Genomic DNA, 72,089 nt, shown 5'->3' on the forward strand with positions numbered 1-72,089 from the left:
CTTATGTCCACCTAAAATTCATTTCTAACATTTTCCCATTTGCATTAAAAAAGATTTGCATAAACACTATTATACTCTACAGGATAGATTTCTGTGTTGTTTATATTTTTTTTTTCACTTTAGTATAAATCTCTGAACTACAACGATCTTACAGTTGGATGTGTACTGTCATATGTCCTTATTATCTTACTGCCATTTGATCTTTCTTTTTTTTTTTTAGAAGATAGGTAAGTAAGCTGATAGACAATGAGACTTTTAATTTTTTTTTTTTTTATTTGACAGAGAGAGAGAGATCACAAGTAGGCAGAGAGGCAGGCAGAGAGAGAGAGAGGAGGAAACAGGCTCCCTGCTCAGCAGAGAGCCCGATGTGGGGCTCGATCCCACGACCCTGGGATCATGACCCGAGCCGAAGGCAGATGCTTAACCCACTGAGCCACCCAGGTGCCCCTGATCTTTCTTTTTTAATTCTCACATTTATCAGGCTGTTCTCTGGTTCAACTCATTAAAAAGAAAATTTTTACTGTGGTTTCAGCCAGACAGCCCAGTCGCATACTTCCCTACTGAGGGACCCCCCCGCCCCCCCGCGCCTCGAATGTGTGCAGGAATCTAGTGGTCTTACACCTGTTCATAAATAGAAGCCATTCATTAACAAATGTAAGATTTCAACAACGACAAAAACAAAAATCACGTCTCACTCCACGATGCCTTCACGACAGTACAGCGCGACACTCTGAATGATTTCTCGTTCATGTTTTGAGCCTGTTACTCTGAAGAAGGAGAAAAATCAAGCAAGTTATTTCCGGAGCCATCACTGAGAATAACCACGAAAGTAACAAGCCATCTTCTCTTCCTTGATGCGGCTATTAAGCAGCTGAACTCTACTCCAGGAACAGATTATCCTGAGTATTTCCCCGAAATTCCATATGACGGTAGTGCCTTCGTTACGGAGAAAGAGAATCTTCGAGGATCCTGAATATCAGGGAGGACTTGAGACCCTAAGACGGAGGTCAGAACGCTATAGCCATTGGTCAAAGCGCCTACCACCTGTGTCTGTACAGCCTGTGAAGAATGGGGATCTTTAAAAATATTTTGTTCACTTTTTAAAGTTTTTATTTAAATTCCAGTTAGTTAACGTGCAGTGTAATATCAGTTACAAGTGTATGATCTAGTGATTCAACAGTTTCACACAACACCCGGTGCTCATCACCGCAAGTGTTCTCCTTAATCCCCATCACCTTTTTTTTTTAACTTTAAATGGTAAAAAAAGAAAGATATCAAAAGGAAGTAGTAACTTTTGAATCAAGAAGATGAGATGAAATTTATTTAAATTTCAGTGTCCGTAAATAAAATTATATTGGAACACGGCCATTCTCGTTATTTACTTTCCGTCTCTGGCTGTGTTCCTGTGACAACAGCAGAGCGGGCTAGCTGCGACAGAGACTAGGTGACAGAAAAAACTGAAAATATTGACTAAACCAGCCTCTACGGAAAAAGTTTGCTAACTACTGCCCTAAAGTCACTTTGGTGAGAGGGTGGGGTGCTATGACACCTTTGGTGGTTTCTATAGCCTGAGAAACCCAGGAACCAGTTTCCAGAAGAAAAAAAAAAAAAAAATGAGAACCAATGCAGCCAGCCCCTCAAGTCTCAAAATTCATTGTTCTTTCATCTTCATACATTTAATCCTTTCTTCATCAGATGCTGGTCTCAAGATTCTTAGGTTTCTTTTATTGTTGTTTCCATGGTGGGTTAATTCATCTGAACTACACACACACAAAAGGGAAGGACTTGTACTGGAAATTTCCCCCTGTGGTGGTCTCTGGAGGCGAATTCTGAACAAAGAGTTGGGAAGCTCCAGGTATTTCCACAGAAAACAAGCTGAGGTTCTTCAGAGTAGGATCCTTACTCATTTTATAACATAAAAGGGCAAAAGCCAACTGGGAAGGTGGCCTCACTTCTCCATGGTTCCCTTTTCTTCAGAACCTTGCCAGCGAAGTCAGGAGTCCCTGGGTATCTGTAAACTCCTATTTCACATCATTAGCTTGGTGAGATTACAACAAGCTTTAAGTCTCTTGTATTTAGATTTTGACCTTCAAACTGTTCATCAGCAAGTGCCTCAAGGGGCAAAAGTTGCAGAGAAAGACAAGCTTACCTCAGTGTTCTTTTTCTTTTTTTTATTTCTGGTTGCCTTGGTTCCCTTCCAGTGCTTTTATTTTTTTTTTCCAGTGCTTTTAAATAGCCATTTTAATTTATTGACTTATTATTGTATCCAATGTTTATTGTTTGTTTCAAGACAGGAAGTATGCTCTGATGCAAGCTACTCCCTTAAAACCAGAAGAGGCACTTTTTTTTTTTTTTAAGTAAATAATAGTCTCAAGACTTCTGCTACTAGGATTACCAAATGATAAAGCTGTTTCTTTCCAAGAAAAAAAAATGACCTTAGGCTGGAAATCCTGAGAGATATCTTTACAATATAAAGTATATTATATTTTCACTTAGTGGCAAAGGGATTCACTTTGTGATAGTAGAGATAATACAATTATGTGACACAGAAGACTCCAAACTATGACCTACATGAGAATGGAATTTGGTCCCAAGGAGATCTTCAGCAGGTGAAATGCCACTGAGAGAGGATGAAGCTGTGATGACTACTCTTGTCTGAAATGCCATTGGATACCCTTTTTTGTCCCTTTTATTGTATTTCCATGCAGATACTGAGCTCTATGACAAAGTACTCAGAACCCAATTCTATCTCTCTTCACTATTGCTTGCTGCTTCTCAGTAACCATAGAATCTTTATTTTCCCAAATTATGGAAGTAGAAGTCTTCAGTGTAATGTTAATTTCTTAAAAGCAGGCCTTGCTGTATAAGTCACAGGCAATGCAGTGTTTTCTATTGCATTTCCCTGATGACTGCCGGTGTTGTTCATCCTTTGTGATGTCATTGGCCACTTTCGTGAAGTATCTCTTCAAATCCTTTGCCCATTTAAAATTCTTTTATGTTTGTGTAGAGTTCTTTATATGATCTGGATGAGGTCTTAGCTTACTTTTTGGCTCTCAGCTCCTTGAGGACATAAATATTTCAAACAGAAAATGTTTTTAATTTTTCTAGTCCACTTTTCTTTTAATTTTTTTAAAGCTTTTATTTATTAGAGAAAGCACAAGCAGGGGAGCTGCAGCAGAAGAGGGAGAAGCAGGCTCCCCTCTAAGCAGGGAACCCAAAGTGGGACTCAATCCCAGGACCCTGGGATCATGACCTGAACCAAAGACAGAGGCTTAACCCGCTTGTAAAGTTTTGCAGGCGAGGTAAACACAACACCAGGTGGGTAGGCGCAAGGCAAGATTTATTAAAGGCACTCTCCAGCGAAGTTTCAGGGCTCAGGAGAAGGGGAGCCGGGAAAGTCGCAACCCGTGGAGGTGGGCACCCTCGGGCGAGGTTCTGTGACTCTGGAAAGCGGAGCCAGGGAAGTCGCACTGGGAGGGAGTTGGCGGGGGTCTTTTATCGGGCCAAGGTAAGGCATGGGATCACATCCATATTGGTAGGGTATTTGGTGATCGGAGGGTATGGGGTGGGGGGTCCTGATACTTCTGTTTCCTGCATAGGTATTGGGTTACCTATGGAGACCTGACCTGGGCATACATCCTCTTGGCGGGAGAGTCAAGGGTTAAGGAAAGGGGGGTGGGGAGGAGGCTGGAAGACTGCGGCCTGGGCAGTCATTTCTACTGTTCCTCCTGCACTCGGGAGCCACGGACCCAACACCGCTGAGCCACCCAGGCCCCCTGATCTAGTCCAATTTTTCCATTTTTCTTTTAGAAATGCGGTTTCTGTGCCCTGTTTAGAAAATTTTTGTCTAATCCAGTATCATAAAGATTTTCGTTTAAGCTTTCATAAATATTTTTAGCTCTTAAATTTAACCTTATGGCCCATTTGGGGTTAACCTTCGTACTTGGGGTGGGATAAGGGTTGGAGTTCCTTTCTCCCCCCTGCATTTATTTATCTATTTGTTCCAGCACTATTTTTGAAAAGGTGATCTTTTCCTGTTGAATGACCTTGGAACTTGGACTGAAAATCCACTGAACAATAAGCGTGAGTGCGTTTTCTGATGCGGTTCTCCAGCTCCAGCCAGGAAGCACCACATTAGAACAGCAGGTCGCCCATTTGAGCCAAGCTGGAGCCCTTCCTCATGGGTCAGTTTCAGGAAGAACTCTCAGAAATGTCACGGCAGGTGTCACGGGAGACTCATAGAGCCAAGAAGCTACCTGATTCTCCACCTGTTTGCATATCCAGACACTTTGGGGAAGGCACCTGGGAAGAAGAAAGTAAACAACTTATTTCTTCAGATATTTTAAGCGTAGTCTGGCTGTCCTTAATCTTTTATTTCGGTGAGGGGATTTGATCACTCTGGAGCATCCTATAAATTAACAAATGATGACTGAAAAGAGTGCACAGGTTACAATCAGCCCTTGTGAGTCTTTGTTTTATAATCCTGCATATTATTCTAAATTTTTGCAATGTATTTATAATAACTGGCATTAAGGGAAAACAACAATAATAAATGTCGTGCAGGGAAAATAACAGTTAATGAGTTGTCATTTTATGACTGATACTGGCTCTGAATGCAACTGATTCATTCTGTGACTAATGGTAAAAAAGAGAAAGCATGAAATCAGCCACTGAGCAGAACCCCCAGCCATCATCCTGATCAGCAACCACTGTTGAAGCTCCCAGGGCCTGCATTCCTGTGATTCTTTCCCGGTGCTGATATGTTCCCAGCCTCTCTGGTCCTTGCTCCCCTGATCTGCCTGTTCCTTCCTATCTGCTATGTCTGTCCCTCTCCTGCCTTCCCCACTGCCCAGGCCTCACTGTGGATTATGAGCTTGTCTCTTCCTGTCTGTGCAGACTTCACCTGCCTGGAGTCATGAAATGATACTCTCGCTTCTCTAGGCAGTCTCGTCATCTGAGCCCACAAATGACACACCGGGACCAATTACTGATCCTTGCCACATCATTTGGTAATTTTAAATGATCTATGAAAACAGAATAAACATGAATTGATTTTTATGTCCTACTTTGATTCTACTCAGCTGCAAATTGTGATAAAACTGGTTTTGAATAGAAAACTAGGAAAGGAGGAGATAAAAGTCACAGAAAGATGGTCTGTAACCTACAGTTGCCAATGTCTTCCTGTATTTCTCCCACCAGTCACTCACCAAAGATACTTGCAAAATCGGGTTGTATCTCTTAGGACCTCATGTGTCAGAGGTGTGTACTTCATAGAGTTTTAGCTGCCTGCCCCATATATGCAAATATTTAAATCATAATATCATAGTATTTCAGAGCTGGAAAAGAGCTTGGAATAAATCTTGTGAAGTCCAAGCTCTTAATTCTACAAATAAACTAAATCTTCTAGAAGTTAAGAAATTAACCTCAAATCACAGAACTACTTAATGATAGAGCCAAATGTTGACTCCCTACTTCCAAAGTCCCATTTTAACGTTACCTCCTCAGAATCTAGAATCTGGCACAGTACTCTGCACTATAGAGAATCTCATGAATAATAATCTTGAAGGATGGAAGGAATCAATTTACTTGGATACAAATAAGAGTCCATTCTTGTAACTTACGGTTTACATGATTTTCAGGATAAGCATATTTTCCATGCATAAAAATATGGAATGCATAGAAAATGTAGCCCAGATGAGTGCTCAATGTTTTAAAAACGAAATATGCCTGGAAAAGAAGCAAAATTAGAACAGTACAGGAGGGAGTCTCAAAGATCCGTAGTCCGAGACTTTGAAGAATATCTCAAGTCTGTGGAGATCACAAAATAGTTGCAAGGCTCTAGAAACTGAGATCTTGGAACAACTAACTAAGCCTTATCTGTTGAAATGCATGCCCTTGGCATTGCTATGATTCAGGTAGATGGTATCATTTTAATCCAGACTGGGCCCTGGATAGCCTCAATCCACACCCTGAAAGGAACCACCTCACCATTCCAGGGATTGCCATAACATTGGAAAATACATAGTTTGAAGTACGTCTGCAGATAGTGACAGACTCTAATACTGGTGTTAATAAATCAGCCCCCATGTCACTTGTGAAGGAAAAACACATGGACCACAACTTTCTTACCCTCTGGGACCTTGTCTTGAAAAAAGATTGAAATTTTCTCTGTCTTTGGAGAAAAAAGACAGTTAACAAAAAATTCAATGTACTAGGGTGCCTCAGTGGTTCAGATGGTTGAGCATCTGCCTTCTCCTCAGGTCATGAACTCTGGTTTCTGGGATTGAGCCCCACATTGGGGCTCAGTGGGGAGTCTGCTTCTCCTCCCTCTCCCCCTGCTTGTGTGCTGTCTTTCTCTCAGATGAATAAATACAACCTTTTTTTTTAAAAGATTTTATTTATTTATTTGACAGAGAAAGAGATCACAAGTAGGCAGAGAGTCAGGCAGAGAGAGAGGGGGAAGCAGGCTCTCCATTCAGCAGAGATGCTGAGGCAGATGCGGGGCTCGATCCCAGGACCCGGAGATCATGACCCGAGCCGAAAGCAGCAGCTTAATCCACTGAGCCACCCAGGCGCCCCTAAATAAAATCTTTTGTAAAAGTTCAATGGACTTATTTTTCTAACTACATTATGTTCATGCCAGCAATGGATTCTCTGAAAAAGAGAGCAAAATCTTGACATCCGTTGCAGCTTCAACCTCCCCACACCTCAGGAAGAAAGTTCTTTTCCTGTTGTCTTGAACTAATACTTATAGAAGTTCACCTTGGGGCTGTAGTCCCTGGACAGTGGATGGAGGCAAACCACCTCAGGTAATGCCCTATGGACGCAATTCGCAGTCCACACACTTTGGCATCAAAGAGAGTATTGAATCAGGGGGGCTTTTTGGTCAAGCATTAGCCAAAAATATTTTTAATATTAGGAGAGGAGGATACATATACAGGTCATCATACTGTAAAGCAAAAATTTTTGTTACAGAAGAAATATAACTGAAGTACTATAAAGTACCAGTGGGATATTCTATATACCTGATAACATGAGAAAGGTTATAAAATGTGGTCCAGTTGGGCTTTGAACAATTTGTTAAATTCCAACAGGAAGAAACAGAGAGATGGCACGCCATGCTTCAGTGAAGGCATGAACATTCATCCTGTGTTTAGGAATGGAGAGAAGACCAGAGGCCACAATGTAAATTGTAGGGATAAAAAGAGGTTATGGGATGGCCCGCTGCACATTTGCCTCCAGGTCTGTTCCTCAGACAGGCACCTGATTCCACCCAGTGTCACAGAAAAGCCCACTTCTGGGCATCTGGGTGTAGTCGGTGAAGTGTCTCCCTTCGGCTCAGGTCGTGGTCTCAGGGTCCTCGGATCAATTCCCCCAGCAGGGTCTCTGCTCAGTGGGGGTCTGCTTTTCCCTCTCACTCTCCCTTTGTGCTCTCTCATTCAAATAAATAAATAAATACTCTTGAAAGGAAGGAAGAAAAAAGAAAGAAAGAAAGAAAGAAAGAAAGAAAGAAAGAAAGAAGAAAGGAAGGAAGGAAGGAAGGAAGGAAGGAAGGAAGGAAGGAAGGAAGGAAGGAAGGAAGAAAGAAAAGCAAAGCCTACTTCCGGGGCGCCTGGGTGGCTCAGTGGGTTAAAGCCTCTGCCTTAGGCTCAGGTCGTGATCCCAGGGTCCTGGAATTGAGCCCCACATCTGGCTCTCTGCTCAACAGGGAGCCTTCCTCCTCCTCCTCTCTCTCTCTCTGCCTGCCTCTCTGCCTACTTGTGATCTCTGTCAAATAAATAAATAAAAATCTTTAAAAAAATAAATTTTAAAAAGTGCCTACTTCTGCAGGCTGCTTTCTTTAGGCTCCCACCTGAGCAGGTTTATGTCTGGGTCTGGCCAGTGGGAGGTACCTGCTAGAGATGGGAGGGCAGACCTGCGAGATGTTGGGCTCCTCTCTCACTCTTGGGCATGACGTCTGGCAGCAGAAGCGTCCTCTTCTGGCTCTAGCTTCCATAGCATAGCTCTACCCAGAGCAGTGTCACTTGTCACAAGGAAGCTTCCACTTCAGTAACCTTCCTCTAAAGAGCTTTGGCCTTTTGGTCCTGGGAACTCTATCTTGTCACATTGTGCTTTCCGCCCTGAGGGTGATAGCGGCTTCCTGCTTCAGCAGAAGGAAATTAGAATACCTCTTGGACATAAAAATTATTTTGAGCTAAAAGCAATTAAGAAGCAGGAAACGTGAGAAAAGCTTCCCTTATCCTCCCCCTTTCTGCCTGAAGGTAAGCTATAAATTCTCCCTTTACTGGAGACAGACTCCTATTATCCCTGAGATGGCACCAGAGCAATGCGCAGAGGAACCTTACTCAGTGAGTGCCCTCCCATGTATTTACCATCCCACAGCCTGCCATCCTTGGAAGCCTGAAACTGCTCTCCTTGTCCTGTCATTTCCCTACAAATTTATTGTTCTTCATTGAAGATGTTACATAAGCTGGAGCTGTTAAGCTACAACTTTGGGTGTTGTTTTTGTTTTTTGGGATTTTTTTGTTTAGTTGCTTTTGGGGGGTGTTTTGCAGTTAACATACAATGTTATATACATTTCAGGTGTACAACATAGCAATTCAGTATTTCTGTACATTACACAATACTCACCTCAAGTGTAGTCAGCATGTATCACCATGCAATGTGACTACAGTGTTACTCACTACATTCCCTCTGCCCTATTTTTCTTTCTTTCTTTCTTTCTTTCTTTCTTTCTTTCTTTCTTTCTTTCTTCTTTCTTCTTTTTAATGTTTTATTTATTTATTTGACAGAGAAACACAGCAAGAGAGGAAACACAAGCAGGGGGAGTGGGAGAGGGAGAAGCAGGTTTCCCGCTGAGCAGAGCCCGATGCAGGGTTTGATTCCAGGACCCTGAGACCATGACCTGAGCCAAAGACAGATGCTTCACCCACTGAGCCTCCCAGGTGCTCCCTAGGCTGTGATTTTCATCTCCACAATCTATCTTTTAACTGGAAGTTCGTACCATTTAATCCCCTTTACATATTTGCCCACCCCTTACCCCCAACCCTTCTGACCACCAGTTTGTTCTCTATGTGTGAGTCTGATTCTGATTGTTTGGTCATTTGTTTTGTTTATATTTTTTAATTAAAGATTTTTATTTATTTACTTGTCAGAGAGAGAGAGCATGCACAATGAGGGGGAAAGGCAGACAGAGGGAGAAGGAGGCTCCTCGCCAAGCAAGGGGACCCACATGGTACTCCATCCCAAGACCCTGGGATCGTGACCTGAGCCGAAGGCAGCTGCTTGACCAATTGAGCCACTCAGGCATCCTTTGTTTATATTTTTTTAAAGATTTATTTATTTATTCCAGAGGTGGAGCAGAGGGAGAGAGAGAATCCTGGAGCAGACTCCATGCTGAGCGCAGAGTTTGAAGACATGGAGCTCAATCCCAGGACCCTAAGAGCATGACTTGAGCCAAAATCAACAGTTGGATGCTTAATCAATTGAGCTACCCAGGCACCCTTTGTTTTGTTTTTAGATTCCACGTATAAGTAAAATCATAGGGCATTTGTCTTTCTCTGTATGACTTATTTCAGTTAGCAATATCCTCTAGGTCTAACCACATTGTTGTAAATAGCAAAATTTCATTCTTTTTGTGGCTAAGTAATATTATGTTGTATCTATTTTTTTTCCTCCATTTATCCACTGATGGATACTTAGGTTGCTGCCATATCTTGACTATTGTAAATAATGCTGCAATGAATATAGGGGTGTGTATATCTTTTTCTAAGCCACAACTCTAAGTTACTCACTGAGGTTTCTCCCTCACGATGTACACAGTGCATGTGCTAATAAACAGTTTTTCTCTTGCCAAGCTGACTTCTGTTAAAGAGCCCCAGCTAAAACCACTTCAGATGGGAAGAGGTAAAGTTTCGTCTCCCATACTTGGCTGACCTATTTTGCTTCTCAGTCCTTCATTTGACCTCTCACCTTTCCATCACTTGCATAGCCAAATTTCTACATTAAATTACATTGCTTAAATGACCTGGAGTTCTTTCTATTTTCTGCTGGAGTCTCATGAATGCAGATAGCCATTAAGACTGACTATTAAAAGGAGTAATGGCTTCAGCTCCGCCCTTCTTTGCCTTTTCCTACTTTAGTTTCCTATACTTCAAAATAGTTTTCTGTTATTGTTCTCAATTGGTATTAAATGAATTGGGTTCACAACCCATCTACCTTCATGTTTTCTGATCACTTCATTTAGTCTCCCAAAATTTTCTTGGGCATTTATTATGCTCAGAAACTACACTATTTGGACTCCTGCCCACAAGAAGCTCTGTGCCTAGTAGGCAGTCATGCAGGGAGATAATTCACATAGAGTGTCATGATGCTTGAGTGGTATCAACAAAGAGTCAGCGGAATGCCAATGGCAGAGAAAATTCTTTATTGGTAGGTGGTAGATGGGATTGGAGGAGGAATATTGGAGAAGGTCAGGGGAAAATGGATAATGGTTAATGGTAGTTATTTAGTGCCTACTGTGTTTTAGATGCTTTTCAAAAAAAGCATTTACCTATGCTTTCTCATTTAATCTTCAAAATAATCAGGGTAAGTAAAGTATCCCCATTTACCAGATGAGAAGACAAAGCAAACAGAAATTAAGTAACTTCCCCAAAGTATGAACAAAGCCATGGAGACAAAAAGATGCACAAAACAGTGAAGAAGAGGAAGTCACTCAATTGAGTGCTTGTTTTAGGGCTTGAGATCAAATATGTCCAGATTAGGAAAACCATCCTAAAAAAGGGTTGGACTCAATACTATGTAGCTGAAAGGAATCCACTGTAAATCTCTCTGAAGGCACCATTGGCACAGAAATGGAACATATTTTCATGCTTTTGTAGCAATTTGCTATAGTAACTAATTTGCAAACTCTCGGTTCATATGCAATAATCCTAAATCAAATAGAAATTAAAATTGAGAGAACATGGCACTTGAGGTATAATGTTTCTCCTGGTCCCCACATCTGTGATTTATCTATACAAATTAATTCCTGTATAAGTGGGTTCAAGACTTCATTATCCTAAAGTAATGTAATTGGGGATCCCGTTTATGAAAAGCAAAAGGCAAAAGTACCCATTTTGTGTGTTCATTGATCACCATAAGCCTTAAGTATTATATATTCAAATTTCTGTCCTGCAGGTTAGCAAAAATGCTAAAATACAACACATTAATGTTAGCTTAAAATGTAAATATGTTGTGAAGTGTGTAAACCTGGCGATTCGCAGACCTGTACCCCTGGGGATAAAAATATATGTTTATAAAGCTGTAAAAAAAAAAAGAAAGAAAGAAAGGATGAATACCCAAGTTTTGTAGCAACATGGACGGGACTGGAAGAGATTATGCTGAGTGAAATAAGTCAAGCAGAGAGAGTCAATTATCATATGGTTTCACTTATTTGTGGAGCATAACAAATAGCATGGAGGACAAGGGGAGATGGAGAGGAGAAGGGAGTTGAGGGAAATTGGAAGGGGAGGTGAACCATGAGAGACTATGGACTCTGAAAAACGATCTGAGAATTTTGAAGGGGTGGGGGGTGGGAGGTTGGGGGCACCAGGTGGTGGGTATTGTAGAGGGCACAGATTGCATGGAGCACTGGGTGTGGTGCAAAAATAATGAATACTGTTATGCTGAAAAAATAAAAAAATTTAAAAAAAATGTAAATATGTATAAATAATAAGTCTAATATAATGCCAAAAACATTAGAGAATGCAGACCACAGCATTTCCAAAGTACTACCACATCTTCAACACCAGGAGAAAATTATCTTCTATTTAAATGTTGTATACCTTTAAAAAATCACACACTTGAAAATTTGTTGTGTCAGCTTTTTTAAGAATTAGAAACCTTAGCAGTTTTAATTCAAGCTTCCAAATTCAACCTTCAGCCTCCTTTCCACTTTGTAAATTGGCCAGTAGGGGGCAGAGGTGACCAAGCCATTTAATATGTTTCTATTTGCTTTTATAAATTTTGAATTTGAGTTACAGTACACTCTTTGAAGGCAAAGGTATATTAAAAACAAAAACAAACAAACAAACACCACCACATACCAAACGACCAAAAGCAAAAACTCTGATAATTTGGCTTTTGGTATTTTTCATTTTTGTTAGGAGCTTTCAAAGTCCAAGTCTTAAATTTGTTTTCAACAATAATAAAGTTAAATTTACAATAGGGAAACATAGTTACTTATCAGTTTGTTGTTATACAAGATTGGCAGTGTCCATCAGCACCTGAGTTTCTGTTTCTAAGTGCCTGCACTGATAATCAAGCTGTATATATTATCTAATTTAGCTCTTACAAAATATCTATGATAAACTGTTATCATCATCTGTAAGATAGGGAAATGAGAGACTTCTTAAAGATCACATAATATGCAGCAAGACCCAGTTTTGTCTAATTCTAATGTTGTATATGATATCACTTCTCATTTTTCCTGCTTTAATTATGAAATATATAATACATGCAGAAAAGTACATAAAATACAAATGTACAACTTAAAAATAACTATAAAGCAAATATCCATTTCACAACCACCCTGTTCAATACAAAGGAAACTTTTAATTTCTGCAGAATCCCTAGGTGACCCCTGACTCTTCACAACCCTAAACCTTTGAAAGGTAATTATCATCTTCACTTTTACGATCATCATTTCCTCTCTTCTATTTAGAACTTTTGTGAGATTTATATACAACTATACATAATGCATAGATTCATTCATGTCTTTATGCTTTTGGCCAATATTATATTTACAATATTTACACTGATATATGTAGTTATAGTTCTTTAATTTTGTTATATGAAATGAAGTACTCTATATAATATACCACAATTTATTATCTTTTCTACTATTGATGGGCATGTGGGTTGCTTCCAACTGGGCCTATTATGAACAAGGCTACTACAAAAATTCTTATACGTGTATTCTGATGCACCCAAAAATTATCTTTAAGATACGTAACAGAGTCAAAATGCTAGCTCATGGGGTCTCTCTGCATATCGTGAACTTTACTGGAAACAATCCAAAAGTCTGTTTACAGGTAAATGGATAAAGAAATGTAGTATATTCACACAATGAAATACTACTCAGCAATAAAAAGAAGAACTATTGTTACATACAACCACATGGTTGAATCTCAAAACACTGAATAAAAGAAGCCAGACATGGAAGAGTATATTCTGCACAATTTCGTGTATACAAATTCTTAAAAAGTGAAAAGTAACTTAGAGTGTCAGAGTACAGACTAGTGGTTATCTGAGGACCAGAACAAGAGATGGAATAAAGAGAATGGATTACAATTTTGGGGGGGGGGATAGAAATATTTGTTATCTTGACTGTCAAGACTATTTTAAGGTGCATTCATATGTCAAAACTTAATGTTACACTTTAAAAATATGTACTTTATATGTCAATTAAATCTCAATAAATGTAAAAAAGAACCAAATTATTTTAGTTTGGATCTTTTTCTATTACAAATTATTTTGAACATGTTTCTTATGTACTGAATATTTGAATTTCCTTTTTCTTTAGAGCTTCCAAGTCTTTGGTTCATTTTCTATTTTAGTTTTCTTCTAGACCTGTAGGATTTCTCTATATGTCCTTTTATTAGTTCTTTGCTAGTTATATGTTCTCCCACATATTGCTGTATCTTTTTACTATCTTAATGGAATTTGTTGAATATAAAAATTACTGATTTAAAAAAATAAAAATAAAAAAAGTTACTGATTTCAATATAGTTAATTTTCAATCTCTTTTGGTATTAAGCTTTTTGTATCTTGTTTAAGAACTATGACTTAAGGGGAGCCTGTGTGGCTCAGTGGGTTAAGCTGCTGCCTTTGGCTCAGGTCATGATCTCAGGGTCCTGGGATCGAGTCCCTCATCGGGCTCTCTGCTCAGCAGGGAGCCTGCTTCCCTTCCTTGCTCTCTGCCTGCCTCTCTGCCTACTTGTGATCTCTGTCTGTCAAATAAATAAATAAAATCTTAAAAAAAAAAAAGAACTATGACTTAAGAAATATTTCCTTACCCCCAAGTTATAGAAATACCCTTCTATTTTATCTTCCAAAATCCTTTTAGCATTTAGGTGCCTAGTCCACCTAAAGTAGACTTCTGCATACGATGTGAGGGATTCACTTTTATTTTTCCCCATATGGATGGCCAATTCACTAGACCATTTATGAATTGTCTGTTGTTTCTCCATTCATCTACCCCTATCATAGAACAAATGTCCAGACATGCTCAAGTCTGTTTCTGGACTCTCCATTCTGTTCCATTAATTTATTAATCCACCACAGTTAATTTACATTTCTTAATATGTCTCTTTATACCTGCTTTCCCCCTTCGTTTATCAAGAACATCTTGACTGTGTTTGAAACGTTACACTGCTCTGTAAATTTTAGGATCATGTCAACTCCTTCATGATGCTACTTCTCATTTTCAAGCTACATTTACAAATTGAAATACAGTATGTTCCCACTATGGAATCTTTATTATTATACAAAATTGGAAAGACCCCAAATCAAATGGTTTATTTTTATGTAGCTTTAATTAGAAAAATTTTTAATGCAACAGATATGGAATGTATTCTTGACCTACAAGGAAAGTATTAGAACTTCCCATTAACATGACAATAATAGGATATATGAGAACAAATTATCTTTACCTATGTACAATAATACAAATCAAACAAATAAACCATCTCAGGAAAGAAGTTAGACCCAAAAGAATAAATAGTGCATAATGTTATGTTAGGGATAAAAAAGAAAAAGACTAATCTATGCAATTAGAAGTCAGAATAGTGGATATCCTATGTAACTAGACTGGGGCTTAAAGGGAACTTCTAGAATGTTCTGTTTCTTACCTGAGTTCTAGTTTCATGGCTTGAGTCTATCAAAATGTATTGAGCCATACAATTATGAACTATAAACTTTTTATGTGTATATACTACTTTAATAAAAAGCTTTTTTAAATTGTTAATGATTTTTAGACTTATTAATAAGACTTTATGTTCTTATAAAGAATATACTTATTCTTATATTCTAAGTGAGAAACTAGATAGAAAACTTCCTGAATTCACAAGATACATATTAAGGTGCCTCTCCAGCTCAGTTAATCCACAGTGGTCATGTCCATGATTAAACCCCTCCTTCTAATAACAAATCACTCTTCTTGGGCAAGTATTATTTAAGATGGGATAATCATATTTCTCTCTCTTCTGCAGAGAAAGTGATTGCTCTTGGGGAGTAGGCATATGATTTGAACTAAATCAACAGTCCTTTTTTGGATTATTTCACAATGAAACTGGAAAAGAAAAGCCCTCTTCCTTTTTGGGTCACAAGACTGAATGAATGTCAGCTTGGATTCAGATTGTTTAAGATTTATCAAGAATGCTAGCCTGAGAGAATGACAGCAAGAGACACAAAGAAGGAACCAGAGAGTGTGTGCGTGTGTGTGTGTACGCGCGTGCACACACATGTGCACCTGTGTGAGAGAGAAAGAGAATAGCTTTTGAATCTCTAGATTCAATCATTTCTGAGGCAGTTCAGTTCAACCCCAGCCTTTTATATGGTTTGATTATTTTTTTAATCATGTAATTCAGGTTGAGTTTTATCACTTGTAACTAAAATAGTCATAATTGACAGAAAAATCAAACTATAGTTCTTGTCAGCTTTAATCCCCTCAAACTCTTACCAATATTGTCACATCTTAAAAGAGGGTTTCAGATATTAAGCAAACCAAAAAATGGCCTTAGTGTAAAGAGTACACCATTAACTGGAGACCCAAAGAGAAGATCAAATAATTTGGAAATAAAATAAGAAGGCAAAATTAAGATGATGTGGGTGAAGACCAAATGATGCTGACAAAATAAACTTTTCCAAAATCACACACCCACACTTAAGTTAAATTCAGACTTTGTAAGAAGAAACTTTGATTTTTCACAGATACAGAACATAAATCCAAAAGAAATTATGTTCATTTTTTCCACCATTAATGGCTTTAAAGCCCACTGTCTCTAGTTATTTGCAGGCATTATGATTTTCCATATGTATCTTCAACACAGACATAAACAAAACATGCCCCTTCTGTTTCAGCTACTTCTCTTTTTCCTGTGTTTTCTTATTTTTCAATTTGCCCCTTCTGTTTCAGCTACTTCTCTTTTTCCTGTGTTTTCTTATTTTTCAATTTTCAATCTTCTATGATGAGATAAAAATTATTAGTATGTGAAGGGTTCACATATTTTTTTCCTTCTTTTACACAGTCGGTGGTTCCTCTTCTTTGATCTCTGAGAAAAGAGAAACAAAATATTCTTACTGGATTATTTAGGGAAAAGCAAGCAGGAGGAGGAAGAACATTGGGCTACTGGGGGTCTAAGCCAACCAGGCCTGACTTTGGGAGTGCATGCTCCATGAAGAAGAGAAGACATGAAGAAATCAAGATGGTAGAGTCAGTAGTAGCCTGAGAGTTTCTTAGCAGTTTGCAAGTGAGAGAGAATAAAGAAGATTTGATATTCTAATTTTATTTCTCACAAACTAAAATAAAATTTGAGTATAAATTGAAACTTCTGTCTGATTTTTTTTAAAGATTTTATTTATTTATTTGACAGACAGAGATCACAAGTAGGCAGAGAGGCAGGCAGAGAGAGAGGAGGAAGCAGGCTCCCCGCCGAGCAGAGAGCCCAACGTGGGGCTCGATCCCAGGACCCTGGGATCATGACCATAGCCAAAGGCAGAGGCTTTAACCCACTGAGCCACTGAGGCACCCCTCTCTCTGATCTTTGACTGAAACCGTGCAGCATGTATTTTTGAGAGAATCTGAGAGAGAATACATGTAATGCTAAAATCTGAGGCCATAAATATGAAAGGCACATATGTCTACCTAGCACTGACTACCTGGCATTGAGAAACTCTGAGGTGGAAGACACATCAAAAAAGTCAAATCATAAAAGGCAAAAACATAAGTCCCAAGAAAGGGGCAAGTAAGCAAAGATCATATCTGATCAGGAACAACGCTGATCCAATCCATTTCTGGGTCCCAAGCAAAGAAGCACATTTTGAGAGAAGAGGGCAAGGATACAACTTGGAGTCTTCACACAGTAGAAATGACAGAAATGTATCATTTCAAAGATTCTATCTTTAGACATGGGGGGAAAGAGAAGTAGTGCAAATTCCTAGGATGTACCCTAAGGGTGGGGAAATCAGGAAATGTGAGGGGGGAGAAAACACACCTAACCAGTGAGCTACAGGCTAGGACTCCTCACAAGACGGTGACCTACAGTGGCACAGTGAACTTCCACGTACCCAATAGATCCAAGCGGGAGTAGCCATACAGCTGACACCTTCAAATGTCAATACCATCAAATATCTACCTGTTTCCTCAGGAGGCAAATCCTCTAAGAAGTCATCTGCCGCCCATAGCATCTGTCTCAGCGCAGAGAGGATCAGAACGTCCTTTACAGGGTCCAGCTCCCACTCTGAGGTATAATTACTAACCACCAAGATGTCAGAAAGAGCAAATCCAAGTTCTCTGTGGACTGTCTCTAACTGCAATAGAGAAACAGTGACCAAGACTATTTTAGGTCAATATATACCACGAAAGCAGTAACAAATAGCAGGAGCTTGGCAGTAGTATTCCTGTTGGGGAAAATAAAGATAGAGATCTGGTCCCATAAATACTTTCTTAAAGAGCTTCACAAGTCAATCTCCAGTGTCACTACCAACTTTCATCGAGAATACATATATATCATATGAGTTAGAAATGAAAGGTAACTAATAGTTCCATGCAGATTACTTTGAAACTGAAGCATTTTTAATGCTTTATGCTAGAGTATGCAATTTCCCTGTTTCTTATTCAAAGTTATTCTCATGATTAGTCAATTTTACTAGATTAGCTTAGTATGCTATTTTAATTCTTGCTTAGACAAATTTATCTGGGGAATGACACTGCTTGGGTTTAAAACAGGGCTCTGTTATTTCTCGTCACTGTCAAAAACACTGGCAAATACTTTACTCTCTGTGTGTTTGTTTCCTCATCTATAAAATGTGGTAATGACAGTACTCATCTCACAGGGCTGTTGTAAATACTGAATAAGAAAATTTATCACATATTTAGTGCTCAACAAATACTAGTTATCATTACATGTTCCCAACTGGTATTCCCAAATCCAGGTTCCTTTCGACTATAATCCATTCTACATGTAGTGGGAGATTAATTTTTGTGATGCTTCAGTTTGGTTATATCACTACTTTTTATAGCTGCATTATCTACAATAGCCAAATTATGGAAAGAGCCCAAGTGTCCATTGACTGATGAATGGATAAAGAAGATGTGATTCATATATATATATATATATATATATATATATATATATATGAAAAATCTTGCCATTTGCAACAATATGGATGGAATTAGAGAGTATTATGCTAAGTGAAATAATTTGGAGAAAGACAAACACCATATAATTTCACTCATATGTGGAATTTAAGAAACAAAACAAATGAGCAAAGGGTAAAAAGAGAGAGAGAGAGAAACTAAGAAACAGACTCTTAAGAATAGAGAGAACAAACTGAAGGTTACGGGGGTGGGGGGATGGGCTAAATATGTGATGGGGATTAAGGAGGGCATGTGCTGTGATGAGCACTGGTGATGCATGGAAATGTTGAATCACTACATTGTACATTTGAAACTAATATTATACCATATGTTAACTCACTGGAATTTAAATAAAAACTTAAGAGAGAAAAAAATTGCTATGATTCCCCATAATGTGCCCAATTACGTAAAGCCACCTCATGCAAATATAACTTCTTTATCTCCCCCTACAAGGATTCGGCCCTCCACTAAACTGAATGACTCCATGCTTCCCACTCACATTGCCTCTTCCCACACTACTGTATTGACTTGGGCTATTCTCATAGCCTGATTTTTTTTTCCCCTTTTGTCTCTTCACCTCCCAAAATCCTCCTCCTCTATGAGACCTATTTTCCAGTGATATTCCAGGAATGAAATCTTCTCCATCTCCTTTCACACAATATTTTCCTCCTCTAAACTTTCGATTTTATTTTGAATCCCTTCATAAGATTTATCATACTCATACTCTGTCAATTTTTTCCTATCCTTCTCCCCCACCCTCTCACCTCCACTGATAAAATTATAACCTTTTGAGTGCAGAGAAATTGTTTAATTATCTATGTATCTGGTTAGCGACTATCACACTGACTCAATTATGAAAGGCAATCAATAAATATTTGTTGAATTGAAGCTATTTGGGTTAAATTATAATGAATGGAATGATCTGTGTCCATGTAAAGATGAATATATATTTAATTTTTAAATTTGAGAAGTCTGAATTATCCAAGAAATTATTTTAATTCTTAAGTTCAACAGGTGTTCATTTTTATTTTTATTCGCAGCAATATCATGTGATTATAGTGACATATCCCAGAAAATGTGTCTGCAAAGAGGAACATCATTCATTACCTTAGGCTTCACAAGCATACATTTGTATATGTCTCCAAGGTCACCTCTGCTAATCAGGTCCATGCTATCCACATGAGTGAGCAAAACCACATGTGCTACACCTAGGCCAAACAGATACTTGTCACTTTGACCATTAAAGACAGCATCAGTATGTTTTAGTTAACCAGAGATCAATTATGCAACAGGCTATCTGTGAAGCAAGTTCAGAGATTTGGGAAGGCCCACCATCCCTTAAAAATGCACCACTCAAGTACTCATTAATATCATAGGAAATTCCCTTCATTGCTTTCCATGGTAAGAAATGTGGCTTCAAATGAAACCACCTTTTGGAAGAGATAACTAAAGAGGTAACTAGTGATACTACAATATTGTTGATTGGTCTCCTATCCCGTCCAAACGGTTGTTTTTATGGAGACTACAGAAAAGAGATCTCACAAGCAAGATGGGGGAGAATCCTCCAGAAGTCAATAGCATGTGTGAAAGCATCACAAGTAAATTGTTCTTCTATGACAATGCTAGCAAGCACCTCCCTGCACACCTCACTGGCAAGGTTTCAAATTACAGCGAGCAAGTAAATCACTCCATGCTTCTAACTTAATCAAAGCTGTGACAAACTGGCGCTTTTCCCGACAGAATGGGTAATAAAGCCAAGAAAAGCCAGTATGGGGCACCTTAATTCCCCGATCCTGTCTACCTTCCCCTAAGCCTTTATGCTACCCTGCCCTACCTAACATCTTACTTCCCTGCCTGTTTTCTTTTTTTTTTTTTTTAAGATTTTATTTATTTGACAGAGAGAGATCACAAGTAGGCAGAGAGAGAGGGGAAAGAAGGCTCCCTGCTGAGCAGAGAGCCTGATTCCCTGCCTGTTTTCTTACTGATATACTGTTTTCCATTTCTAATCATTTAAGGCCCAAGAGGAAATCTAGAACTTTTGGTAAATGAATCTATGTTAGGGTACAGTGATAACAGGTAGTGAAGACTTGTTAAATTCTTCAAATATATTGATTTGTTTAATCCTTATAATAAATCTCTGAGATAGGTGTTATCCTTATACTAATTTTCTAGGTTAGGAAATTGAGACATAGAGAATTTAGGTCATGGCACAAAGTCATACAGCTGTCAAGTGCTTGATTTGTTTGAACCACACTGATGGGCCACAGAAGATTCAGATATGCAATTTCTCAAATTTTTCATCCTGTTCTAAAACCATTCTACAATATAGTCTAATTAACTGCCCTCGATAGTAGAGTGGAACAAGACTCACCACACTTTATCAACTCCCTTCGAATTTTTTTGATCTTTGCCATCATGTCACGAGAGAGGTGTTCAACAGTGTTGATGTCAAATACAAGTGCCACACAATGGATTCTGTCCTTCAGCAATGGGTTGTCAATATAGTTACTATGAACCGGTGTGATTGGTTTTGAGGAATTAAACTGCAAGGTAAACATAACTCAACATTTTAATTCCATGGATATTCATGAGCACATATTATATATCAGGCAGTGTGCAAGTCTCTGATATTATGAGGTTAACAGAGAAGACAGTCTATGCAAGTAGCTAGAACCCCATTCCCTCAGTCACATAGTTTCTGAAGAAGTGGACATGTAATCTGGGAGCTGAAAAGTAGGGGAAGTTAGTCTGATAAAAGGAATGAGCACATGGCCAAAAGCATTCTAGATAGAACCAATGTGGGCAAGGTGGAGGTGAGAGCCTTCAGAAAGGAATGTGGTTTCACCACACAGAATGCAAGGGCTGAAAGTGGTTCAAAATGAGATGCATTTACTCTTGAACTAGCAATCCTTCTGATGGGAATCTGTCACAGGTATGGCAGTAAAAATACAAAATGATGCATGCACAAGTCTATTAACTTCAGGACTACGTGTAGTGGCAGGATTCTAATGTACCAATAACACAGAGTAGTTCATGACTTCTCTAAAAAGAGGAGAACCACAGACCTGTATTTTCTTATATTGTAAAAAAGGAAAGTACACCATAAATTTTTATATTTTTTTTAAGATTTTATTTAGTTATTTGACAGAAATCACAAATAGGCAGAGAGGCAGATGGGGGTGGGGGGGAGAAGGCTCCCTGCTGCTGAGCAGAGAGCCCGATGTGGGGCTCGATCTCAGGACCCTGGGATCATGACCTGAGCCGAAGGCAGAGGCTTTAACCCACTGAGCCACCCAGGCGCCCCTTATATGGTTATTTATAAGAAAAAGGAAGAAATGTATTTGAAGGGCCAGAGAAAGGAAATAGATTCTTTGACTACACCCTATTTTGTAAAGTTGACTTTAGACTATATTCAGTACACCAAACCTAACTGTGTGTGGTTTGGGTAAATGTTAGTTGACTAGGAAGGGTGGGTTTGATGTTTGTCATCAGAGTATTGGTGTACTTGCTATGATCTATGGATTAAATGTTAAGATGTATTAAATTTGATTCCGAGAAATACAGGGGAGGAGAAAGTGGATAGACACAGGTGATGAGCCATGATCAAAAACTGAAGAAGCTGAGTAAATGGGAATTCATTAAATTGTTTGTCTACTTTTGCATAGTTTAAAATCCCCTATAATAAAGCTGTTTTTTAAAAAAAATGAATATTGAAAAATAAACTTTCCCTCTACAAGACAATGCTGTACTAAAGAATGAAAGCCCTTGCATGAGTAGAAAAATAAAACATTTTGTGTTTCCGGATAAGAACATTTGATATGTAAAGATGTAAATCAAATTTTGATATAAAATTTTAATGTAATTTTAATCAAAACAACAAAAAATCAAACACAAACAGGCTCACTTAGAAAAGTATATTGTGAAAATAGTGCAGAAAAGCAAATGCAAGAAATAAGTAATGAATATGACTTGTCCAGTGAGGTATCAAGACACAGTTGATTGCTATGGTAGTTACAACAATTAAACGATGTGGTAATAAAAAGAATATCATAAAGGAATTGATAAATACATCAACAGAGCAAACCAATCCCTATATTTGGTAGGGAAACGATGCAAAGACATTCAAGGAAAGATGCTGGCACAACTGACTATTCATTTGGAACAAGGTAAAGTAATGATTAATTCAAAATCAAAATGTCTATTCAAAGGACTAGAAAGTTTTAAAAAAATGACAGACTAAAGTGGTTTTCTCTTTAATCCCAACTTCTCCTGTCTAGAACACAGACAGGGCTCAGTGTGAACATGTGGAGAGCATTAAGGATGAAAGCCACACGTCTTAGTCCACTTGGGCTGCAAATTACCATATTTGGTGCCATGAAGAACAAAAATTACTTCTCACAGTTCTGAGGCTATAAAGTCCAAGATCAAGGCACTAGCACATTTGGCCTCTGATGACAGCCCTCTTCCTGGTTTGCAGATAGCTAACTTCTTGTTGTGTCTTCATGTGGCAGAGAGAAAGATCATCTTTCTTTTTATCTTCTCTTGTAAGGACACTAATCCCATTCATGAGGGATTTACCCTCATGACCTAATCACCTCTGAAAGGCCTCACCTCCTAATACCATGACACTGGGGTTAGGGCTAGCATGTGAATTTTAGGGGAACACAAAGCACCCCATACTGAGGGTCTCATAAGAGAAAGTGAGATGGACCCCTGAAATTGATAACTTCAGAGAGTGTCCACACTGATTAAAAGCTGCCTACCCTTCAGACTTCCTTCCTGTTACATAAGAAAAATTACCTAGGTGAGTAAATCGATGTATTTGGATTTCTGTCTCACACAACCAAAGGCAATTGAATACACAACAACATTCAGAGTTGTTATAACAGCTATGACAGAAGAGTCTTTTGGATGTTTAAATTCTTTGTAAAATAAAATATCAAAAAAGAACAAATGATCTTGAACAAATATAGTTCAAGAAAATCAATGGTAATGCATTAATTAGATTAGAATCTGCAGTCGTCAGTAGCGAGCAAAAACAAACATTTTAAATATCAGTTATAATTTCTCAGTGATTAGCCCAATCATACCTGGTATCTGTCCGAAATGTGGCCTTTTAAGATGTAGACTATGTCATCCATGCACAGTCCTTCTTCCTTCTCACCCAGCCCCAATGAGTCACACAGAATAAATGGCAGGGCATTGCCAGATCTCTTATCCTTAATAGAATATGTCCTGTACTACAGAGGAGAAAAAAAGCAATTTTAAGAGTACATTTTTTTAATTGCAAATGGAGATAAAGTCTACATGGAATGAAGTCAAATAATCTTCGACAAAGCAGGAAAAAATATACAGTGAAAAAAAGACAGTCTCTTCAATAAATGGTGCTGGGAAAATTGGACATACATACAGCTATATGTAGAAGAAGAATGAAACTCAACCATTCTCTTACACCATACAAAAAGATAAACTCGAAATGGATAAAAGACCTCAACGTGAGACAGGAATCCATCAGAATCCTAGAGGAGAACATAGGCAGTAACCTCTTTGACATCAGCCACAGCAACTTCTTTCAAGATATGTCTCCAAAGGCAAAGGAAACAAAAGCGAAAATGAACTTTTGGAACTTCATCGAGATCAAAACCTTCTGCAGAGCAAAGGAAACAGTCAAAAAAACAAAGAGGCAACCCACGGAATGGGAGAAGATATTTGCAAATGACAGTACAGACAAAAGGCTGATATCCAGGATCTATAAAGAACGTCTCAAACTCAACACACACAAAACAGATAATTACGTAGAAAAATGGGCAGAAGACATGAACAGACACTTCTCCAGTGAAGACATACAAATGGCTATCAGACACATGAAAAAATGTTCATCATCACTAGCCATCAGGGAGATTCAAATCAAAACCACATTGAGATATATCACCTTACACCAGTTAGAATCGCCAAAATTAACAAGACAGGAAGCAATGTGTGTTGGAGAGGATATGGAGAAAGGGGAACCCTCTTACACTGTTGGTGGGAATGCAAGTTGGTGCAGCCACTTTGGAAGACAGTGTGGATATTCCTTAAGAAATTAAAAATAGAGCTTCCCTATGACCCTGCAATTGCACTACTGGGCACTACAAAGATACAGATGTAGTGAAAAGAAGGGCCATCTGTACCCCAATGTTCATAGCAGCAATGGCCACGGTCACCAAACTGTGGAAAGAACCAAGATGCCCTTCAACGGATGAATGGATAAGGAAGATGTGGTCCATATACACTATGGAGTTTTATGCCTCCATCAGAAAGGATGAACACCCAACTTTTGTTATCAACATGGACAGGACTGGAGGAGATTATGCTGAGTGAAACAAGTCAAGCAGAGAAGGTCAACTATCCTATGGTTTCACTTATTTGTGGAGCATAAGAAATAACACGGAGAACATGGGGAGATGGAGAGGAGAAGGTAGTTGAGGGAAATTGGAGGGGGAGATGAACCATGAGAGACTATGGACTCTGAAAAACAAACTGAGGGTTTTGAAGGGGCAGAGGGTGGGAAGCTGGGTCAGACTGGTGGTGGGTACTATGGAGGGTATGTACTGCATGGAGTACTGGGTGTGGTGCATAAACAATGAATTCTGGTACACTGAAAAGAAATTTAAAAAATAAAAAATTTAAAAAAAAAAGAATTTTCAAAACTACTTAACTTGAACAAAGAAGCAAAGGCTGAGTGACTTTGAATGGACATACCTTGCCAGATACCCCAGTTGTATCAGAGCCCACCAGAGCCTGGTGTGTTACATGGCCTCGGAAAACAGACTTTACTGAGTTGAAGAAGCTAGATTTCCCAGCCCCAGTGGGACCCAGGAGCAGAATCCGTATTTGGTGAACGAGGCCTCCATATGAACTGTAGGTTCTCATGTCATCCAATAATCTCTCATGGAGTCTGTTCAGACAGACAATTATAACAACAGAGAGTACATCACAAGAACTTACCATAAGTCTTCCTAGAATTCTTTTTCTTTTCTTATATATTATTATTTCTTTTTGATTAGCAACTTGCTTTCCTGTTGAAAGGACAGGGGCGCCTGGGTGGCTCAGTGGATTAAAGCCTCTGCCTTCAACTCAGGTCATGATCCCAGGGTTCTGGGATCAAGCCCCACATCCGGCTCTCGGCTCAGCAGGGAGCCTGCTTCCTCCTCTCTCTCTCTGCCTGCTTCTCTGCCTACTTGTGATCTCTCTCTGTCAAACAAATAAATAAATAAATCTTTAAAAAAAAAAGAAAGAAAGGACAAGCAACTATCCTACTTCAAATCCTACCATAAAAGAAGAAAAAAGCGAAAATAACACAACTAAAGCCAATCAGACACAAAACCTTTCAAATTTAAGCAACCAGTTCATATAAGCCTAATAATAAATATGAACTGTGTTATGAAGATAACTTATCAATAATAAATTTCAAAAAGCACAACATAACGTGTGACTTTTGAAGTTTATGTAAGTAGATAATTTCTAACATGTTCTTGAAGTTCATTTAAGTATCCTCTACCTACCAGCCACCCTTTCCAACGCAATTCCCTAAAGTAGTTGAAACTGTAACTTCAAGAAGTCTAAGCAAAAATGTAGACATGCTGCCAAATAATTATTTTCCTTCAAGCATATAACAACGTTAGGAGTGCTTTCCCTTTACCCGGCATTCTTTCTGTTTTAACATTGGTATTATCAAATAGTTTTATGATTATAAATATAATTATAGTTTATTCTTAATGATCCAAAAGTTATGTTATAATCTGTTACCAATTTGACAGAACCTATAAAAAATAAGTCTAAGATAATAAACAGAATAACAGAACATTATTTTAATTGACTTATTTTATAATATACAATATATAATATTTATAATAAAAACATGATTTTAATTGACATTGACTTACTGAGTAATCCCTTTCATGATTCTTTTATCCAATAAATCTAGGGAAATAAAGAAAAATGAAAAGCACAAGTTGTTGAATGACAGTCTAACTGAATGTCAATGCATTCACTAGGGTAAAATACAGAAGTAGCTTTTCCATGACAGCAGCACAGTACAACGAAAGCAAGTGGAGAAAATTCTGCAAATCTCCTTAACATCTCTTTTGAAGAATCTAGTGCTAGAGGCAAGGTGGGCACTGTAAGACTAGATTGCCCACAGATCTCTTCTCACCCAATTACTCAGCAGTAGGATGTGGCTTGCGCCAACATGGGAAATGAGAACTGGGGTCCTTTCTGAATCAGAGAAGCAAGGCATAAAGGGAGGGAGACAGGCCAAGGAAACACTGGGAATACTTTAAAATAGTTGCTCCATAATCCAAGAGGCCTGAAAAGGATAATGTACAGAGATACAAACAAAAAAACCACACACACCAAATCTTCTCTAAAACCTACTATCTATGGCTGGAGTTCCTGGAACTTCCAGTCCAATTGATTTTCTTTGTGGCTCCAAAGAGAGTGCAGGATGCATCCCTCACCCAATCAGAGCACAGTGAGTGGTTCAGGCGAGAGCCGAGGACTTTATGTGAACCAGTGAGACTCAGGCCCAGAATTTCACTTCCTGTGAAGAGATACTCTTCGGTGGTAGATTTAAAACTGGACGGATCAGGGGCACCTGGGTGGCTCAGTGGGTTAAGCCTCTGCCTTCGGCTCAGGTCATGATCTCAGGATCCTGGGATCAAGCCCCCATAGGGCTCTCTGCTCAGCAGGGAGCCTGCTTCCCTGACCCCCACACCTCTCTCTGCCTGCCTCTCTGCCTACTTGCGATCTCTCTCTCTCTCTCTGTCAAATAAATAAAAATAAAATCTTAAAAAAAAAAAAAACTGGAAGGATCAGCTGCAGGGTGTCTGGATGGCTTAATGGGTTCCATGACTGACTGGGTTTCTGCTCAGGTCATGATCTCCCAGTAGTGGGATCGAGCCCGGGTCAGGATCCATGACCCACGTTGGGCTCCATGCCCCGCATAGCACCTGCAGTGGATTTTCCCTCTCCTTCCCTCACTCACTCAGCCTCCCTCTCTCTAAAATAAATAAATGATAAATAAAATCTTAAAAAAAAAAAAACTGAAAGGATCAGGTGTAGTGAGGCTGGCAATTCTCTACACTACAAAAAAATACTGTGTGAAACATTTAAAAATATGGCTACACATATGGACTGAAAACCTCTTTAAATGACCAAAAGTAAAAATAGTAAAGTCTACATACAATGACTATAATAAAACGAGAGAAGAGTTAAGTGTACACAGAGATAAAAGCCACTTCTTGGACTTTTACAAAGCACCTCTTAACTTTAACATCCAAAAGGAAATTCAAAATCAAAACTGTAAATATATAGAAGATAACCAGAATATAAACACTTTATATCAACCTTGTGATAAAAGTATACTTTGTTAATAAAAAGAAAGAAGGAAAGTTTTGAAAATTGAAAATAGAAACAGAAAAGACTACAGAAACAAACCTTAGAAATATTAGAAGGAATTAACCAAAATACAAGGCAAATTTTATAAGTTGAAAAAGGATAAATTAATATAGTAATTGGCTTAAACTGTAAAATAAATTACTGACTAGTCTAATCAAAGTGAACCAGATTCACAAAATATCATGCCACAGTTCATGTACCAAAATGGTTACATATTGTAACAAGAAGTGTTGGGAAAAATTTAGAAGTGACAGAAACTCTCATATACTGCTGTGGTGAGGGCAACTGGTATGACTATGTTGGAAAGCTTTGTCAGTATCCACTGAAGCTGAGCATACACCAATCCAATGACCCAGAAATTTTGTATACATATTCTTTAAACAATATGAATGTGTGAACCAAAACACATATACACGAAGGCTTACAGATTCTGTGGATTTATGAGGCTTGTCTTCATGGGAATGTCATGTAAGCTGATTGTTTTAGTCTGCTCAGGCTGCCATACAAAATACCATAAACTAGGACAGCACAAAATTTATTTCTCACAGTTCTGGAAGCTGAGAAGTCCAAGATCACTGTGCAGCAAGGTAGATTTCATCCTGAGGCCTCTTCCCTTGCCTTGTAGGTGGCCGCCATCTCACTGTGTTCTCCTATGATCTCTTCTTGGATATTCAAGGGGAGAGAGTAAGCTCTCAAGTGTCCCTTCTTATATGAATGCTTATCCTATTGAATTAAGACCCCACTCTTAGGACCTCATTTAACCTTAATTACTTCCTTAGAGGTCGCATCTCCAAGTATAGTCACACAGGGGGTTAGGGCTTCAACATATGAGTCTTGGTTGGGGGCAACATTCAATCCATAGCACTGACATATAAACGTTCCATAATGTAACCACTCTTTAGTATGTAAGGTGACCCACAAAGTTCAAAAAAACAACAGGCAGGTTGTTTTACAACGCTGCCTGTTGTTTTATCCAGAAAGCATATGTCTAATATGCAAAGGAAGATCCTAGGAACCATGCAGAATATTCTTGTACCCTTTCTGCCTTCTCCGAGATTTCTGACTGCTTTTATCCTTATCCATGAAATGATTAGTCAAGCCTGATACTGGGTAAGATATCCGAATTGTAGAGGTCTGATTTTATAATCCACTCCCTTGTTTAGCTCAATCCCTCAAACATAATATTGAATGTAAGAGGCCAGACACACAAGAGTACACATTGTGATATGATTTCACTTATATAAAATTCAAAAAGAAGAAGTAATTAGTGTCGATGAGCCAAAGTAATAGTAATCTTTGGTTGGTAATAACCAGGAAGAATCAGCAAGGAGCTTTTTGAAATGATGATAATAATCTTATGTCTTCATCCTAGTAGTAGCGACATTAGTGTGTCTAGTTTATAAAAGTTTGTCGATTGGTACATTTATCAATTGTGCATTTCTCTGTTTATGTGTTATACCTCAATAAAAGTTTCCTTAACTGATGCAGGATTGTCAACATCATGACATATCCAAGTAAACTGACCAGACATCAACAAAATTTTTTAGATGTTTGAGGCAGCCAGGAAGTAAGATCAAATCATTCAAAAGGAAACAATTAAAACAAATAAGTAAGTCTGGCCCTAGGTTTTCAACAGCAATATCAGTACTGTGAAAACATTACAAATCCCCAAAGAATTGTGTACTCTGGTGATCATTCAAGTATAAAGACCACAGACAACTAGTTTGGAACATGCAAATATTCAAGAGGATATTATTTCCAGGGTCCCTTCTTTTAAATGGATAGTCATAAATAACTATTTCAGAGATGAAATGTAAATGGCCAATACACATAAACTTGCTAATAATCAAGAATAAGCAAAGAAGAAAATGGGAAACCATCTTTTGGCCATCAAATTGCAAATATTCCAAAGTCTGATGATATCAAATATTGGCAAGAAGATAGGGAAATAGGCATTTCTATAGCACTCTTGGGGAAAGTATAAAAGCCTTTGAGATGTGTCTATCAAAGTGCAAATGTAAATCTTTCTTAAACAGCAAACCCACTTCCAGGACGTTACTATAAAGAGTATTTTTGTGCACAGTTATATTCACAAATATATTACAAAAGCATTGTTTATAACAACAAATATTGGAAACAATGTCCTTTAGCAGAAAATAAGTAAATTCATTTTGGTCTTTTAATATAATGGATACAGTGGGAAATTGCAGGATCTAGTACCAGTCAAGAGAAGTTTGAGGTTTGGTTTCATTCCAAAAGAATCTCACAATCTTTAAGTTTGCTGCCTCTCCCCCCTTCCTTCTCCTTCTACCTTCCCTCCCTCTCCCCTACCCCATCCCCCACACAAACATACTCCAGAAAATTCTTTATATGCTACTTTTGACCATGGTTGGGTCTCAGCAAAAGAAGTGTGGCCGGGTTTCAGTCTGGGTCACCCCAGAGATAAGGACATTCTTTCCTTAAAGAGATGGGTTGCCTCAAACATTCAGGAGAGAACTCTATATGAGCCTATCTGATTAAACTTACCTTCACAACGAAAAACTTCACATTCCTCAAAGGAAATAGGTTGATTTTGAGGCAGTCCAAGTTTTTTAGCTGCATCTAAGTTCACAGTCACTTTTTTTTCCCTCAGATCTAGGAGGAACCCTGAACTATTATTCCATCTTACATTATATTCATTAAGAAATGTAGGTGGTGAGCACGCACCTACATCACATTCTGAAATTTCATTCTCTTGAAAGGCAAAAAGGACAACGGGAACTGTGTCATCTCTCTTTAAATTCACTCTTATATAGGCCCCCCAAACATAACATCCACCATAAATCCCGATCAGAGTAGGCCCTTGGCCACTGCATCTCTTAAGAAAATTATATCCAGAGAATTCATGGACACTAGCTTTATAGAGAAGGGTAAACCGTTTTCCTCCAAAATAATTCTGCAGCTTCTTTTCTTGCATTGCCGTCAAACGAGTCGCCATTGCCATGCTTCTCAATCTAGCAGAAAATCAAACATACTTTCCATTAAATATTGAAAACCAGGTAACACATCCCAGCATGAAGCTTGTATATGTGCCTCTTACGTACTCTACATTACACTTAAGGTGAGTAAAAAGAGGATGAGCAGATAACAGAAAAATTAACTCACTTTTCATTCTAAAAAAAATTTTTCTTTTAATTAAGAAAGACTATTATTGGCAAGTGCTAGGAAAAGTGGAAAGCAGCAAGTCATTTACCTGTTTGTAGACCCTCTACAAGGACTGAGGCTGAGTGTGGCTGCTCTGTTTGGACCGCTAAGCAGACTCAGAAATCCACACAGAACATTCTTCAGCTGCAGCCTCCGAGGTTCAGGCACTCGGAGAAGAGGAAAATGAAACTTAGTAAGGCCCCGCCCACTGGGCAGAGTGCCAGCTTCCCTCCAGCAGGGCGGGGAGACAGGAACTGCTCCAGTTAAATCTACACAGTCGGGTCAAATAAAAACATTAGCAGAATCAAATAATTGAAGTAAAAGAGACGAAAACCTAACAGCCCACTAGATTTTTAAGCGACTTCTTTAAAGAAAAATTCAATCCGTTTCTGTATGTTGAAATACAAAAAAAAAAAAAAAATGCTGTTGATTCCTACTCCAGGGCGCATGCCTCAAACTCATCCACTTCTCTGCTATCAATTGACTTCCTCTCATCCGGGTCCACTGTTTTCTGCATTGCTTGCGCGGGGAAGACAGATTTCTGGGAAACAAACAAACAAACAAACAAACAGATTTCTGACAAGTTGTGCCAGATGAGCCAGGATCCCAAACAGAACGCTGAGCTAATACAGAATGCTTTTGGAGATCAGCCAGTGTTAAGGGCCAAGTCACCACCATCTGAAAACCTCCCCATGGTCAGGTCCCACTTATCCCTGACTCAAACAAGCAGCAGATTCTTTTTCATTTTGCAGACCGTCTCAAGAACTCAGACTGAAGCGGGAGGATCTAACATCGCTTGGCAAACAGCTTTCAGTTCACTAAGGAAGCCAGGAATCTTCATGTTTGACAAATTACTTGTAACATCAATGGAATAGAAATTTAAAAAAAAAATGGCTTAGCGCCTTAATGATAAAGAAATGAGACATGGAGATGGTAGAAAAGATCACTTGGTAGTCTCTAGTTAGCTCATATTCTTCTAAGATAGAATTGGCATTTAGGGCAGAGTTTCAGACCTGCCTCCAAACCCCCTACACACACAAATAATCCATAATTCAGGTAGCCCTTGCTCATAAATTATATCATTTGAATGAACAATCACCTTCCAGAAATTAATATTCCCAGCTCTCTTTTCCTTGAGCTTTTGGAAGACACCAACCCCCAACATGAGCTCAGAGGTGTGACAGGTCCCCTCTAAAGACCTGTGTTGGAGGGCAACTGGGTGGTTGGGTTGTTTACGCATCCAGGTCTTGATTTCAGCTTGGGTCATGATCTCAGAGTGGTGAGATCAAGCCCCACGTAGGACTCCACACGAGGCATGGATCCCACTTAAGATTCTCTTTTGCGGGGCACCTGGGTGGCTCAGTGGGTTGAGCCTCTGCCTTCAGCTTAGGTCATGATCCTGGGGTCCTGGGATTGAGCCCCACATCGGGATCTCTGCTCGGCAGGGAGCCTGCTTTCCCCTCTCTCTCTCTGCCTGCCTCTCTGCCTACTTGTGATCTCTCTCTCTTTCAAATAAATAAATAAAATCTTTAAAAAAAAAAAAAAAGATTCTCTTTTGCCCTCTCCTTCTGCCTCACCCCCCTCCTCCCTGCTTGTGCATGCGTCTTCTCGCTCTCTCAAAGAGAAATTGTTTTAAAACTTCGACCATTATATTTACACACCATTATTTAACATAGCTTGTTCTTCTTGTTCTTCTTTGCCATCTCCACCCCCATTCCTACAATCTCTACCTGCACTTTTGCTGACACTGTTATTCCTGTCCCGGAGTCTGGAACCAGCTCAAAACCATTGTGTGAGCTGTGTTGGGAAAGCATGTGGGGGGCAAGCAGCTGGATATTGGCCATAATCCTAATTCTATTGTCTGGCTGCCCCCAGTGGTCTGCATTTTTTCCAACATCACAAGATTTTGCAAAGACTTACAGGTAGTATGCCAGTTTCCACCTTGCTCAGATTGATATAATTGATATAAACAGACTCCTAACTATCCAAAACTGATGGTTGCTAGAGAGGAAGTGGGCAGGGGATGGGTTAAATGGGTGATGGGGACTAGAAAGGCAGTCGTTGTGATGTGCACTGGTTGTTATATGTAAGTGATCAATCACTAAATCCTACTCTTAAAACTCATAGTACACTATGTGTTAACTGGAATTTAAATGAAAACTTGAAATTACTAAACAAATTAAATTAAAATTAAAATAAATGAGTAAGACTCAAGAAATTTGTTTCCAGACTTCATGGGTTACTCAGGAACCAGTGGATTTTAATACCAAATAAATAAAAATCCCCAGGAAAACCAAACAGAAAGATATATAAAATTAGGTAAGTTATTTAATGCAATGATTTGATACATGTACATATTGTGAAATAGTTGCCACCAAAAGGTTAGTTAACATCCATCATCCATTACCTCAGATAATTACCTTTTTTGTACATGTGATGAGAACATTTAGGATCTACTCTCCTAGCAATTTTCAAGTACATAATACTGCATTGTTAGCCACAGTCACCATGTTATACATTAAATTCCCAGAACATTTTTTTTTAAAGATTTTATTTATTTATTTGACAGAGAGATCACAAGCAGGCAGAGAGGCAGGCAGAGAGAGAGGAGGAAGCAGGCTCCCTGCTGAGCAGAGAGCCCGATGCGGGGCTCGATCCCAGGACTCCGAGACCATGACCTGAGCCGAAGGCAGCGGCTTAACCCACTGAGCCACCCAGGCGCCCCCAAATTCCCAGAACATTTTCATCTTGTAACTGGATATTTTTACCCTTCAACCAATATCACCCCATTCCCCTCATTCCTCAGCCCCTGGCAACCACCATTCTACTCTGTTCCTATGAGTTAGGCTTTCTAGGATTTCACATATAAGTGAGATTGCGGTCTCAAATAGCAAAATTTCCTTCTTTTTTATGGCTGAATAATATTCCAGGGTGTGTTTGTGTGTGTAAATATATATACCAAATTTTCTTTTTTTTTTTTTTACGATTTTATTTATTTATTTGACAGAGAGATACAGCAAACAGCAAGAAAGAGAGAACATAAGCAGGGGAAGTGGGAAAGGGAGAAGCAGGTTTCCCACTGAGCAAGGTGTCCAATGCAGGGCTCAATCCCAGGACCCTGGGATCATGACCTGAGCCAAAGGCAGACACTTAATAGCTGAGCCACCCAGACGCCCCAGCATACCAAATTTTCTTTATCCATTCCTCTGCCAATAGACACACTTAAGTTCAAAACAGTCACTTTTTAATGCCACAGCCCATCCCACCCACCCACCACACAAAATCTCTAGTATTCCTAGTTTCCCAAAGAAGACAATAATTCTGACTAAAAGTACATTAGATGGCTTTAATATAGATAACTATTGAGCCAAAGCATATTCATTTGAAAAATACTAAGAAATTTGGAAAAGAGAGTTAGGGTTTTAGGCAGAAAACCCAAAACTTATCTTCTGAAAATCTTTTTTTCTTTACTAATAGTGCTCATTTCTACAGCTACCCAGAGGAATTTAAAACCATTTGGGGGCATGTGTATAAGATAACCTTCTTCTTTTTTTAAAGATTTTATTTATTTATTTATTTGACAGACAGAGATCACAAGTAGGCAGAGAGGCAGGCAGTGTGAGAAGGAAGCAGGCTCCCCGCTGAGCAGAGAGGATCATGACCCGAGCTGAAGGCAGAGGCTTTCACCCACTGAGCCACCCAGGCGCCCCAGATAACCTTCTTCTTGACTTGCACTAATAACCTTATTTGATCACTCTACTTGGGAAACATGGCAGGATGATTTGAAATTGATTAATGAAAACTTTGTGTTTTTTTTACAGAAATAACATGTAAGTCCTTAAGAAATATCTGTTCTTTTTAATTAGTTTAAATTCATATCTTCAGCCAAAGATAAGTAAAACATTCTCCCTCCTTCATGTCCATTTCTTCTCTCCAGCATTTCATTCTCTTCCAGTTTTCCCTTCTACAAGAAGAAAATTTTTCAGTACATGTTATCACCCTGGGAAAGTTGGGAGAGAGGCATAATGGCGGGCATGCTTGCTCACTATAAGACACTGTGCTAAGTTCTGTGAATACAAAGGTATGTAAAATCCAAACACTGCTTCCTAAAGAACTCACAATTTGTTTAGGGAAGTGGATATCCAACTAACCATTTTTAAAATGATTATTCAATGTATTAGTACTCACATAGAGTTCTAAATAAAGTGCTATAGACAAATAAGTAAGGGGATAGTCCGTTTTGCTGGGGAGGTTGAGAAAATTGTCACAGAAATTAAATTCCCAAATGGTGGTTTGCATTTCTTGGCCCACCACTGCTCAGGGTTGACCTTTGAGCTTGAGAAAGGACAGATTCTAGAAGAAATCATCAGATGCTCTCAGGGACTGAAGGCAAAACGTGAGTGAAAGCAGAAGTCATAAGGAGGCTGTCACCAGACAATGACTCTCATTGAGTCCTGCCAGTCCAGGGTTGGGGCAAGTAATAGAACCAAGACAAATGATGTCACATGCAGAGCTGGAACATTCCTACAATTTCATCTGAGAGCAAAATAAAAAAAAAAAAAATAGAAGCAAAGCAGATATCCTGACATAGCTATCAGGTCTAGAGCAAGCTAATGGGCATCAGTCATCTGGCGAGGTTGAACCGTGGGATTTTCAAAAAGCACCATGCTTTATGAGAGGGACAGAAAGGGGCCAGATCACCTGTTTCCTCAAGGCAAGTCCTCAAAGAAGTCCTCTGCTACCCGTAACATCTGCCTCAGCACAAAGAGGATCTGAGTGTCCTTTACAGGGTCCAGCTCCCACTCTGATGTGTAATTTTCAACCACGAATGTATTATAAATAGGAACATTTAACATTTTGCTGGCATCCATTATCTGTGGAAAAATTAATAAGCATAACTCATATCTGAAAATTGACTGAATTCAAATATAATTCAAGAAAGAAACTGAAAAAGCAAAAAAAAGTACTCTTTTAAATATAATTATAATACAAATAATTATTGTTTTAAAGTGGGACATATGTCTCCATTTACCTATGAATACATAATATGAGCATATGCACACACACACAGACATACACACATACACACAATATAACACCATCACAATAATGCCTGGTTAGAAATATATTTTTTACCTGGCTCTGGGAAGTCATAGGTTTATCCATGTTTGAAAAATTGCCTTGAAAAATTTCACCGCAATTAGTTGCTTTAGTAAGCAAGAGTACACAGGCTGTATCTATATCAAAGAGATAAATCAGTTATTTTGTATCATAAATAGCAATGTTTCAACAAAGAAATTAAGTATGAGTGAAAGCAGCTCTCCTAAAAAAATGAAATATCCCTAGTAAATGTCAGTATGAAACCTGAAGTTCTTCTGATAGGAGAAATGATCTTTTTCTTCCAGCAGAGAGATCATTTCTAAATGCAACTAAATTCACACTGCATTGCAATCATCTATTATTCCAAATAATATGTTTTAAGGTGATCAGGGGGGTGGAGGGGGCGAGTGGTTGCTGGACACTGAGGACTGAAAAAGAACCCTAGAAAGTGAGGAAGGTTACATGTGAGGATTGGAAATCTACTAAGGACCTCTTGTCCTCTCCCAGTTGGCTTCTAATCAAATCAAAGTTCTGCTTTACTAAGGAACGCTTTCCCAGGAGAAAAAATAAACCCGAAATTTCCAAATGCCATTCAAGGATACCCCTGAGAGACTTCTTTACCAGAGCTTTTAGTATTTTCCCCTTACATAAATCTAGTGTTTGTGATCCCTATTCCTGCGTGATTGTTTTACCCTCTTCCTTTTATCCAAGTTCCAGAGGAATAACTAACAAGGTTGGCCAATTAAATAAAACCTGGTTTGTGTAGAAGGCAGTTCTCAATTGACACATATAATTTCTTTTCAACTTCTGCTAAAATGCAATTCTTCTCTTTCAGAATTAATGCAATGTTTTCTTAGATGCTCTAAATCAGCCCAGTTAGATGAACAAAGCCATGCTGCCCAGCATGGAGTGTGGCCAGATGTCCTTGAGAAAAACATTTCAGACCTCAGTACTTTGTAAATCAGTCTTAGCCCAAATCCACCATCGTTTTAGAGCTGTTACATGCTTATACAGACAGTCCCTGACTTCAGATGGTTCAACTTAAGATTTTTTGACCTAACGATGGTGCAAAAGCATTATGAATTTGGAATAAACCGTACTTCCAAGTTTGGAATTTTGACCTTTTCTGGGGCTAGCGATACACAGTGTGGTACCTCTCAGTCAGCACGTGACCACAGGGTAAACAACTTATAAACTTACAACCATTCTTTTTCTCATTTTCAGTACAGCACTCAATAAATGACATGAGAGACTCAACACTTTATTATAAAATAGCTTTGCATTACATGATTTTGCCCAGCTACAGGATAACGTAAGTGTTCCCAGCATGCTTAAGACAGGCTACACTAAGCTGCAATGTTGGTAGGTTAGGCGCATTAAATACATTTCTAGGGGGTGTCTGGGTGGCTCAGTCAGTTGGGTGTCTGCCTTTGGCTCAGGTCATGAGCCCAGGGTCCTGGGATCAAGCCCCGCATTGGGCTCCTTGCTCCACGAGAAGCCTGCTTCTCCCTCTCCCACTGCCCCCTGCTTGTGTTCCCTCTCTCTCTCTGTGTCTCTCTCTGTCAAATAAATAAATAAAATCTTTAAAAATAAATAAATAAATAAATAAATGCATTCTCAGGTTACACTAAGCCCATTGTAAACTGAAATAGATCTGTGTATGTTTATATACTTACATTGAGTACATCTAATGTACTTACTACAAAATGTAGATTATAATATTTAAATATTACAATCTTACAGTATTTAGATTCAGAACTTATTCCCATTACACAGGAAACTAAAGTTCAGTGCCCTGAAGTTAACTTTCACAAGATCAAGTTATGACTATTAAAAAATCTAGATTTACTTCATCACTAAGACAATCCTCTGTACATTACACTGTGCAGCTTTCTATGTTAAGTGGTATTTCTGCTGATATACTAAAGAAGAGGCTCTAGAGTATAAATGACCAAACAATTCTCTTTTTTAAAAGTCTTTTTACCTTTTGACCACCTTCACCCATCACCTATTTCTCCCACCTCCATTTCCCCACATCTGGTAACCACTAATCTCTACTATGTCTCTATGAGCTTTTTTTTTTTTTCTTTTAAACATTTCACATATAGAAGAGCTCATTTGGTGTTCATCTTTCTCTGTCTGACTTACTGCACTTATCATAATGCCCTTGAGGTCCACCAGGGTTGTTGCAAAGGGCAAGATTTCATTCTTTTTTGTGACTGAATAATATTCCTGTGTGTGAGTGTGTGTGTGTGTGTGTGTGTGTGTGTGTGTACACCCCATCTTCTTTATCCATTGATCCACTGATGGACAGTTAGGTTGTTCTTATATCTTGGCCATTGTAAATAGTGCTCCAATGAACATGGTGGGGGAGTGCATATATTTTTTTGAGTTAGTGTCTTCATTTTCTTCAGATAAGTACACATATTGTATGGTAGTTTTATTTTTAATTTTTTAAGGAACCTCTGTACTATTTTCATAATGGCCACACCAATTTATGTGCCCACTAATGGTGTACATGCATTCCCTTTTTTCCACATCTTCACCAGTACTTGTTATTTCTGATCTTCTTTTGATAATAGCTGTTCTATCAGGTGTGACATGATACCTCACTGTGGTTTTATTATGTGTTTCCTTGATGATTAATGATGTTGAGCATCTTTACAGGTACCTGATGGCCTTCTGTATGTTTTCTTTGGAAAGCTGTTTACTCATTTTCTGCCCATTTTTAATTAGATTGCTTTTACATTTTGTTTTGTTTTTGATGGTATGGATTCTTACATATTTTATTTTTTTTAAGATTTATTTATTACAGAGAGAGAAAGAGGTATGGGGAAGGGGCAAAGAATGGAGGGAGAGAGAATCCTTGAGTAGACTCCCTGCTGAGTGCAGAGCCCAACGTGAAGCTCTATCCCAGGACCCTGAGATCATGACCTGAGCCAAAATCAAGAGTCAGACGCTTAACTGACTGAGCCACCCAAGCACCCCTTTAAATATTTTAGATACCTATCTCTTATCAGTTATATGATCTGCAAATATTTTTTTCTAGTCAGTAGGCTGCCTTTCTGTTTTGTTGATGGTTTCCTTTGCTGTGCAGAAGCTTTTTAGGTTGCTGCAGTTTCATTTGTTTATTTTTGCTTTTGTTGCTTTTACTTTTAATGTGAGATTCAGTGAATCATCTCCAAGGTCTACTGTGAAGAGCTTACCACCTATGTTTTCTTTTATGATTACAGGCCTAACATTCAAGAATTTAATGCATTTTGAGTTCATTTTTGTTTCTGGTGAAAGACAGTGGTTGGGTTTTATTCTTTTGCATGTGGCTGTCTAGTTTTCTCAACACCATTTATTGAAGAGACTATCTTTCCGCACTGGGTATTATTGGCCCCTTTGTCATAAATTAATTGACCAAAATGTGTGGACTTATTTCTGGGCGCTCTATTCTCTTCTCTTGATCTATGTGCCCATTTTTATGTTGATACCATACTTTAAAAATCACTATGATTTTGTAATAGAATTTAAAATCAGGGAGCATGATGCTTCCAGCTTTGTTCGTCTTTCTCAAGATCACTTTGGCTATTTGGGGTCTTTTGTGGTTCCATACAAATTTTAGGATTATTTGTTCTATTTCTGTAAAAAATGTTATTGGAATTTTGATAAGGATAGCATTGAATCTGTACATTGCTTTGGAGAGTAGGCGCACCTTAATGTGAATTCTTCTGATCCCTAAGTACTGAATATCTTTCTATTTATTTGTGTCTTCTTCAATTTCTTGCATTAATGTCTTACAGTTTTCAGTATGCAGGTCTTTCACTTCCTTGGTTAAATTTATTCTTAGATACTCTATTCTTTTTGATGTAATTGTAAAAGACTATTTTCTCAATTTCTCTTTTTGCTAGTTCATTATTACAATCATAATATGGTGGTGAGTTCTCTAGCTTTTCTTTTTACTTCATAAATCCTATATTGGCAGCTAGAGAAGTACACCTCTAGGGAAAGCGAACTGGAACTGGTGAAAGGAAAAGGAAAGAAAGGAACAAAAGGGGAAGGGAAAAGGAAAGGGAAAGGGCTGGGGGGTGGAGAAGGCAGGAAGTCTGTTGTCTCTTGCCAAGCATGAGAAAAGGAGCAACCTAACAAGACAAAAAACTTTCACACAGTAGCCATCCTATGCTAGCCAAACACCATGAAAGAACTTCAGTCGCATCCACAGAACTGTCACTTCCCTTCTCTATCCTCCATACTCTGCCAGGATAGTATCATAGAATAAGAATGGGTAGGGAGCCAGGACTTTGATACCTGTACTGTACTCTTGATAGTATCAATGGATACTACTCGGGGATTCCGGTCATCCACCCCAACCATCAGTAATAGTGTGCCCCCTCCCTCTTTACCAGTGTCAGAAGAGGCCAACTCAGTTGAGCATCTGACTCTTGATTTTGGCTTGGGTCATGGACTCAGGGTCTTCAGATGGAGACCCGAGTTTTTCTCTGTACTTGGTGTGGAGTCTGCTTGTCCCTCTCCCTCCCCCAACTTGTGCTTTCTCTTTCTCTCTCTCTCAAATAAATAAAATCTTTTTTAAAAAAGAAAAATAAATAAATAAATAAGATCCAGGGTCTCAAAGTATAATATCCCAAATATTAAAGGTATAATCAAGAATCACTTGTCATACCAAAAACCAAGAAAACCTATCTAATCAACACTTGTAGAACATACACATAATTTTCAAGTACCATGAAGCATTTACTAAAATATACTATAGACTAAGCCATAATTTAACTTCAAAACCTATTTAAAGAATTTAAATCAGAGTGTAACCTTTGACCATAATGGATCAAATTGTAAGTCAATAACAGAATGGTAATGAGAAAAACTCCATGCACTTAAAAACTAAACAATACATTCTAAATAATCCATGAGTCCTAAAGGAAGTTTCAAGGGAAATAAAAGATACATTAAATGGAAGATAATAAAGATATAACATATCAAAAATTGTGTACATAACTAAACAAGTGTTTACAGAAAAACATGTAACATTCAATGTTTATAGTAGAAAAGAGAAGAAGTCCAAAATCAACAACCTAAGTTCCTCCCCTCAAAAACTTAGAAAAAAGAAAGCAAAGTATATCCACATCAAGAAGATGAAAGAAATTAAACAGCAGAAATCAATGAACAAATTGAAAACAGGAAAACAATTTAAAGTATCAATGAAACAAAAACATAGATCCTTGAAAAGATCAATAGAATTGACAAACCTTTAGAAATAGTGACAGAGAAACAAAAGAAAAGACATAAATCACGAACATGATGAAGGACACAGGGGATATCCTTACAGACTCCACAGACAGAAAAGAAATAATGAGGAGATGATACGAACAATTTCACACACATAAATTTGACAACTTAGGTGGAAAAGACTGAACTAAAAATTACAAAACTATCCCAACTCACCTAATATGAAACAAATTATTTTAATAGCTTGCTAACTATTTTGGGCTGTAGTTTTTTGTCGCTACAAAAAAATTTAATGCCCAAAATTTAATTTATAAATTAAATTCAGGTCATTAAAAGTCCTGAAAAGGGGCATCTGGTTGGATCAGTTGGTTAATCGACTACCTTCGGCTCTGGTCGTGGTCCTGGAGTCCCAGGATCAAGTCTTGTATCCAGCTCACTGTTCAGCAGGGAGTCTGCTTCTCCCTCTGACCTTCTCCCTCTCATGCTCTCTCTCTCATTCTCTCTCTCTCAAATACATAAATAAAAAATCTTAAAAAAAAAAACCTGAAAAATACATCTCCACACTAGATGATTTCATTGGAAGACTCTAACAAATATTTTAAGAGAAATAACACCAATTCTTTATAATCCCTTCAAGAAAATGGAAGAGGAACATTTCCTAACTCATTTTATGAAGCCAGTGTTATTCTGACACCAAAACCTGACATCTAGAAAAATAAAAACAAAAACAAAAACAAAAAACTACAGCCCAATATCCCTCATAAATATAGATACAAATATTTTTAATAAAACATTATCAATAAGACAGCAAATGTGAATAGAATTATATATCATGATTACACGGGTTTTATTCTAAAGAGACAAGGCTGGTTCAAGATTCAAAAATTAATGTAATCCTCCATATTAAGAAGACAAAGATCAATTTCATGATTATGTCAAACTGTGGGGAAAAACTATTTGATAAAATTCAACATCCATTCATGAACAAAAACTCTCAGAGAACTAAGAATAGAGAACTTCCTCAAACTAACAAAGAACTGTAAAAAAAAAAATTTTTAAATAAAAACTCATAACTATCTTCATAATGGTGAAACACTGAATATTCTCCCCCTAAGATCAGAAACACCACAAGGGTATGTGGTATCATCACTATTATTCAACATAGTACTGGAACTTCTAGCCAGAACAATATGACAGGAAAAGGAAATAAAAGGCATGCAGATTAAAAAGAAGGAGAAAATTATCCCAGTTTAAAATGGCATGGAAAAAAAAACAAAAAACCCACCTTTCCTAGAACTAATAAGTGAGTTCAGCAAGATCACAAGAGACAAGATCTGCGTACAAAATTCTATTGTAAATTATGTACTAGCAAGAAGCACCTGGAAACCAAAATTACAAATATGATACCATTTTTTAAAATTAAACACCGAGGTATAAATCTAGTAAAATATGAAAAGGACTTGAAAGTTAAAAACTGTGGAGCACTGTTGAAAGAAATCAAAGATCTAAATAAATGGGTAGATATATTATGTTCATAGATTGGAAGAACTCAACAGAGTAAAGATGTCAATTATCTCAAAATTTATATGTTTTTAATGTAATTACTATCAATATCCAATCAAATTTTTTTTGTGAAAATAGACAAAGCAATTCTAAAATGCCCGTAGAGGAGGAATTGAAGATGGCAGCATAAGAAAACTGTGAACTCACCTCCACCTACAGACACAGCTAATTTACAACTACAAATAGGATAATTTTCCTCTGAAAAGGACCTGACAACTAGATGAATAGCACCTCCACACACGAAAACAAGAACTGCATCCAGAAAGGTATAAGAGGCAGAGACACTGCCTTACCCAGCACCCCACTCCAGATGCAGTGACCCCAAATTCAGGTGGGACTCAAAAAAATACGACCTCTTTCTCAAGGGATGAAGAGACTGTGCCTTACATCAGGCATCCCAACCCTGGGGGCTGGCACCAAAAAGATAAGCCCCAAAATGTCTGGTCTTGAAAATCAGTGGGGATTAAGACCAAGAGAATCACAGACCTATGAAGAACAGAGATCCCAATCTTAAAGTGCTCCCACGCAAACCCAGTCGCTGAGATCCAGTGAGAAAGCCACAGACTGAAAAGCAGCTAGAGAGACCCACTCACTACTTTTAAATCTACACATGTGATTCAACAATACAGAGGCACATGCTTGCATTGTAACAGTGTCATTTTTCTGCGTTTGATCTTCCTGGTCAGGTCACATAACCTGGGGAGGTGACCACCCTATCAAGCCACTGGAAAAGCACATGTGACAAAAACAAAAAACATGAATGACCTCTGTCTGCTATTGCCACCAACCAACCCAGGATTCAGGAAACTGGGTGAAAGGTCCATAGGACCTCTCTGAACTCTCCTCGCAACCTTCTGTGAATCTGTAATTATTTCAAAATAGAAGTTTTTTGATAAGGACAATGAGACTCACCATAGCTCAAGACTTCTTTCTGAATTTGTTGGAACTTTGCCACCATCTTAGAGGAGAGATCATTGATAGAGTTGATATCTAGGACATAAGCCACACAGTGAATCCTGTCCTTCAGTGACGGAGAGGCAATGAAGTTAGGATGATTGGGTGTAATTGGTCTACTGGGGTTCAACTGTTATAGAAACAAGATAACATTTAGAGAGTCTTTGCTGAGTTATTTAAGACACATTCATGCTTCAAATGTGACTACCACTAACCTCCAAACTGAAACTTTCCTCCCTCTACCCACTCTTCCCCCAGGTTAATTAGTAGTGTCCTTCCATACTTCCTCTCCACTATGAGTGTAATATTATATCTTGCTTATAGAAAAACCACATCATTGCACTGGTGAAAATGAGAATTACACACACTTTACATTATCCATAATGGAAATATCTCAGGAAAGTACAATGTTTAAAAAGCTAATCTCAAATCCCAGTCTCAAGAAAGAAAGAAAGAAAGAAAGAAAGAAAGAAAGAAAGAAAGAAAACTACCACTGCAACTGGTTACACATCATTTAAGATTTCTCTCTAAACATTTTCTTTTTTTTTTTTTAAGATTTTATTTATTTATTTGACAGATCACAAGTGGGCAGAGAGGCAGGCAGAGGAAGGGAAGCAGGGTCCCCGCTGAGCAGAGAGCCCAATGTGGGGCTCGATCCCAGGACCCTGGGATCATGACCTGAGCTGAAGGCAGAAGCCTTAACCCACTGAGCCACCCAGGCGCCCCTCTCTAAACATTTTCTGTACTTAAATGGACTAATAGATAGAGAAAAAAAGGAAAGAGAAAAATACATTGAAAATGCATTTTTAAATACTATAGTTTCCTTAATTTCGCAGAAGAAAAATAAATAAAAATGAAACAGAAGAAATATCAAATTTTAAGTTAGTATCCCCTTACCACAGAACAAGAATTTTTCTAGGATTAAGAATATAGATTTAAAAATACAGTAAACGGGGGGAGGAGGCGAGGGGTGGCGCCTAAGTGGCTCAGTCGGTTAAGCGGCTGCCTTGGGCTCAGGTCATGCTCCCAGAGTCTCCGAATAGAACTCCCTGCTCAGTGGGGAGCCTGCTTCTCCCTCTGCCTCTGCCTGCTGCTCCCCCTCCTTTTCAAATAAATAAATAAAATCTTAAAAAAAATAAATAAATAGATAAGAAATATAAAAATAAATAAATAAAAATATAGTAAAGGGCTACACTCATTATTTTTTCCCATATTTTTCCATGTTGTACTGAATTGATTCCTCTCTGTTGTAAAAAATGAAGGTTTTCATAGGCTCGCAATATCTCCCATTTCTCTGCTCTGTTCCACCTCCCTGTATCTTATGTCTCCTTAGATTGTGAGGATAAAAATTATGTTCTTAGTCAACCCTGTGTTTCCAGTAAGCAGCATAGCATCTGGCACAAATTAGGGTTTTTTTTGTTTTTTTGTTTTTTTTAAGATTTTATTTATTTATTTGACAGAGAGAGGGAGATCACAAGTAGGTAGAGAGGCAGGCAGAGAGAGGGGGAGAAAGCAGGCTCCCCGCTGAGCAGAGAGCCCGATGTGGGGCTAGATCCCAGGACCCTGAGTCCATGACCCGAGCCGAAGGCACAGGCTTAACCCACTGAGCCACCCAGGCTCCCCACAAATTAGGTTTTTAATCACGGGTTTTTTTAATGTATGAGTACATAGTTAAGGTTTCCAATCAAGCACAACAGAAGTCACTGTTCAGAGATTGTATTATACCAATGCCTAAAAGAAAAGTGATGATAACGGTTGACCTTTGAAGAATGAAAAGTATATGATCTGATTTATCTTCTTAGGCACCCTATGAAATGGGCATTATGATCACCTACAGTTCACACATAAAAAAGTAAGACTTACAAAGACAAGTATGTAACTCGCTTATGGGTACACATCCAACTAGTGGCAGAACCAACCTTTGGACGTAGGTAATTAGGTAGCATTTAAGTAGTGAAATCTAAGTACTTACAGTATAATAATAGCACACTTCAACAAAAAGTGGTTAATTGTTCCTAGATTTTGTCTAATTGATCAAAAAAAGTGCATGAGATTAAAATATAACATTCCTATCTATTTTACAATAAAGAATGATATAAACACAATCTCCTCCTGTCCTTTTTCTGGAATCTGTATGAGTAATTTGGCTGCATTTCTTTTCTGTTCTTTCTCTCTCTTTTTTTTTTTTTTTCTTTTGAGATCACCTTCTTTTTTTTTTTTTTTTTTTTTTTTTTAAGTTATCACCACACCCAGTGTGGTTCGAACTCATGGCCCAGACTCAAGAGTCACGAGTTCTACGGACAGAGCCAGCCATGCACCCCAGGCTTTCTTTCTTAATGCTCTAGAAAATAAGTTACTCTATTTTACTTATTTGAGTACTTATTCATTTAAAGTAAGGTAGTGTTGGTTGATGTTGAAAATACATTATGACAGTTGAAACTGCCTTATGGGGTAAAAATTTAACAAAAACAATTGATGAAACTGATTTTAAATGTTTTGGAGATTGGAGAGTGCTTACCTGATATCTGTCTGGCATGCAACCTTTTAAGATATAGGGTATGTCATCCATGCACAATCCTACTCCTTCTTTCTCATGTAGGCCCATGGAGTCACACAACCTAAATGGCAGGTATTTGCCATGTCTCCCATCTTTAATAGGATATATCCTATACTATAAAACAAAGTATATCAAAGGTAAAAATTCATTCTTCTACTAGCATTCAAGACATGACAATAGGAAGAACAGAGAGTGGTTAATATTTTAACACTGTGGTCTTCAAACATTTTGGTCTCAGGATCACCTGACACTCTTAAAAATTATTGAGAATCTCAAAGGTATTTTATTTATGTAGGTTATAGCTATTGACATTTAACATAATAAAAATTTTAGACAGAAAAAAATTAAATATTTTTTAATCATTTTAAAATACAATTATGAATCTATATTACCATGTTAAGCTAAAGGACATTTTTATGAAAAAAATTATTTCCCCCCCAAAATTATCAATTGCAATTCTTTTTTTAAACAAGTACCAAAAAGCATTCTTCGAATTACTACTTCTTGCATGCATAAAAATGGAAAGCCTCTCAGTGAAACACAACTCAATGGAGGGAATTCTGAATCAACTTTTGCTCCTTTTTTATATTTGATTTAGCATTTAATTGCTTGGATCAGGAGGAGGTTAATGTTCTAAGAGAAAATGGTGAAGAAATGAACAAACCTGAAAATTATAATCAATAAAACAAAATCCTCAGGAAATCCTTAAATCACTTACCTGCTCAGTAATGCTGGTGACATCAGACCCCACTGTGGCTTGGCGAGTCAGACGGCCTTGGAAAACAGACTTCACTGAATTGATAAAACTAGACTTTCCAGACCCAACTGGACCCAGCAACAGAATACGAATTTCTGAAACAAAGTCTACACAGGGCTTGTAGGTTCTGAGTTCGACTAGAAGTGAATTTCTGTGCCTGTCAAATAACACGCAATACTTAAAGACAAGAGCCAAACTTTCACAGGAACAGTACAATTCTGCTGCTTCTTCCCTTCCCTTTACAAGTATGTTTTCATTACTTATTATCTTGGCATTAACATCTATCATATGATTTGAAATGGTCTAAAGTTAATGCATTTTGTGCTTGAAGACAATGTGTTTATCTATATCCAAATAAAGAAATATTAACCAAATAAAGAAACATTAACCAGCAACCAAATCACTGTTAAAAACTATGTGCGTTAGACCACACAGATCTAACAAATTCCAACAACCCTGAAGATGAGCATTATTTCAGTAATAATATTATATTAAGGAGAAATAAAATATATGCAATGCAGATATTTATCTATAGATTGGGGAAAGAAGACTTTGTTTTTAAAACTTACTGAAACTCCCCCAAAACCTTTATATCCAGGGAAAGCCTTCACAGGCATTATCTGATACAGTCCTCTAGACTTTTCTGTCTGGAAGACTTTGAATCTAGCAAGTCCAATGTATAACATAAAGCCAAACTATCACCAGGTAGATTATTTTAAAGGTTTGCAGTTGGTAATGATTTTGTCCCTGTTGTTGCCATAAATTGCCTTGAACATATTATAAAATAACATTATAACTCATTTTTTATCACTCCAAGTTATATGATCTTTATTTTACTCGTTCATTTCCAACGCCATTTATAGACGTGTCCTAAATAAAATAAGTAACAGATAGTCCAAGAACCTAACTTACTTGGTGGCTCCTGTTATCTTGCTTATGTAGTTTATATCATCCCCAATTCCTGTAGGAAAGAAACAGCATAATAAGCTTTTTAACTTGCCCAGCTAAATATGCCCCAGTGTGCCTTCTGAATGGGGCAGAGAGTCTGCTTACACAAACCAGGGCTGGGCTGTCCAGTTAGGAGCTAGAGTTGGCAACATCACGCGAAGAGAAGGGAAAATTAACCTCCCTGCACAGTAACTGGTTCTGGAAACTCTCACCTAACTACACCTAGAGATCTTTTTTTTTTTTTTTTTTTTTTTTTTTTTTTATTTGACAGACAGATCATGAGTAGGCAGAGAGGCAGGCAGAGAGAGAGAGGAGGAGGAGGCAGGCTTCCTGCTGTGAGCAGAGAGCCCGATGTGGGGCTCGATCCCAGGACCCTGAGATCATGACCTGAGCTGAAGGCAGAGGCTTTAACCACTGAGCCACCCAGGTGCCCCTACACCTAGAGATCTTACAGCTGGCCCAAAGCCGTCATTGCGCCAACATAAACCCCGCCCTCGCTGGCTCTCCCTCTCCAATTCTCCACTCCTACTTCTCAGCTTGCTTTGCTCAAAGCTGCCTGTACATTCGAAGCAATACCTCACAACCTTCACACTCCCTAAGTTTCATTTTGAAGTTTATGAACGAGAAAGCTGATGGCATGAAATCTGACTTTCCTCTCATTTGTCCTTGTTCTTGCAGCTCAATTATGACCCATGAACACAATGAGATACTAGAATCAGAATGGAGGATTATCTAATTTAACATACCTTCAACGTGAAAAACTTCACATTCCGAATACTTGCTGCCAGAACGAAAATGTATGCATAAAGTACTCCTTAATGAATCATTCATCGAAAAGCTGCTTTCGCCTGGATGTACAGAAAACACCTCTTGGCCAGAAGAATAACAGACCAGTCGTTCAGAATTAATTTTTGTTTCTGTTTCTAAAACTGCAGTTTTCATTGCAGTTACATCATTCTTTGGAAATGAAAAATAGAAGGAGGGATTGGCCCTTTTTAAATTGTCATGCACTTCAGGATGATCCCCAAGCATAAAGACCCCAAGAACAATGTTACCAACGTAAATTATTGTTACAGTAGGTCTCTGATGAGTGCACTTTTCATTCATACTATGAATGTCACTCTCATGGACACTAGACTTATAAAGAAGTCTCAAGGACACGTTCCCAAGCATCTTCTCCAGACTCTTCTCCTCACTCCATGTCAATCTGGTTACCACTGCCATTGTTCTGTATCTGATAGAAAAACAATAATAAGTTGAGAGGCTAGTTAGTCTATCACAATGGTTTAAAGCACAGATTTCTGCTTCTAGCTCCAACACGTTATTTTTTTTCCCTCTGGCCCAATTAAAATATGTTATTTAGACCACAAGGCAAAAAAAAAAAAATTGTGTATGCGTGTGTATATACATATATATCTATATATATATAGGATATATCCTATATATAGCCTACTGTTTTCCATTCCTCTCTCTATGTGTATGCATGTGTATATACATAGATATATGTATGTAAACATACTAGATATATGTATACATATGTACATATACATATATGTATACGTATATCTATGTATATACGCACGCATACACACATAGAGAGAAAGAGAAATGCAAAACAGAAGGTACCTATGAAAAAAATAGATAATTTAGAAATAAAAAATCATTATATTTTTTAAAGTCAGTAGACAAATGAAAGCTTAAAGGACATAGTAAAATTAATAAATTAGAACAGCGATCAGCAAAATTTTTTCTTAATGACAGAGAGTAAATATTTTAGGCTTTGTGGGCCATGCGGTCTCTGCCGTAATTACTCAACTTTGCCAATGTGACACAAAAATGGAGACAACGTGTAAACAAACAGGTATGACTGTGTTCCAATAGAGCTTTTTTTATCAAAACAGGTGTCACACAGGATATAGTGGGCCAACCCATGAAGTAGAAGGTAGGAGAAAGGAATTTTTACAGAAAACAGTTCCCAAAGAAAGGAATTGACATATGAAAGGAGTTAACAGACATCAAGGTCCTACAGCACCGGAATAAACCATGGGCCATCATGCCAATTCTTTCAATGAGAAAAATGAGAACACAGTGTAAACTGTGTAAATACATATATTTGAAAGCACTGGAGGGCTAAGATTGGGAAAAGAAGTGAACACAGAGAGGTAAGCCTGGCACTGGGGAGCGCATTTCCGTGAGGACTATCTGTTAGCTTTAGACGAGGTGCCAGAGATGCTGAGATGTTGGGCAAAACGGCTGCTAGACTCCCAGAGCTAGGGACATAGAGTGCAACGAAGAGGATGCCTTGGCAACCCTCCACTCAGGCCATGGGCGAGGATTTTTGTTTGTTTGTTTGTTTGTTTTTTGTTTATAGGAGACAGGGAGAGTGAGCGAGCCCGAGAGAGTACAGGAGCCAGGAGGAGGAGCAAGGGGCGGGGGAGAAGCAGACACGCCCCCTCTCGGAGCAGGGAGCCTGTTGACTTGCGGCCCTGGTGAGAGGGCTTGATCCCAGGACACCAGAATCATGAGCTGAGGTGAAGGCAGTCACTTAACTGACTGAGACACCCAGGCGCCCCCGTGAGCAAGGATTCTGAAGAGCTACAGGGAAGAAGGAAGGGTGGACTGGAAATGGACAGACTCAACTCCATCTCCTAAGTAATTTCCGTCTACGGTTGGTTTAGTATAAATGAAGATTTCTTATGCCCCCAACAGCATGGCAGATGCAAAACAGATCTTGTCTAGATTAAGAGAACATCTTCATAGCTTCCATGTTTTTATATTCAGTGATTCACATTCATTATAAACAAGAGAGGAAATGGAATAACAGGATAGAAAAACCAAGAGAAAAAGCAGAACACAGAAATAAACCCATACTGTGTATTAATTAGTTTTGTTTTTTAGATTCCACAGGTAAGAGAAATCAGATGGCATTTTTCTTTCTGACTTATTTCACTTATCATAATCCCCTCTAGATCTATCCATGTCCCAAATGACAAGATCTCATCCTTTTGTATGGCTGACTAATGTTACTCTGTGTGTGCGTGTGTGTGTGTATCTCACATCTAGTGGAAAATCTGTCTCTAATGAAAAAGCAGTCAGAGTATATGAAGAAGACATTCACAGACGAGCTAATTCAAACAAGCTGTAAACATACAAAAGTATTCAATCATTCTACAAACAAAGAAGTGTAAATTAAACAGTGAGATATTATTTCACATCAAACAAAAGTCCAGCAATACCAAGTTGACCCAGACATAGAGATAATATTCACATTATTTTGAGAGACACACATCACTTTGGGGAGCAAGTACGCTCATAGCAGCATTGTTTAGGGTGACATTAGAAGATTGCATAGACAAATTTTGTCATACTCACACAATGAAATACTAGAGAGCACTGAAGTGACTAAACTAGACCTATTTGTATCAACATTGTTAAAGCTCAAAACATTAATCTTGAGTGGAAAAAAGCAATTGAGAATCATACACTTAGTATGATATTTAAATAAACTGTTAACACAAAGGAATACTAGAGCTTGTGTTTAGATACATATGTCCATACATCAAAGGCACCAAAAACCAGCAAAACAATAATTTATCCCAAAGTCTGGAAAATATTTCCCTCAGGGAAGGAAGGGAAGCGAAAGGAATGGAGGAGAGATTCACAGATAACTTCAACATTGTTTGTAAGGCTTTTATTTTTCCGGGGTAAAAAACTATTCTAATTTGATAAAGCAAGTCATTTTTAAAAATCTGATAGAACTGCATGAGATTACACTGGAGCTTACTTACATTCTGGAGTCCCCTGTGTTTGAAATGTTCACTAAAAACAAAACAAATTCAAGAGGAAATTATGATCATTAGCAGCAATTTTCCTCTGAAGTTCTTTTTCCAAAAAAAGGGCAAACGGGCAATTTTCTTTATACACAGCTGGAAAACACCCGATGGCAAAAAGCCACTTACCTGTTTTTTAACAGCTGGAGGGAGCTTACATGTAGCGTTAGCTGCTCTGTTTCATGTATCCAGCAGCCCCAGCTTGGAGACTGAAAGGTTCTGCTGAGACCTGTATCTTCCGGTTTGAGAAAAAGGAAAGTGAAACTCAAAGCAGCAGTCAGCAGGCCCCTTGCGGCTGGTCCTTAAGTTTCTTTTTCCTTGCTAGAAACAAAGAGACAGAGAAAACAAAAAGGCAAAAGGAAAAAAAATGATTTCTGCCAAACACATGAAAAAGATCTTGGTCCCCTCTGTAGCCCACATGGAGGCTTGCAAGAAATGGCAATTAATAAAGAACTACCCTAAAACCAATAGCTAACATTCTGTACATTGAACTGTGGACGAGACACTGTGCCACTGCATTCATTTTCCTAGTTTCTTCTTGAAACAATCTCATACACTAATCACTCATAGTATCTTTATTTCTCAAAGTATGCAAACAAAACTTAAGGACATGAGGTGACTTTGCCCAAATTAATTCCATGAGCAGAGTGGTAGCCCTGGCTGGTATTTGAAACCAAGTCTTGCTGCGCGGGAACAAATGGATGAGGATCAGACTTTTCCTGAATTCATTCCTAAGGCAGTGCACAGCCTTGTTTCCCATTTACACATTCAGTCATTCAGCACTGGTTTCGAACCTGGGGAAGGATAGTGCTGAGTAAGATGAAAACACCGCCCTCACATCGCATGCCATGTGCTCAGGGAGGCGGTCAGGTACACAGACAGTTTTATCCGTGCCCTACGCGCTACAAAAGGGATAAAAACCAGATCCCCTGGGGACCAGGATGACAGCGGACTCACCCAGTCTTAAGGCACTAGTAAAAGCTAGCAAATTAAAATTTAGACTAAGGCATGAATTGTAGGGCAGGAAGAAATTTTCTTCTGCCCTCCAAGGTTTTTCCAGCCGGTCTAGGAATTCAACGGGCCCGAGAGACGGATCAACAAAAGGAAAAAACCAAGCTTTAGGATATGTGCATAGAGGCCCAATAATAAAATTGAGACCTGATGAAATGACAAAGGCAGGCAGTTTTTATACAATTTAGACAAAGAAACCATAAATTTGTGAGAACTCGGCAGGATAAAGAAAAGAGATGGTTGGGAACTTTCATTAGTAAGGAATTCTAAGTGGAATCTGCGCTGAGCTAGCTATAGATTGGTACACACACACACACACACACACACACTCTCTCTCTCTCTCTCTCTCTCTCTCTCTCTGAGGTTTATTTTTACTGCTTTCTTGGCTTTAAAGTTCCCTCTCTTTGGTGATAAGGATATCTTTTTTACTTCTTAGTACAGGGAAGATACTTTTCATGTAACAGATTTATTTCCTCCTTTCTGGGGGTCAGAGAAGGTTCTAAGTGTCTTTGCACCGACTATTTCCCAAGTAGCCTCAATTCAAAATAATCAGTATGTCATTGTGGTACATTTGAGGGCAACCCACCCTGAGCCCCTACAAAGTGCAAGGAAGACATGAGGCAAGAGAGAACACAGTGTCATCAGGGACCTCCAAGGATTTTAGCCTGCTGGCACGGATTGACAGCATCAAACTGGCAAGTAATGACCCTAGGGAAGTGATTCGGTTTTTAAAAGTCTTTATTTAAATTGGATTTTATCATGAAGACAATATGAAGACTCTAAAAGCAGGAGAATGGCATCATCCAAATTCAAAGTCTTAGGAAGAAGAGTTAGTTTTTTACCTGCTTTGTATCAAATATCATGAATCTAGAGGCTTTAAAACAACTCACATTTATTACAACATAGTTTCAGAGGATCAAGAAAATCCAACATGGTTCAAAAGAATTTTTTGCTCAGGGTGCCTCCCTCAAGGCATTGACCAACAGTGATCCCATCTTTCTCTGGGAAGGGATCTGATACAAAGCTCAGGTTGTTGGCAGAATTTAATTCTTTGTAAGGGTAAGACTGAGGTCCTCTTTTCTTTGCTGATTGCCAACCTGAAACTACTCTCAGCTCCTGGAGGTTGCTCCTAGCTTCTTGACAATGGCCTTTGCACTTGTCTTATACAACATGGCAGCAACAGAATCCTCCAAAGTCAGCAGCAGAATCTTCTCTGTGTCAGTCTCCTCCATGCCTTGAGTCTCTGCCTTCAGAAAGCATCCCTTTCTTTTAAGGGCTTGTCCAATTTTTTCAAGGCCACTGAAGACAATCCCTTTCTTAAAGACAATAAATGAATTATGGAAGTGATACCCCATCATTTTTAGATCTCTGCCACACTCCAGGGAAGGAGTTGTACAAGGAGGTAGGCCATTGGGAGGCCGTGATAGATTTCTGACTATAACAAAGGACAAGACTAGAATCAAAGCAATTAATTTTTAGCCTTTTGCATTTACTCATTAATTCATTCATCCATTCATCCATCCATTCTTTCTTCTCTTAATAAAAAAATATTGAGCACCAATATGCCACACTCTGTGCTAAACTCTGGGGATATAAACATAGATTCTACCCTCCTAAAACCAACCCAGGATGAAATTAGGTGAGGCACTGCATGAACCTAAGAATAAGATTAGGTGCAATAAAGAATTTAAGGGAAACACGTAATAATCTTCTGGTTCTTTTTTTTTTTTTTAAGATTTTATTTATTATTTATTTGACAGAGAGAGATCACAAGTAGACAGAGAGGCAGGTAGGCGGAGAGAGAGAGAGAGAGAGGGAAGCAGGCTCCCTGTCAAGCAGAGAGCCCGATGCGGGACTCGATCCCAGGACCCTGAGATCATGACCTGAGCCGAAGGCAGCGGCTTAACCCACTGAGTCACCCAGGCGCCCCTTCTGGTTCTTTTTAAAGTATTTTTAGTTATCAGACCTTGGGCAACAGAAAATGAAAAAGCTATCTTCACAGAAAAACCACAGGATGAACGGATGTCATCTTTGCTGGATTAGGAGGTAACATGGCCATCTTTTTTGAGGTATTAGAGTATGTACAAGAGCTGCCGTGTATACCTTTCATCAGTTAAAAAATATATTTTTTAAAAACCACATAATATAAAAATAATTGATATTTTCATTAAGTTTTGAGAATGCTATTTATTTATAAGGAAACAAATCTTCTTAAGAAGTATATAAAGGCTGTATAAAGAGAAAGAAATGGAAGATGGAGAACTATGAAGAGAGGATATTCCCATCTCTCAAGTCTGAGGTTGGTGTGATTAATGAGTAGTTGAAATCATTCCAGGGCCTCCCTGGAGTAAAGACCTAAATCATACACTCCAGCCCTCAAAAACTGAATGGCTAAAATTTTTTTGTCACTTGAGATAATCCTGGAGCTCAATAAGGGAACCACCTCTCAAAGCAGTGAGCCTCACCCACATTGTGTGGCGAGTCAGGAAGACCAGGGAGCCAGAGATACCTCACCTGAGAGACATCAAAACGAGGCTCTACCTTCTCTCTCCTTCTTCACTCTCCCTGTTCTTCTTCTGCAGCCTCTTCCTGGTACAAACCTGGGGTCATTTATTTCCCAGTACTCTCTTGCCTCGAAGATTTCATTTTCCTTCCATCCACTTGGTTTCCCATCTCATAGTTCCTTCTTTTTTTATTTCTGCTTTCTCAATATTTTTCCTTTCTTGGCCTTCTCCTTCCTCCTCTGTAGTTTCCCCCACCTCTGCTTGCCATACCCTAGCTGCTTGATTTAATGAATTAAATGAAATAGATGAGTGACGACTTAGGAGTCCCGAAGATTAAAGAGGAGCCTGGTAATAGCCATTGTGACACAATCTACTTTTCTGAAAGGAGGTAGAGCATATTTAAAGAAAAGTGTCTCTTTGAGAAAATAAAAATAATAAAAATGAACATTTTCCTTATGGTTAAATCATTCCCTTTCCTTATGATTAAACATTTACTTTGTCATTTATTGATTACATACTATTCTGTATTAGAGATCGAAAGTGAACGGATTTAAACTCAGTCTCAGGAAGAACAGCCAACAACAATGACAGGTTCATTGTCATAACAAGGGTGTTTTTACATTGAAAAAGCAATGTAATTTGGCATATTAATAAACAAAAAAATAAAAATAATATGATAATATTGATTCAAGTGATAAACACTTAAACTCTGACACCCACTCATTATATTAAAAAAGAGCCTTAGGGGCACCCAGGTGGCTCAGTTGATTGAGCATTGGACTCTCCATTTCTCCAGGGGTCATGATCTCAGGGTTGGAGACTGAGTGAACCCTGCCCCTCCATCAGGCTCTGCACTGAGTGTGGAGCCTGCTTAGGATTCTCTCTCGTGCTCTCTCCCTCTCTAAAAATAAAAAGGTTTTTTTTAACTTTTAAAAACCTTAACTTTGAATAGAATGGACGTTCCTTAATCCAATAGAGTGTCTGGTAATAAGCAAACAAATATAGCATTCACCATATTTAATGGTGTAATACTGAACCATTTTTCCAAAAGCAAGGCTTTATTACCAGCTCTAATCAATATTGTACTGAAAGTTAGACATGCAGTAAGTTAAGATACAGGAATAAAAAGTATAAGGATTAGAAAGGAAAAAATAAACCCAGTTATTTGCATAAGGATGACTTTATATGTGAAAAATAAGGAAGATTATATACACTATAAGCATTCATATGTAAATTTAGCAAGCTCAGTGGATAAAAGGTAAATTGCCAGAAATCTATTAGATTCCTATTGTAAGAACAACAGGAAAATTAATAATAAAATAGATGAAATAAAAGATAAAAAATAAAAGATACATGAAAAATTTAGGAATAAATGTATCACGTGACTTACAAGAATAGAACTAACGGAAAAACATACCATGTTCACATATTGGAAGACATTATTATAAAGATATTGTATCAGCCTGGATACAATCAGGAGAAAGAAACCACACAGTAGGATCTGAGAAAGTTCAATTTAAAGAACTATTTACAGTAACAGCATATGGTAGTGATGAGGGATTAGCTAGAGGTAAAAAAACAAAAACTATAGTAAAGAGCAGATGTCAGGATCTCAGGAATGATCTTACCCTCAGGATGAAATAAGATACAGAGGAAGATGTTCCAGCAGGTGTATGAGCAAGACCTGGTTATGGCCTTGTCTCACTTAATGGCGAAGAAGTGTCTGCGGTGCAGAAGGGAAAATGGCTAGAAATTCACCCCCTCGGGTGCTAGGGAAAGCCACAGTGAGAGATGTCTCACTGGAGTCACCTGGCTGCAAAACCGCTCAAAGGGGATCCTGGGGAACGCGGCGGGCTGGTGGTGCTTCTGGCCGCCATGCCCCAGAGGGGCCCGTCATTGAAATGGCTGTGCGTGCTGCAGGAGCTGGACCCTGAAGAAGCCCCACGTTTCAGAACCTGCAGAACCAGGAATCAGAACCCTTCTCTTGCAACGACTCTCCAGTGCCCTCTACTGACAGAACTGAACTTAGAGCCAGCAGACAAGGGGGGGGGACATTTAAAGGGACCGTTTCCATCTCAGAGACTCCACAACAAAGGATAAATTTGGAACTAAGAGTCAATAAACAGATAACTGGAACAGAAGAAGAGCAAAACTTGGGGACTCACTATTACAAAACTATTGTAAAACCATCATAAACATGACAATGGGTAATTGATGAAAGAAGGACAAACTGACCAATTGCACGATATAGAGTCCAGAGACAGACTCACACATACATAGTCACGCGATGAGGGGTATTGATATATATATATATATATCAGTACAGATCAAGAAATGGTGGTTTATTTAATACATGGTCCTGACTTAACCAGATAGCCTTACAGAAAAGAAATTAATTTCGATCCATACTCAAAAACTTCCAGATGGATTGCAAATCTGAATATGAAAGGTAAAAGAATCATACTTTTAGAAGAAAATTATAAGAGAACATTTCCAGACTTCAGAGTAGACAAAACATTCTTAAATAATGTCCATAAACTGTTAACCATAAAATCTGAAATCTTAAAGTGAAATCACTTTAAATCATCACAATTTAAATCATTTCACTGAAATCACATTTAAATCATTTCACTTTAAATCATCTTAAAGTGAAAACTATACAAGTGAAGGATTTCTTATCAAATGACACAAATCTGGGAATGAAAATACACCCCATAATTTTGGAGAGGAGATTTCCAATTCTTACATTCAACAGAGAACTCTTCACCAGAATATTTCAATACCCACAGCTCATACCAGTGATTTTCGACTGAAAAATGAACACTTCCTGAACGGCCAGTAGGCAGATGCAAAGATAATTCGACTTCGTCGGTCACTAAGAAAATGAAAAACAAAAGCACACTGAGATACTACTATTCACCTAAAACGAAAAAGACCAACCACGTGTTAGCTAGAATGTGGCACAATGGCAGTTCTGTTGCGGAGTTAGAAGTGGGCATGACGACTTTGACCGCCCGCCCACGCCCCACCCGCCTGCAGCATCAGTGAAAGCTGAGCGTTGGCATAGTTTATGACCCAGCAGTTCTAATCAGCATATTCATCAGAGGACAAGCACAAGAGTGTTCCCAGCAGCGCTGTTGATAATTTCCCAGACTGAAAACTACTCAAATGCCCACTAACAATAGAACAAGTAGATTAGGGTAAATGCACAAAATGGAATTCTGTACCGCTCCAGAAAAAAATTACATCCATGAATCCCACAGACACAACGTTAAGTGAAAGAAGCCAGATGGAAAAAGAATACATACTGTGAGATTTACCAAAGTTCAAGCATAATCAAAACCTACTTGTGGTGGTATCAGAATAATGGCTGCCCTTGCAGGGGTCATGGTTAGAAGCAGGGACAAGGAGAGTACTCTGCGTGCTAGTAATATTCTTATTCTGGATCTGGGTGTGGTTACATAGTTGTGTTCAATTTGTGATAATTCATTGAACTATACACTGGTGATTTATATATTTTTCTGTATGTGTTATGAGTCAAATTGTTTTTAAAAGAGAAAAGAAAAGCAAACAAAAATAGAAAAACATGATGACATCAAGTTACTGAATGGGGTACAATGAACCCACGATTTAAGTGTGCTGGGTCTATGATCAGACAAATCTAACCAGCTCTAATTACAGTCTTCATTTGGTATAAATATTCTCTGGCCACAAGGGGGTTCTCTTGCTACACTCCTTTGTTTATGATAGTACATATTTTCTAGTCTGTTGGTGTTCTAATGCGTTTTACCTATTTATCTTTGAAGGGCTCAACATGGCACACACTTTGCTGAAAACCTGTAAATGTAGAGAATACAGTATACAGCATGAAGTTTCTCTACAATTACTCTGAAAATAGTCGTCCAGCAAGTCCTAGAACATGTTTCTCCAAAAACAGTTATCTGATCACTAGAAAAATGCATCCGAATTTAATATTTAAACCTAGTCCTCGTCATTTCTAGCCTCTGTTATTGCTCTGTTTCTTACAACCAAAATTCTCTAGTTTTGGACAGTGTGTAAATTTCTACGAAGGCAGCTGAGGTATTTTTATCGGCTTCATCCTGTCCCTAACTGCGCTTAAGCTAACGGCTAGGTAACACTCACAGATGGCTTTTTTTCTGAGTGTTGTCATGTTTAAACCATCTGTATAACCCACACTGTAGGACTTTGCTAATTCCTTTGTGAATCCTTATTTGCTTTGTTTAGACAATTATTTCAGCCTATTAGAATATATTTTCATTCTGGTTCAGTTATCAAACTAGATTCCACAAATCTTATGCTAGACACAAATCCCTGAATGCCTCAGATCTCATAATGTGTCTAGCATAAAGTAGTAACTCAGTAATATTCATCAATTTGTGAAATAATATACTTAAGAACAGAGCAATTGGGGGGCACCTGGGTGGCTCAGTGGTTAAAGCCTCTGCCTTCGGCTCAGGTCATGATCCCAGGATCCTGGGATCTAACTGCATTGGACTCTGCTCAGCAAGGAACCTGCTTCCCTCTGTCTCTCTGCCTGCCTTTTTACCTGCTTGTGATCTCTTGCTTTATCTGTGTCAAATAATAAAGTAAATAAAATCTTAAAAAAAAAAAAGAACAAAGCAATTGGAATCCAAATAACTGTAAAGTGGATTTACATTTCTCTATCTTGTCAACATATATTTTAAAATATTTATCCTTTTTCTTTTCTTTTTTCAGAAATCCGTATATCCCACGTCTACAGCATGACCCAAGTCTTTAGAACTAGCAACCTACTTCACAACGAGTATTAGAACCTGTTTTTGGCTAATGTATGATGGTACCTGAGGATAATTGTGCTTCCTTGATAAGTCTGTTCATTTATTCAGGCAATCATTCATTCACCAAACATATATGTAGTGTCTGCAAGGTGCTAGGCACTTTTTAGAAGCTGGGGATGGGGACCTTGAATATGACAAACATAGTTCCTACCTTCAAGGAGCCTTATTTTTAGTGGGATAAAAATGGAAAATAAATAAGCAAACAAATAAATCAGTAAGTTAGTATCACATTGCAATACATTCTGATTAGCTAATAAAAGCAAACTTGGGGCAGAAAAGAGTTAGAGGGAGAGAGAGGGTCAGGGAAGATCTTTTTGAAAAAGGATCATTTGAGTTGCGACTTGACTTAGCCAGGTTGGAGAGTTTGTGTTTAATTCCAAGTGCATTAGGGACGCACTAAAGATTTCCAGTGAAAGATATTATCTGCTTGGTGAATTAAAACAGGATTATGAATGCTGGGAAGAAGAAGATGGATTGTGAGAGAAGGTGGTAAAATTGGGTTATTATCCAAGTGGTTATGGTGGCTTGGTATAGGGTGGTAATGGTCAGGATAAAAATAAATGAAAAGATGGATAATACTTTAGAGGTAAAGCTAGGAGACCTTGCTGTTGGATTGTATACAGGACTGACAGAAGGAGAGAAACAAAGAACAACTCTTAAATGTTTGGCTTAAACAATTGACTGTTTAGAGGTGTCATTTTCTGAACGAAAAGGAAACTGAGGAAAGATCAGATCTGGCACCCGGATACAAAGTTCCTGTTCTGGATGTACAAGGCTAGATGGTAAAACATCCACATGGTGTTTCATGGTTGTTGGACATGAGAGCATTGAGGGGTTCCTAAAGAGCACTCGTCACTTGATCATTTGTTCAGCCCCTTGCCTTCTCTTCCTCTCTCTCCATCTGCGAGCTGATTTGGGGGAAATTCCAGTAGAAGGCACATCCCAGGTTTATTTAGATATATGTTCAATGATTTATACCTCACCCCCTGCAGTCTACCATGTCCCCAAACAAAACAGAGAGTACAGTTTAATCTACATTATATACTACATATTTATCTTATTTCCCTCCCCAGAGAGTAAAAAGTTGCAGGAATTAGGAACCATTTCTTATTATCAGGACTTTGTTTTTTAGTCCACTTGTGTATTGCTTGAACCAATGCTGACATTTATATAAAGCATATTAATTAAACAGAGATTATGTAAATAAAACATTACCATTTAAAAAATACTTTTAAGCCAGCTCAAAGAACAAAACTTTAACAATTTTTTTATAAGCAGATAAAGTGTTGTTTGCCTGATTTAAGTTTGTTTTCTCCAGTAACTGGATAGGTCAAGTCAATCCTAGCAGCCAAACCGGTTTGGCAAAATCCATGGAGAGTTACTTAAGTGGAATTGGACACCACCTAACTAGTGGTCTCACCAAATGACTCTACCCCCTGATGTAAAGAAAACTGCTTATGAAAATTCATTTTTTAACTTTCGTCAGAATGTAGAATAATGAGAAGTATAGGAGGGGGGAGGGAATGACAGAGACAGACAGATGGACAGAGAAGGGCAGGGAGAAAAGGAAAGAAACAGAATACAGAGAAATATATTGGTTTGTTCACAAATATTTAGGTCTGTTGGTAATTAAAGATGATATCTTAAAGGTGCTGTAAATAAAATCTTTAGTTTTACAGTTCATTCAGTATAAAAACATTAGTTAGTTGGGGCACCTGGGTGGCCCAGTCAGGTAAGCGTCTGCCTTCAGCTTAGGTCATGATCTCCCATGATCTCCAGGCCCTGGGATAGAGCCCTAAGCAGGGAATCTGCTTCTTTCTCTCTCTCTCTCTCTCTCTCTCTCTCTCTCTCTCTCAAATAAATAAATGAAATCTCTTAAAAAATATTTAGTCAAAATAATAAAAGGATATATTAATAATGACAGTTCCATGGGCAACAAATGTATTTTCTTAGCATGAGAATTACGTACAAAATAACAAATATCAAAAGAATTACAAATAAAACTCTCTTTTCTTTATATAAAGTGATCATAAATATATTTCGTTCTTAAAATTAAAGAAAGGCATTCCAGATTCCACCAGATCGCAAACATTGCTCCCTGCAAGATTCAAAAATTGAAAGATGGGGTGCCTGAGTGACTCAGTCAGATAAACGTATGATTCTTGATTTCTGTTTAGATCATGATCTCGGGGTCGTGGGATCAAGCCCTGCGTCTGGCTCCTGGCTGAGTGCGAGCCGGCTTGGGATTCTTTCTCTCCCTCTACCTCTGCCCCTCCCTCCCCTCCCACCTTCCCCACTCTCCCGCCCATCCACTCATGCTCTTTCTCTCCCCAAAAAAACAAAAAAGAAAGCTGAAGAATGATAATAGAAAATATATGTATATAAGTAAAAGCTTCTCTTATCATTTGAAGTCTGATTTTCAATTCAGTGATGAAATAGTGTGTTGCGGAAAATACCATGGTATATTGAAAATAATTCATTGCAGCTGGCAGGACCTGCATTGGAATCTTTGTTTCCATTTATGTCCAATCAACAAATAATCCTATCTTGTATGACTACTGCAGCAAATCATCAAAATTTTGGCTTACCAAATCTCTTTAAAATCTTCCAAGAAAATTGAATAAAATATTGAGAGAATTATATTGATCAAGCTTTCTTTTTGCTGTTCTAGAAAGTCAAATTTTAAAGCACTTCTTCGTTTGTATTATTCATAATCCCTACTATCTTGCTTTAGATTTCAGTATATCTATCTACACTATACCAATGAGGGTCAAGAAATAAAGAATTAACAACTGATAAACAATGGCAGGATTGGAGAATAGGACAGAGAAATTTTAAAACCATTTTCTATTATCATTAATTTACCTAATCTTTATTGACCATAGGAGGAGTGGTATGCAGAATAAATATGGCCCTTGTCCTCACAGAGCTTTCCATGTACTGCAGGACACAGACCCTGAAAAGTATTCATACAAATATCTGTAAGTTATACAGAGTAGTCGTAACAATTTAAATCTCTAACCTTTTTCCATCACCAAACAAAATTAATTTTTAAATGTTTGCATCAAGATAGTCCCATAAGAGTAGGGTTGACTACAGCTGGATGGAAGATTTACAAGCTCAGATACAATGGGATGAGATCACACATACCTATGGACAGGGAGAGATGAGAACCATATTGTTCTAATCACTGGATTTTTGGGACTTCAGACCACATACTAGCCAGTGGCTTTGGAGTATAGCTTGGAAATTTGTTTTCTGGTGTTCTTTCAAATATTTGGCACTAAAAAAAATGTGCTGTAAGAACATTGCGTCCAAGTATCTTTTGCTTTCAGTCTCTCTACGTTTCTCAAAGTCTATCCACCAAGATTATTCAATTTACCATACAATCTTATATCTGTGATTGATGAAGTATAATCTGACAGAAATTATTCTGAAAAATACAATTTTTTGTGTAGGTCACATGTTCAATACTGTATAAACATTATGTTTATTTTTTCCAACTAATAGATAACTTACAATTTTTGAAAGCTTAAAATCCTTTATAATTCTATTTTATAGGCAGTTATACTCTCCAGTTTCATAATATATTTGCTAATATAATATTAAATGTGTTTGAGTATATTTGACATGACTTCATTTAAAATGTCAACATTTCTAGAACCTAACTTTTGTATATTCCACAGCTCTTACTATTATTTTCTTTAAAATATGTATATTATCCTTTTTTTGGTCTCTTATCTAAGGTAACTAACCTTCATGAGAATCATTCCGTTCAGTAACTTTCAGAATGGTTTCCATGTCCTTACTTTTCTCAAATTTAGAGATACTGCTCTCAAGATTTCATAAATGTTTGGTGTCGCTTTAAATTACTGGTTAGAATCTAGGAAGAATGTTTAAGGAATGTGTGTGTGTGTGTGTGTGTGTGTGTGTGTCCACAAGCGTGCTTTAGGCTTTTTGCAAAATACAGAGTCTTACTCAAGTTATTTCAGTTAATGAGGATCAAGTTGGTCGTCTGCACAGGGAAATAAGAGTAGGAGGAATCATGGGCACTGGTTAGTTGTCAGGAGAATTCAAGATAAGACAAGCACCCTGACCTTAGAGGAAGAAAAGGCCACAGTGCTGTTGGACCTCACAGTATTACAGTAGCTTTGATTTTTTTTATCTTTATCTGGCACACTTGTCACCCTACCACACTAGTAGTCCCTGCATCCCACTCTAGCCTTCTGCCACTGATGTGCTCAGCAGCTGTGTCCGTTTCACCGTAGCTACCAATCTCAGGTTTCAAGATCTACTACAAAGGTATAGTAATCAAAACAGTATAGTACTGGCACAAAAATAGACACACAGATCAGTGGAACAAGAGAGCTAGAAATAAACCCATGCTTATATGGTCAGTTAATCTACAACAAAGGAGGCAAGAATATCCAATGGGAAAAAGAAATTCCCTTCAATAAATGATGTTGGGAAAACTGTCAGCTTCATGCAAAAGAATGAAACTAGATCACTCTCTTACACCATATACAAAATAACCCCAAAATGGATTAAAGCTCCTAAGCCTGAAGCCATGAAACTCCTAAAAGAAAACATAGCCAGTAATCTCTTGGACATCTGCCTTAGTAATATTTTTCTGGATATGTCTTTTCAGACAAGGGAAACAAAAGCAAAAATAAACTATTAGGACTACATCAAACTAAAATTAAGCTTTTGCACAGTGAAGGAAACCATCAACCAAACAAAAGGTGACCTATTGAATGGGAGAGCATATTTGCAAATGATTTATCCAACCAGGAGTTGTAACCAAAATATACAAAGAACTTACTCAACTCAACATCAAAAGCACAAATAATCTGATTAGGGTGGAGGACATGAATAGTCGTTTCTCCAAAGAAGACATACAGATGACCAACAGACACATGAAATGATGCTCAACATCACCCATCATCAGGGAGATGCAAATCAAAACCATGATGATCCATCACCTCACAACAGTCAAAATGGTTAGTATCAAAAAGAAAAAATAACGAATATTGGCGAGGATGTAGAGAAAAAAGAAACCTCATACACCGTTCGCAAGAATGTAAGTTGTTGCAGCCACCATGGAAAACAGTATAAAGGTTCCTCAAAAAATGAAAAATAGAAATGCCAAATGATCCAATCATTTCACTCTTGAGAATTTACCCAAAGAAAATGAAAACACCAATTTGAAAAGGTAGATGTACCCTATGTTTTACTGAAGCATTATTTACAATAGCTAAGATATGGAAGTAGCCTAAGTGTCCATCACTAGATGAACAGATATAGAAGATGTGGTAGATAGGCCCAATGGAATATTACTCAGCCATAAAAAAGAATGAGATTTTTTTTTTTTTGCCATGCATGACAACATGGATGGACCTAGAAAGTATTATGCTAAGTGAAATAAGTCAGACAGAGAAAGATAAATACCATATGATTTTACTTGTATGTGGAATCAAAAATACAAAACAAGTGATCAAACAAACAGATACAGACTCATAAATACAAAAACAACCTGGGAGCTGCCACAGGGATAAAGAGTAAGGAGATGAGTGAAATAGATGAAGGGGATGAAGAGGTACAAACTTCCAGTTATAAAAAAATGAGTAAGTCACAGAGATGAAAAGTACAGCATATAAAATATATTAATAATACTTAAGTAACAGATGGTAACTATACCTATCATGGAGAACATTGTGTAATGTACAGAATTGTCAAATCACTAAGTTGTACACCTGGAACTAATATAACATTGTATGTCAACGCTACTTCAATAATAAATTTTTTTTAAAAAAGAAACTAAGTACAAATTCTTTTGTGCTTAAAATTGCCAGGTGCTATTAAGTTAATAATACCCAATATAAGTTTCAAATCCTCATTGTGCTTTCTATTCTTATAAAAGTAATATTGGCCCCTCTGTTGCCATGAGCTTAATGATTAATATGTAATTTTAATACAAGGCTTTTAAAATTAGGAGATATTGAAAGAGTTTAGCAAATATTTGTTTCAAGGGAAGGAAGAATCAGTACTTCCCATGAAGATGATATAATGTTTCAATTTACACAGACTTATTAGCCCAGGAAAATTAAGCACCTGTTTTGAAGAACACAGGGTTCAGAGATCAGGATCCAACAGATGTTGTTTCTATTGATGTACAAAGAGCCTGCTCATTTCCTAATACTCTGCTTCACTACCATGCTTTTATGCCTGATGACGTCATTGGAAATACGAAGAACTTAAAATTTGTCTTTCATTATTTATGGCCTTAGGAAAGCTGAGAACAAATGAAGCATGGACTTCACACTGAGGTCATTTATTTTAACCCAAACCTCCAGCTAAGACCACTGAGGCATAATACATTTAGGGGAAGCTGTAAGACCGAATAAATTTATGTTCATGCTTTGGTATCTCACCAGAACAAGTGTATATTTTGGTGTTTACAAAGACACTCCAAATGATCTCCACCTTAGGAACTAGCAAACTGCTTCAAGGAAACTTAAAAGAGTTTTGCAAACATTAGATGGCTTGTATGAAAAACACTTTAGAAAGATGAGATTAGAGACAGATGATAAATAAATTATCATACAGGTAGAGACATAGTATGCAAAATTGTTATTCGAGAGGGTACCTGGAGTCAAAACAGTTAAATAATAGATCAAACAATGTTTTGACCAAAGGAAACCGTAATATGGTCTAGATTCTGAAGTCTAATTCAGTCTATGCCATTATAAAAGACCAGTTAAATACTCTTCACATTTTTAGATTTATTGAAATATAAATAATATATGAAAGTATTAAACACGTCTAAAATATGCAAAGTCTTGATGAGTTTGGACGTATCCAAAGTTTCTGTCATGCAAAACGAAGAAGGAGTAAAGATCTGCTCCACAACATAGTACGTATAGTTAACAATGTGGTTTCTTGCACTGGAAAATATTCATTGTTTACAATATGTGTCGATGTAGGCAAAATGGAATGAATAGAAATAATAGACTTCATCCAGCTTATTTCATATGTAGCATGGAATTGTGTATAATATTTTCTTAATTTTAAAAATAATTTAGACATGTGTTATTATATCTATCTTCTCTTTACTGATTTTAATAGTTTCTTCTTTAATCCAGTTATTTTGTCAGGCTTTTCAAGAACATTGGGTTGTTGAGTTTCTCTCAGCAAGTAACAATTTTTTAAATTTTATCAGTTCTCTTGTTTTAACTATTTTCCAAGTTCTTGGTTCCTTATTTGCTCTATACTCTACTCAATACTGTTTTTGGCATTGTGCTCTTCCTCTGACTTTTAGAACGAGATTACTTCTACTTTTCCTACAGAATTTTCCCTTCAGTCCATATGTTTCAATAAAGGTTTTGCTGTTCATTCTCAAATTTCATTGGTTAGATGTTTAATTCAACTATTTTAAAATTTCATCTGCTTGAGCTATTAAATATTTAAGGTTTTGGATTTGCTGTGGAGTAGCTTTTTGGATACATTTCATGTTTTGATATGAAACAGTCTCACTTTACTTTCTCTAAATAGTGTAAGGTTGAGTTTAGATTTTATTATGTAGCTAGTAATAATTTAGTGGTTGTCCTTAATAATTTATTTTTTTAATGTATACAAATTTTAAAATGACTGACTTTGTTATTGAAATATCTGGCCTTTGGATATAATCTGTTTCATTAGTTGCACTTTTTGTAATATTCCACAATTGTTTTTATCAAATTCTCTGTATACTTTTAACACCTTTTTGCATGAAATATTTCAAAGATACATATTCTGGTACAATGGTTCATGACTGTTATATCGTCATTGTGAACCATACTTAGTGATGTAAAATTATGCTGTTAAATAATTTGCCTTGAATTATCCTTTCTTTGAAATTTAACGTTGTTTCTTTTGCTCTTTGTTTCTACTTGCCTTGTAACTTTTCATCATCCCTTCATTTTTTAATCACTTGTGTCACTACTTTAGATGAAATTTTACACAGAATTTATTGCTAAAATATCCTTTTAAATCACTATGAGAATATTCTATGTAATAGGAGAGATTAACCCATTTGTGTCTATTGTCATAACTGAAATAACTGTTCTCTTATTTTGTATTTCCTCTTTTAAGAAAATACACTATTAATTTTTCGTGTTTTGTTGCATAGGCTAACTATTCTTAGCTTTTATCTACTCTAGTGATTTCACAGAGATATACGCAACTTTAATATATGCTGCTAGTCACATTCAGATTAAAAAATAAAAATACTGGGGCACCTGGGTGGCTCAGTTGGTTAAGCGGCTGCCTTCAGCTTGGATCCCAGGGTCCTGGGATCAAGCCCCGCATTGGGCTCCCTGCTTAGCAGTGAGCCTGCTTCTCTCTCTCCCTCTGCCTGCTGTTCTGCTTACATGTGCTCTCTCTATCTCTCAGTCAAAAAAATAAATAAAATCTTTTAAAAAAATACTGTAATTTTCTGATTACCAAAATCAGTAGTGAATTTGCCTTATCCCACCATATGTAAAATGGGAATTTACTTAGTTTTCCTTCTCTTCATTCTACAACAGTAAATATAATCTGGGAGTTCAATATATGTTAGTCACATCAAATTTTTATTTTCAGTATTACATTATTTTTCTTTTGAGAAGAACTTTTGACACTTACGATATTTTAAAGCAATATTTAACATAATTGCTGGTTACTTATTTTGTATTGAAATGTTCTCTATACTCCTCCCATTCCTTTAATACTACAAACTCCTCATTTTAGGATCATAAATCTTTATTTCTCTGTTGACCTGTGCATGCCTGGACATAGTTCTCAAAAAGCATATTTTTGGTGTTATATTTTCTGCACTATTCTGAATTTATCTTTTCATTAGCATCATGTATGAAATATAATTTGAATGGACATAATTTTCTTTGATCAAAAATTTCCTCTTCCCAATTCTGTATATATTGGCCCAGACTTATGTCTGATGGACATTTGGGTTATTTCCACCTTTTGTTAACACATTAGTGTGTGAGTTTTTGTGTGAATATCTGCTTCAAGTCTTCCTTATTCTTCTCTGTATATTGCTAGAAAGGGACTTGCTGAGTTATATGGTAATTCTATGTTTAACTTCTTGAGGAATGTCCAAACTGTTTTCCACAGCAGCCTCACCATTTTACATTCCCATCAGCAATGCACAAGGCCTCCAATTTCTTCACATCCTCACCAATATTTGTTACTTTCTGTTTTATTATTATTATTATTTTATTATTATTTTATTATTATTATTAGTGGGTGTGAATGATATCTCATTGTGGTTCGACAGGGTTTCAATTACTGTAATTTTTTAATTTTTTTTATTTTTTTATAAACATATAATGTATTATTAGCCCCAGGGGTACAGGTCTGTGAATCGCCAGGTTTCCACACTTCACAGCACTCACCATAGCACATACCCTCCCCAATGTCCATATACTGTAATTTTATAATACATTTAATATCTACTTTAGCAAGTATCTTCCAGTTTTGCTTTGGAAACTATTTTTGTTTAATTACTTTTCCAAGTAGATTTTATAATTCTTTTGGGTTCTTAAAAAAAAGGCAATTTTCTTTAGTATTGTGCTAATTTTAACAGTTAATTTAGGGACACTTTGCATCCTTATAATTTTCAAGTATTATTTTATATCTCTTAATAAGACTCTGTGTTTTTCATTTAGATCCCGCCCATTTTTGTTACATTTCTTCCTAGTTACTTGATACTAACCAGTTTGGATATCATACAGAAAAACCAGCTACTAGCATTGTAATTTTACTTTGTAACTGATAATCCAAAGGCTGAATCCAGACTAAAAGAAAGATATTTTATTTTGAAATTTTTTTATTTCAAAAACACTAATTAGCAAGGTTTTAACTTCTTTTGAAAAATTAAGAGATCTGGCCTGTTCCCACTAGTTACCGATTGGCTGCAGTTACATTGATTGCTGTGTCTCCTTTCCATAGAGAATAACCTTTCCAAGTTAGTTTCATCTCCACTATACTTTTTATTGAAAAACTAAAGCTGAGTAAGAAGAGACAAACATGACTGTTCTTGTTGAAAGGCTGGTGTATTTATCCACATTAGCTGGGGGTTGCACCTAGGGACACTTCTGTCCCACCCTCACCCCCAACTCTAGGGCAGAATCCCAGGCTGCCAGGGCTTTAGGTAAAGACTTGAGGTAGAAAAGCTAAGGGATACAGATGGCACTTGAAGTGGGAATCAAGGGATCTCCACTAGATCACAGCCAAAATCAAAGGTGGGCAGAGAGGAAGTGGCTAGAGGCACCTATGGCATTTCCCAAAGCATTTCTTTGTCAAAAGTGGGAAAAGATAAAGATAAAAATAAAAATAAAAAATAAAAGATAAAATCCAAATGGAATGCATATTTGAATAAAGCATCTCTGTGTCACAAAAGATACAACTTAAGACTCCATTATGAAATAAGCCATAATGACAGCTACAACTGTGGTACAAAAATATTCAAGTTATAAAAGTTAATGTACCAGGAAAAAGACCGAAATTGCCACTGTTTTTAAAATGCAAATAAAATATGTGATATTGCTATAAAACAGAGTGATGAATTAAATGAAACGTTGTCCAGCGTCAGAATCTTTTTACAGACAGAAATTTGTTTTAAAAAGTGCCAGGAAGCACAGCAGAAATTGGGTGCCCCAAATGAAGACAAGCATTCATCAAGTTAGTCCTCTTGGAAACACTGGTGTTCAGATTATTGAACGCAAGGAGGATAAATCACAAAACACCTTTCAGTTCACATAAAAAAAACAATAAATAGGGGCGCCTGGGTGGCTAAGTGGGTTAAGCCGCTGCCTTCGGCTCAGGTCATGATCTCAGGGTCCTGGGATCGAGCCCCGCGTCGGGCTCTCTGCTCAGCAGGGAGCCTGCTTCCTCCTCTCTCTCTGCCTGCCTCTCTGCCTGCTTGTGATCTCTCTCTGTCAAATAAATAAATAAAATCTTTAAAAAAAAAAACAGTAAATCATTTATGTCTTCTAATGTGGTTAATGAACGTCCAGTTATAAATCAGAGCACTTGGTGACCTATAGCTATTTGTGGTGTCAATGTGTACTTTGATATGACTAAAGGCATTTAGGGCATACTGCTCAAGACAATTAAACTATACAAAGTAGTTTTATAAGTTTATTTTTGTGCTGAGAAAATTCTGAACATCTCAATATAGTCTGCTCAAAAGTAGTACAAAAGATTACAAATGATGTTCCCACAATTGTTGGGGTTAAAACTGAGCTAGTTAGAAGATAAAATAGAGAACAGTTATACACCACTCTGTGCTAGGCATTTTACTGAGCAATGCATGTGTGCATATGTGTATATATATATTTAGATCTATTCATTTTATATCTTTTCAATGTATACAACCCTATGGGGTAGTTACCATTATCACTCAACTTTACAGACAAGGAAAATGAGACCCTTGCTCCTGATTACCTAAATTGTAGAGCCTGGGTCCCATCTAGTCATTTTTTTCTCCAGACCTCATGACCTTAACTACTAATACATTTGTCTTTGTTCATTCTACAAGTATCTAATAAACATACCATACAGTTAAACTTTGATTTATTATATGATCCCAATTGCTTACAAATTCTGTTTACCATTCTTTGAATCATGGTGGGATTATTTTGATCTGAAGTAATGACTCTGACTTTGTCTCAGAGACTACGTTTTATATAACTCATCTCTTTTCTGGAATTCACCCTTAACCCCTCTTCCCTTCTTTT

General features: G+C 37.7%; 2 protein-coding genes across 6 annotated transcripts; both read right to left on the reverse strand.

Annotated features, from left to right (window-relative positions):
- Positions 1–16,202: 16,202 nt before the first annotated feature.
- On the reverse strand, positions 16,203–31,564 carry IFI44 (interferon induced protein 44). Its single transcript, XM_047725523.1, has 9 exons — positions 31,071–31,564; positions 30,365–30,831; positions 26,326–26,362; positions 25,142–25,337; positions 23,491–23,640; positions 20,772–20,943; positions 19,508–19,608; positions 17,397–17,571; positions 16,203–16,313 (listed from the first exon to the last, which is right to left on the reverse strand). The coding sequence occupies exons 2-9, from the start codon at positions 30,819–30,821 to the stop codon at positions 16,282–16,284; spliced, it is 1,320 nt and encodes a 439-aa protein (XP_047581479.1). The 5' UTR covers positions 30,822–30,831; positions 31,071–31,564; the 3' UTR covers positions 16,203–16,281.
- IFI44L (interferon induced protein 44 like) lies at positions 21,614–57,424 on the reverse strand. Of its 5 annotated transcripts, none has more exons than XR_007126579.1 (10): positions 52,089–52,253; positions 48,876–49,363; positions 48,094–48,142; positions 47,143–47,338; positions 46,386–46,538; positions 43,826–43,997; positions 36,158–36,258; positions 35,723–35,895; positions 34,684–34,985; positions 21,614–21,656 (listed from the first exon to the last, which is right to left on the reverse strand). XR_007126579.1 is itself a non-coding variant. In XM_047725524.1 (10 exons), exons 3-9 carry the CDS (start codon positions 49,351–49,353, stop codon positions 35,731–35,733), a joined length of 1,314 nt encoding a protein of 437 aa, XP_047581480.1. In that variant the 5' UTR covers positions 49,354–49,363; positions 52,089–52,280; positions 57,103–57,424; the 3' UTR covers positions 34,102–34,985; positions 35,723–35,730. The 5 variants fall into 5 exon arrangements, 3 of the variants coding, with proteins under 3 accessions (XP_047581480.1, XP_047581481.1, XP_047581482.1); XM_047725524.1 differs by lacking the exon at positions 21,614–21,656 and adding an exon at positions 57,103–57,424 and having other exon boundaries at positions 34,102–34,985; positions 52,089–52,280; XM_047725525.1 differs by lacking the exon at positions 21,614–21,656 and having other exon boundaries at positions 34,102–34,985; positions 48,876–49,086; positions 49,189–49,363; positions 52,089–52,254.
- Between the last annotated feature and the right edge of the window lie 14,665 nt (positions 57,425–72,089).

The sequence above is a fragment of the Lutra lutra genome, chromosome 4 (assembly GCF_902655055.1).
Source record: "Lutra lutra chromosome 4, mLutLut1.2, whole genome shotgun sequence".
NCBI lineage: Eukaryota > Metazoa > Chordata > Mammalia > Carnivora > Mustelidae > Lutra > Lutra lutra.

Bases quoted from the DNA above. Each gene is read 5' to 3' on its own strand.
- IFI44 (XM_047725523.1), bottom strand. From the start codon at position 30,821: ATGGCAATGGCGACTCGTTTGACGGCAATGCAAGAAAAGAAGCTGCAG. The intron at 26,363-30,364 runs GTAAGTTTAATC...TTATTTCCCTAG, and splicing joins TGAAGTTTTTCGTTGTGAAG to ATTTATTGGATAAAAGAATC. The intron at 20,944-23,490 runs GTATGATTGGGC...TTTACCTTGCAG, and splicing joins ACATTTCGGACAGATACCAG to TTTAATTCCTCAAAACCAAT.
- IFI44L (XM_047725524.1), bottom strand. From the start codon at position 49,353: ATGGCAGTGGTAACCAGATTGACATGGAGTGAGGAGAAGAGTCTGGAG. The intron at 47,339-48,093 runs GTAAGTTAGGTT...GTTATTTGACAG, and splicing joins AAGATAACAGGAGCCACCAA to GCACAGAAATTCACTTCTAG. The intron at 43,998-46,385 runs GTAAGCACTCTC...TTTCTATAACAG, and splicing joins GCATGCCAGACAGATATCAG to TTGAACCCCAGTAGACCAAT.